General features: G+C 44.3%; 1 protein-coding gene across 1 annotated transcript; it reads right to left on the bottom strand.

Moving 5' to 3' along the window:
- Positions 1-14728: 14728 nt before the first annotated feature.
- On the bottom strand, positions 14729-60508 carry LOC128946100 (transitional endoplasmic reticulum ATPase-like). The gene is made up of 17 exons (XM_054290004.1): positions 60492-60508; positions 55977-56088; positions 53845-54017; positions 50828-50970; positions 49165-49295; positions 47337-47468; positions 46791-46893; positions 43932-44065; positions 43530-43665; positions 42430-42542; positions 41714-41878; positions 41481-41603; positions 28798-29010; positions 18429-18737; positions 16714-16869; positions 16216-16370; positions 14729-14834 (listed from the first exon to the last, which is right to left on the bottom strand). Exons 1-17 carry the CDS (start codon positions 60506-60508, stop codon positions 14729-14731), a joined length of 2421 nt encoding a protein of 806 aa, XP_054145979.1.
- Positions 60509-60948: the final 440 nt, after the last annotated feature.

Here is a 60948-nt window from a genome sequence, read left to right on the forward strand (position 1 = left end):
GACAAGAACCAGTGTGCAATCTGCAAAAGAATTAGTCACTAGAAAAGCCAATGCCCAGAACGAAGAAAGAGTGACCAACAGATAGCTGCACACGTACAAAACAACTGAAGAAGACCGAGAGATTCTGCCCCAGCAGATCCACTAGTTATAACAATGAAGCTAAGAGGAGAAAAGAGTAGAATTTTTAGTTGACACAAGAGCTACATATTCAGTCTTAAATAAAGCTTTAGTACCTGTAGAAAATGATTATGTTGTAGTGCAGGGGGCAACTAGCCAGTCTGAAAGAGCATATTTTTGTAAACCTTTGAAGTATAAAGTGAGAAAACAATGGAGTATTCATAAATTCTTGTACATGCCTAATTCACCAAGGGACTTTTAGAGAGAGATTTATTAGAACAATTACAAGCAACCATTGCATTCAAAAATAGAGAAATTACTCTAGAAGTGAATGATCAAAAGTACATAGAAGTATTAAGTTTAACTCTGACAGCTATTAGCATTAAAGAAGAAATTAATGAAGAAATACTAAGTCAAGTATTTCCCAAATTGTAGGCCTCTGATGTGCCAGAGAGGGCGAAAAATGCCTCCCCCATAGTAATCAAACTCAAGAAGAGAGCGCAACCAGTGAGAATCAAACAGTACCCCCTAAAGAAAGAAGATAAAAAAAGAATCAGCCCAATAATAAAAAATTTTCTGCAGTTAAGATTACTGAAAAAATGCCAATCTGATTTCAATACTCCCATTTTACCTGTTCAGAAATCTAATAAGTCATACCAAATAGTACAAGATTTGAGAGCTGTCAATAAAATAACAGAAGATCTGTATCCAGTAGTAACCAATCCATACACTTTATTAACTTGCCTAACACCTGAGCTAACCTAGTTTACTATTTTAGTTTTAAAAGATGCCTTCTTTTGCCTCTCCATCCATGAAGCCAGCCAAAAAATCTTTGCATTCGAATAAGAAAGCCCTAAAAGTGAACGCAAAACCCAGCTCACATAGACCAAACTACCCCAAAGCTAGAAAAATTCCCCTACTTTGTTCAGAGAACAACTTGCAAAAGATCTAGAGTCCTGAGAAGCTCCACAGAAAAGAAAGAGGCTTTTGCAGTATGTAAATGACCTTCTACTAGCCACTCAGACGAGAAAAGCATGTGTAGCCTAGACAGTAAGCCTTTTGAATTTCCTAAGACTCCAAAGATACAGAGTATCAAAGAAAAAGGCACAAGTAGTGAAACAAAAAGTTATCTACCTGAAGTACGAAGCGAGTGCTGAGCAACAGACTTTAGAGCAAAGAAGCCATATGCCAAACCCCAAAACCCCAGACAATAAAAGAGCTCCGAACCTTCTTAAGCATAGCAAGACGGTGCCAGCTGTGAGTTTATAATTATAGACTGCTCGTCAGACCCCTCTATACTCTGATTGCTGATAGAAACAGAGATCTCCAGTAGACAAAAGAAGCAACACGAGCCTTTCACCAGCTAAAAGATGCTCTCATGTCAGCTCCAGCTTTGAGACTTCCAGATGTGAGTAAACCATTCTTCCTATTTTCCCATGAGAAACAGAGAATTGCCCTGAGAATACTAGCTCAAAACTTAAGTCCATACCAGAAAGCAGTTGCTTACCTCTCTAAGCAGCTAGATGCAACAGCCAAAAGATGGCCAAGTTGCCTCAAAGCTGTAGCAGCAGTTGTGCTAAACATTCAAGAAGCATGCAAGTTTACCCTGAGACAAAAATTGACTGTGCTAGTGTCCCACACAGTATCTGCAGTACTAGAAGTAAAGAGTGGCCACTAGCTTTCACCACAGAAATTTCTGAAATACCAAGCCATCATAGTAGAGCAAGATGATGTAGAGATCGTAGTAACTAATATTGTCAACCCAGCTTCCTTTCTCAGTAGAAATCAAAGAGAAGCAGTACACCATGATTGCCTAGAGACCATTGAAGCTACCTACTCCAGCCGCCCAAACTTAAAAGATACCCCTCTAGATGATGCAGAGACCTAGTTCACTGATGAGAGCAGCTATGTTGCCAATAAGAAGCAACATGCTGAGTATGCAGTGACCACCTGCAGAGAAGTAATCGAGTCTAGACCCTTACCAACAGGTACCTCCGCGCAGAAAGCTAAAATAATTGCCCTGACCCGTGCCTTAGAAAAGGCAAAAGAGAAGAGAATAAACATCTACACAGACTCGAAGTATGCATTCAGAGTTGTACATGCACATAGAGCCATCTAAAAAGAGAAAAGACTGCTTACCTCACAGAGAAAGAACATCAAACATGCACAAGAGATAATCCAGCTGCTAGAAGCAGTTCAGCTGCCTGAAAAAGTAGCAATTATGCACATTAAGGCACACCAAAAAGTGAGCTCAGAATTAGAAGAAAGAAATAAGCTAGCAGATAGAGAAGCAAAAGAAGCAGCAAAAAGTGAAGTAGCTACTGAAAGAGTCCTTATTCCAGATAGACAAATCTCCCTTGAAAGTAAGCCAGAATACAACAAGAGAGATAAGAAATTAATTGAAGATCAAAAAGAGATGTATAACCAAGAAGAGTGAGCTACCATTGAAAAGAAACCAGTAATCCCTTCCCATCTATTGTAGTCACTAGTAAAAGAAGAACACCAGAAAACACACTAGAGAATAAATGCCCTATACACATACCTAATTGAAAGAATTGTTGCTAAGAATTTATATGCCACTATTACTCAAGTGACCCAACAGTGTGATCTTTGCCTCCAGACTAACCCCAAAAATACCCCCAGACCGAAACTCAGTCAGATTGAGAGAGGCCATGGGCCTAGACAGCAGTAGCAAATTGACTTTTCAGAACTCCCAAGGAAAGGGGGGTATCGATATTTGCTAGTATTGACAGATACATTTTCAAAGTAGCCAGAAGCGTTTCCCACCAGAACCGTCAAAGCTAGAGAAGTGACCAGAGTATTATTACAAGAAATAATACCACGCTTCAGAGTTCCAGCCACAATATCCTCAGATAGAAGATCACATTTCATTTCCAAAGTAGTGCAACAGATTAGTAGCCACCTAAGCATAGACTGAGAACTTCACACCCCATACCGCCCCCAATCAAGCAGCCAAGTAGAGAAAATGAATCATTTGATTAAACAGCAAATCATAAGACTGAAGCAAGAAGCTAATCTACCCCAGCCCCAAGCTCTTCCACTAGCACTATTGTGAATTCGAACGAAACCTCGAGCTAAAGAAAAGTTGAGCCCTTTTGAAATACTCTATAGAAGACCATATAGAATACAAAAAAGAGTGTCCACCCATATTAGAGAAGTAACACTAGCCACCTACATGGTGGCCTTAAACAAACAGCTCAAAAAAATTGAGAAACATGTAGCTAGAACTCAGAGCCAAGAATTAGATGAGCCAGTACATAACATACAACCTAGAGATTATGTATATGTTGTCTCTTACAGAAAAGACCTTAGAACCACAGTAAAAGAGACCGTTCCAAGTGCTTCTCACCACCTTCACTGCAATCAAAATCAAAGAGCAGAACACCTAAATTCATCACTCTCGAGTGAAGAAAGCCCAAAAACCCCTTGAAGAGTGACGCCAAGAAACAATGAACTGATACTAAAACTTACTCAAGCAAAATGAGTATATTGCAATCAAAAGTAGCTCATATTTTAGTTTGTAAAATTGTTTTGTGTGTAATCATAACTGAAGTTTTAAAACTTGAGAGTACCTTTATTCAGAGCAATGATGAATAGCCTTAGTCCCAGGCGTTTAATCAGTATACTAAATCAATGAGAAAACCTTCTGGGATAAAAGATTTAAACCTATCCACTGTAGTAATTCATAGAGATAAAGTATATGAAGAGTAGAAATAGCAAGAACAGAAACTATAGACACTTCAAAAGATTAGAAAAGAAAAAATCAAAGTAAAGTGCCAGATAATAAATGAGACAGCTTATGAGAGACCAAATGAAATTAGTGTCTCAACCTCTTCTAGTGTACATGAACACCAAGAAATCTGTGATAGCCTAAATGAATCAAACTGCTAGTGTAATTTCACCTTAATACAGCCTGTAGAAATAACTTGCCTTTAGACACAAAAAAATATCAAGCTTTCATTTAAATTCAAAATAGACACTACACCTTTTACCACAGCAAGACCCTATACAGCCCACACCAAGACTCAAATAATTCAGACTCAACCCAAACTTGAACCTGAAGTGTATAGAATAGGCCCCTATGTAGTAAAAAATGCAAGTGAGCAACAACTATTATTCAATCCAAAAGAGTCTCTCAAACGTGTGAAGTTGATAATGCAAATTAACATCTCAAAAATCCAACCAGCCTGCTCCTCCTTCCTAAAAACTTCCTTTGAAGGCTAGACAACATAGTTACAAAAACAAGCATACCTCAAGAGCAGAACAAGAAAAAATCTAACTAACATATTAGAGACAAGATTAAGAGTTTTAAATAGAATTGATTCAGAAATACTAATAAATAAACTGGCCACTGCAGCAGGTAGCCTAACAAAATTGAAGCAAGCCTTACAGTCATCTCTATTAGCATTAAGAACTAGCCAGTGGCAGATTTCAAAAGTACTGTCAAAGTAAGAAACAGCCAGAGACCAAGACCACAAGCTAGTAGTAGAAGCACTTAGTACAGTTCAAGATAATGTGTCTTTAGCTTTCAGTTTTATACAAGCACAGTTATGGATGCAGGCAACAGCAGCTCTGATCTACGAGAAAGGGGTGAAGGTAATTTTCCAGCTGAAATTCAGAAAATTGTCTGGGATAATGTGATTGATTTTGAAAAGAAGTTTCAATCTTAGTAGACTATAGTGAATTTCACCTATGATCCTGTTTCTAATGTAGCAACTGCCTTTGTGCTTACCATACGTAATGCCACTGTTTATGTTATCCATCCCATCATTGCCCTAAGATTAAACCATGAAAAAACAATACTCTATCCTTCAGAACATAGAGTGTGAGCACGAAAGATGAATAAAAAGTAGCAGACAATAAACTTAGAATCCTGCATCACTAGAGAACAAATGAGATTCATTTGTGAAAGCAATACTATTAATGCTCAAGATGTGTGTTTAGACACTGAACAGAGTATTTGTCACTTTGAAATTCATCCAGTCACTGACCAGAAAACTGTGCTCGTATATACTAAAAAAAAGTGTGTGTCTGAAGACTGCCTATGCTGTAGTAAAAATTGATAGCAATGATGTTATTCTGTCTAGTAGAAATCATTCTAACTTCTGTATTTATAATTTTGTTAAGATTATCGAGTGTGATTTTTCGTACTTGGCCCCAGTGACATCCCACCAGCTGATTAAAACTAATTACACGATGTACCACAGACTACCACCTACCCCTATTAAAATGAACCTTACATTAGTAAAACAATTAATTAAGCACCAAGACCTATTAGAAATCCTGAAAAAAATCCAAGAAAGTAGAAAGAAAACCATAATTGCTGTCCAACACGATACAAAAGAAATAACCAAAGTTCTACAAAAAATAAAACAAAATATAAATCATCACTAGTGAGATGTGATCTTTAAGTAGTCACCAACTGCAAATAAAATCTTTAATAAGTTGTGCCACCCCATTATAGTTTTACTAATATTAGTTGAAATAAGTTTAAAATTATCTATTACATTATTAATTTAAAACTGTAGAATGCTACAACGAATAGCTGTACTAACCTCTTTGTCAAATGTACATAGTAAAGCATTAAAAAACACTTATTGTCGTAAAAGTTTTCCTTAAGTAAAAGAATTTACTTATTTCCTAAGAAAAGAGAAAATGAAACAAAGTAAAAATCCATTCTAAATTGTGTCTAAAAAAAGTGAAAAATCTGTGAAGCCAAAGCTGAAAAAAAGCCGCATTCCAGAGACAACAAAGAAACAGAAAAAGAAAAACAGAAATAACCACAAAGTCAATTTGCCCCAAACCTAAAAATTCCTTTGATAAAGAAAAACTAGTGCTAAATGTCACGCAAAATAAATATGTATGAACTTATTGTAAAACTGTATACATATGCATTTAAAAAAAGATAAAAGAAAACCCAAAGTCTTCAGAAGTACACATGCCTTTTTAAAAAACTTGCGTCCGGCGCGCGTCGTAATAAAAGCATACTGAGCTTTACAACTTTTACAAAGTTGTGAAGTTTCTTCTTTTCTCCACAAAACACAAGCCCCATCCAACCTGACCTTGAATACTTTCAGGGATGGGACACCCACAGCTTCTCTGGGCAACCTGTTCCAGTGTTCCAGCACTCCCACAGTAAAAAAGGCCTTCCTTTCATCTAATATGTGTAGGAAATCATCAATCTAGGCATAGAAACTTGGAGTGCAAATTTGAAATTCTTTTGATTTGAAGCACATTTTAGATGAATACTGACTTACAGATGACTAAAAGATGTTGATGGGCATTTGAGCTGACAAGTTTTGAAAAAGTGCACGGAATTTAAAATTTAAACCAGTAAAATTAAAAACTTCTTGCCATTTTCTTTTTCCTCTCCTATTCAAAATTGCATATGTCAGATATCAGTGCTTCATGCAAACCTCTCAGATGCTCTCGGAGAAAAAGGTTTTCTTTCAGACAAAGTTGCGGTTGACGTAGAACACTAGTAGTAGTGAAAGTTTTTCTGGGCATCGGGGCAACACCTTCTCCTTGGATTTGTGTGCAGAATGCATTTTTTCCAAACTGGAAAATTGATCCCAGCTCTGTTCTATTCATCATTCTTACTGCATCAGGCCTGAAGATTCTGTGAAAAGAAGCCTGTGGACCTTGAAGATAGCTGATGTGAAAGAGATGAGAGGTGATGGAGAAGCTGAGGGAGAGAATAAAGAGCATATGGCCCAGTATGGACACGAGAAAGTATTTCTTCATTGCCACTGATTGCCAGTGCAGGAGAGTGACCTGATGCAGTGACGCCATGTGCAGGAGTGGAGAGAACAGAGAAAGATGAGGGAGGTGTGCTGATGCTCTCTGTCTTCAGGGAAGAAGATCTCTGTTCTCAAGACCCTCAGCCCCAGGGGAGGTGAAAATGGCAGGGGACTGTTGTCCCAAAATGAGAAATTGTTGTTTTTTGGTACTTGGCAAAGCATCCTTAAAATTAAACCCTATAAGCAGTTTTGGTCCATGAACGGTGGTGAGAGCACTGTACATGGAAGGAAGGAAGATGTCACAATGGCAGATTTTGTGCGGGCAGTGCCATATGTGACATGGAAACATAAGAGGTTTCAACTGTGTTTCCTGTGGAAGACTATGGCACAAGAGAGACTCCTCTCTCCCTTGATGAACTGAGAATTGATTATCTGAGAGGTGGTAACTTGACTGAGAATCCAAGGTTTTGTCTCACTGTGTTTTGGTGGAAATTGGGTGGGGGGAGGAGAAATGTTTTGGAAGGTTTTAATTCTGAATTTTGTGTGTTCCTTTTATTCTAGTGTAGGTTAATAAAGTTTTTATTTCTAAGCTTGAGCCTGCTCTGCTCTGTTTCTGGTCACATCTCTCAGCAGCCATTTGAGAAAAATATTTTTTCATGGGTGCACTGGCACTGTGCCAACACCAACCCATGAAAAATTCCTTATGGAACTTATGGTTCTTCCCATTGTTTGTTCCATCTCTCAGTATTCAATTTTATTTATCAGCAGACCTACAGTTTGTAAAGACAAATCTCTCATTTCATTTATCAATCAGTGGAATCCTTCCCATTGTTTCTTTTATCTCTCAGTATCTAGCTTTATTTACCAGCAGACCCACAGTTTGTTTGTAAAGACAAGTCCCTCACTCCTTTCACTGTCATGGGCAAAACAGGCTCAACTTAGAGATATGAATTAAGTTTATTAGTAACAAAATCAGTGCAGGATAATGAGAAGTAAACGAAACCCTTAAAAACACCTTCCCCCCTACCCCTCCCTCCTTCCAGCTCTACCTCCTTCCACCAACTGTGCAGGAAGACAGGGAATGGGGTTTATGGTCAGTGTATCACCCATGATTTTTTCCCCTGCTCAGGGAGAGGAGTTGTTCTCCCATGGGGTCCCTCCCATGGGAGACAGTTCTCTGGGAACTTCTCCAATGTGAGTCCATCTCACAGGCAACAAGTCTTCTTCAAACTGGTGCAACATGTGTGTCTTGGTTTTGCGTGGCCTGATTTTTGGTAGTGGGTAGGCCACAGAGGTGGCTTCTGTGAGAAGCTGCTCGAAGCTTCCACCATGTCCAGCAGAGCCAATCCCTGATTTCTCTGATGATGGACATGCTGCTGGCCAAGCTTGGGCCAATTAGAGATGTTGGTAACACCTCTGTGATAACATATTTCAGAAGAAAATCAAAACCAAGTGGGGCACAGGTTTTTTCCAGCCAGAGAACAGGAGAAGGTGAGAACATGTGAAGGAAAACAACATGGTGACACCAAGGTCAGTGGAGAAGGAGGGGGAGGAGGTGCTCCAGGCCCTGGAGCCAAGATTCCTCTTCAGGCCATGGTGAAGACCATGGTTAAGCAAGCTATCCCCCTGCAGTCCATGGGTCCACAGGGGATGCAGAGATCCACCCGCAGCCCCTGGGGGAGGTCCCCACGCTGGAGTGGCCAGATGCCTGGAGGAGACTGTGATCCAGTGGGAGACCTGGTATGTGTCTGAAGGAGATTTAACCTTGGAGTAAGAATAATCTATGGTGTAAGTTGTATGTTGCAGGAGGTAAAGTAGCAGGAGTGTCAGGAACTGACGAAGAAGGAATTTTGCGGACAAGGAGAATGCGATGATGAGCTGGGACAGTGTCGGTAGCCAAACATCAAGTGTACTACTTCTCCTGTCCTGACTCCTCATCCTGCTGTAATGGAGACCTGGAGGGATGTGAAAGGACTGGCTATAGTAGTTAATGAAAAAAAAGTATGTTTGGTATAGAGATGGTTTAAGATGTAGTTTAACCTGTATGTGTGGGTAAGAAAGGAGTCCAGTAATGGAAAAGTTGGAAGATATATAGATTATATGGGATCTGAGTATGACGCAAATGGTATGGAAAAAGGGGTGGAGATTGAATTGGGTCTGACTGAGGTAAAGTTCACAGCCCTCACAGTGCTGTGCTTTGCATTAGTAGCTGGACAGGTTGATAACAGACCAGTGTTTTGGCTACTGCCAAGCAGTGCTGTCCCTCTGACATTTCTTCCCCCATCAAAGGGGATGGGATTGGGCAAGATCCTGTGAGGGGACACAACCAGGCCAGCTGACCCAAATTAGCCAAAGGGATATTCCATACCATATGACATTAGCTCAGATATATAAAGCTAAGGGAGAGAGGAGGAAGGGAGGGCATTTGTGATTCTTCAATGTTTGCCTTCTGGAGGAACCATTAGGCATGCTGAAGCCCTGCTTTCTGGGAAGTGTCCAAACATCACTGCTGATGGGAAGTAGAGATTTACTTTTTTTCCCCTTAGCTTATGTGTGTGCAGACTCTTGCTTATTTACTTCCTTTCACTGTAATAAAACTGCCTTATCTCACCCACTGGTTGTTCTCCATCTTATTATTCTCTCCCCTGTTCTATTGGGAAAAGGAGTGATAGAGTGGCTTAGTAGGCACCTGGCACCCAGCCAAGGTCAACCCACTACAATGGGTCACTCTTCCACTGGGTGCAGTCCTTCAAGGACAGGCTGCTCCAGCAGGGGCCCCTCTCTCCACAGGTCTCCCACAGGGTCACAGCTTCCTCTCAGACATCCACCTGCTCTGGTGTGGGTCTTTTCCACAGGCCGCAAGTGGATCTCTGCATCGCCATTGATTTTCATGGGCTGCAGGGAGACAGCTTGCTTCACCATAGTCTTCACCATAGGCCACAGAGGAATCCCAGCTTCAGTGCCTGGACTTGGGGTTCAGTGCAGTGTAAATAGGATTCCACAGGATCCCACATATCCACCGTAAGTTTTATCTTCCTCTCTGATGCTTGCTGCTGTTTGGGGTACCAGCTGTACTGTGGTGCTGAGGAGACTGTCCCATGCACTTAGGACAAATTGATCATTCCTGCCCAGTGGTCCCACCCTGGACCTGGACTGTTTCTAACCTGAGATCACTGTACCATGTCCAACCATGGTCCATTCTCCTGTGCAAAGTCCACAGCTGAGCCTCAGCTGTGCCAAACAATGGAGTGCAAAGGACTTGGGGATGGCCCTGGCCAGCCTCCTGCCTCTACACAGGGTTGGGGCTGTTCCCAGTGTCTGAGGGCAGCTGGGCAGCATCTGCCTGCACTTGTTGCCTACAGAGCCCCAGCCAGCAGAAGGAAGATGTAAAGCCCAGGGTGGAGCTTTCTTGTTCAGATGCGTTGAGTTTGTATTGCTGTGTTTTGGGATTTTTGAAATTATACACATATATAGAGAGCTCATTGGATAAACTCCATAAGGTTTTTCCCTGCCTGTTTTGTGGTTCCTGGAGTGGTGCACTGTGTGTGTGCACGTGTGCGTGTGTACGTACATACATACCACAAGCATGGGTGTAAAAGTAGAGCCAAACATGAGCAGAGCTGTGATCTTTCAAGTGTTTGTATTCAACCTTCAGGATTTTACTAGGAAGATAAATGCATGTATATATTTTTCTACAGGAACAATTAATTCAGGAGGCATTTCTGGGTGTTAAGATGGAACTGGGAGGTGCATGAGGCAATCTGGCTTTGTTTTTAAATGCAGTATTTTTTTTTTAACCCTTGTATTTGCATTGGGAGAACTTTTATAGTTCTTACCTTTCTTGGCCCACTCTGCCTTGTGCCTTTTTCCTGGGAAGGCTCCTACAAAGTGGGAGGCACATTTGACTGACCTTTGTATTCTTCCACTACAGTACCACAGAGAAAACCTCTGGAATAATCTGCCAGGAATCCTTTTTTTTAAGGAGGAATCACTGACTTGAAACAGGGGGTCCTTTTGGACAGGGGAGGAAGGGCAAGCATCAGGTGTCACTCAGGGGCTAGGTGTACAGTTGTACATTGCATTGTACAGGGCAGGGAGGCTGGCTGCTGCCACAGCTCTGGCACAGGGTGAGGAGGCTTCATTAGGCACTGTTTAATTTATCACCTGGTTTGAAAGGCAAGGGTATGCTACTGGTTCACTCCACTGGTCCTGGTGGAGTTTGACATAGAGAAACCTGGAGGGAAAAGACAAGTCAGTGCACAGATACAAGCTGCTTTGTTTTTCTCAGTTTTAATGAGACACGAATGTTTTATAGTAAGGTTTTTTAAAATATTTTAAAGGTCAGTATTGAGAGAAAAAATAAAGTAAAAAGTATACCTCCTTGGGCTGAGTTGTGATGGGAGATGCTGGGGCTGTGTTTGTCCTAGCCTGGGTACAGACAGCAGGGCTAGGGAAGGGGCTTGTCTCTCACTGGTACCAGGGCAACCCCATGGGGGTCCTGCATCCCCTTGGGGCTCCCAGCATGTGGCTGTCAAAGGCGGGAGTGGGGGCCAGCTGAGGAGAATCTATGAATGGTGGAGTGGTGGATCTGGGACAGTGAAGAGGGCTCTTTGCTGGCAGAGTGCCTGAGGGGGCTGGAGAGATGCTGGTGCTCAGCTCTTGAAAAAGAAAAGGTGGCCCTGGGGCTGGGTAAGAGGCAGCAGCACATGTACCCAGGGACATTTCCCACTGAAATCAGGAAAAATGCTTGCTCATAAGGCACCAAGCAAGAGCAGCCATAAAGGCAGATGGTTTGAACAAAATCCCATGGGCATTGCGCTTGGGAGGGGCCTGGGCAGAGGCTGCCAAACCCCAAATGGGGGACATGGCTCACTGCCCTCTGCTGGCAGGAGCATCCTGCTAAGCCCAGAGACTTGGGGTGCTGCAGAACCCCAATCTCTTGGGTCAGGGACCAACCTCTAATGCCAATGGCTTGGCTGGGGCAAGGGGATGCAATGCTTCATTCTGTATACACTATGGCTGGGCTACACATTGTGGATGCTGACAGTCTGGTCAGAGACAAAGTCAGATAAACTTTCCCAGGCATTACTCTGGGGAAGCCTTCTCAAGCTCCCCCAGAGTAATGCCTGGGAAAGTTTATCTGACTTTCTTTCTGACCAGACTGTCAGCATCCACAACACATGGCCCTTTGTGGAGCCTGGCTGTAAGGCTGGGGACAGGGGATGGACACGGGACACACAAGGACATGGGGATGTAGCTGTGGGGCCACATGGGGAACCCCAGGGGGCACAAGAAGATGGCGACCACTGTAGTGAAGAAAGGCCCTCCCTCAGCTGCTCACCTCACTAATCTTGCTCCATTCAGGACAAGCTCCAGCTGACAGCACCTTCCTCCTGTCAGCACCTTTGGGGCTGCTCAGTCTCCCCAGCAAGATCCTGGGCAGGGGAGGTGTATGCTGTGGAAAGGCTCTTGCCCATGCAGCTTCCAGCGGTCTCTGCTGCAGGGGTGGCCCCCGGAAAAGAGCACAGACTGGGGCTGCTGGTGGTGGAGATGCATGGGGGTGAGGGAGACCCTAGCCAAGCTCCCTGATAGATGCAAGTGTTGATTTGGGGAACACCTTCAGGCCCCCAGCAGTTTTACAGAGCTCCAGTGCAGGGCGGATGCTCTCAGTGCCACTGTGGGTGCTGTCCCCATGAGGAACCATGGAAGCATGTCCCAGAGGTGGCAGGGAAAAAAGATGAGGATTTCAAGCCCTTGTGATGGATTTAATTAGCATTTGCAATTATGAGAGGTAGCAGGAAAGGCTTTGGGGAGCTGGGACACATACATCCTACTGTCCTATACACTGCTTGTCCCAGCCTCCACAGCAGAGATGCCAGGGTAGATCTGCTGGGGGCTTGCTGAATGGTCACATCCCCAAACTGGCAGGAAGAAATTCACCCAATACTAGAGCTGAGGAAGGTTTTTGGAAGAGTCCTAGAGAGCTCCCAACAGGGGTGGAGAACCTTCCCAGGTGGCTGGTTCCTTCCCTAGCTGGAGTTGCCTCTCTTGGGCTTGCACTGATGAACAGGTAGGACACAATGAAAGCAAAGCCAGTACCTGCATCCACCCTGCTTGGAGGAGCACCGAGCAGCAGAGAAAAGTACAGGCAGGGAAGCAGCCCTGGAGTAAAGGTTTTCAGGTGCCAGTTATCCCCAGAAAGGGAAGTGTCAGCCTGAGAGGGACAGGCCATCCTTAACCCTGCTGCCACAGACAATGGCCAACATTTTCTCTGTAAAGCAGAACAGAGGTGGCATAAGGACAGGGCAAGAATGGTGCTGGCAGGGAGACAGCTCTTAAACAGGACAGAGGACCTGAGAAGGGGCTACCCCCACTTCCCAGGGGCTTACAGGTTCTACCATAGCAGGTGTTCTTTTTCCCAATTGCTATGCACTAGTCCCCTTCTCACAGATAGTCCCATCCTTCTACCATTTTGAGACAAGACTCTTGCATGTCTCCCCTCTCCCCTTAAATCTAGCCAGGTTGCTGAAGTTCTCCTAGGTCTGCCAAGCTCTTGGGCTGAAACTCCCATTGCTCAGGCCCCACATAACTCCTGCCACAGGGGAGGTTGCCCTCTTCAGTGTGGCTCAGCCCCAAAAGCCTAGGGCACCCTTCTACCACACAATCAACATTTAAACTTTGCAGAAATCCTCAGTTTCTGCACTCTCTCCAAGTCAATAGCACATGACCACTCTGCAAGTCTTATGGCCATTGTCTCACACAGGCTATCCCCTTCAGTTCACAGCTGGGTCATATCCAGCATGCCACACTGCTCCTATGTGCATGATGAGACCAGACCCAGGGCTTCTCTCATATAAAACACTGAAGTACAGCAGTACAGTTCAGAGAAGGGAAAATAAACCAAGGAGCAAGGCAGCAACCTGTAACCAGAAAGGAAGCATAAGAATTATGATCAAAACCCAACTACAGAGTATGAGGCAAAAAAAGGGGCAAGCTGGCAGCAGAGAGACATGCCTGTCATCAGAACTCCAAAAGTACTGCAGGGGAAGGGGAAAAATCTCTCCACAAAGCCTGATGAACAGTGCTGCAGCATCCCCTTTTTTAATAATAGGATCATGCTGCACCACAAACTTCAGAGACAGCCCAAGAGCCCCCTTGTACCAACCTTCAGGCAGGGCAGATAGAACCAGGATTACTGAAATCCTTTGCTGCAGAGGAGCCAAAACAGCAGGAGACCAAACAGCTCAGGGCCAGCATCAGAGAAGCAAGAGATACCTGCTACCAGGCTCTCTTAGTTGGTGCTTCCTGCCAAATTGAAGCAGGGAAGAGACAGACTGCCAAACCAATTTCTTCTGTTAACTTGGGCTAAGAGACATAATGAAAAACAACCACGAACACACCAGGGAAGCATGCATACAGATAGGCTCCACCAGACTGAGGAGTGTTCAGATAGCACGAGACCTGGAGTTTACAGGGACAACACAAACTACACTGTACCAGGCACACACAAAGGAGTGTTGTGGGACTTTTATTATTTTTTATCATTTTTGTGGGATTTTTTTTAATACAGGCTAGCATTGTATTCTTTACTAAAGCTGCTGATTCTGCCACATAAACTAGCACAGAAATTTCTCAGAAATTATGTCAGTTCCCCTCCTTGTTAATTCACTGTCTGCCTCTCAACCTAACACCACTCTGGATTTGTGTTTGCAGAAAATATTCCCTGTACAAAGTGGTGTGCAGCTACACTGTTCTGACTGAAGAATGAAGAAGCTAAGAGTCCACTGAACACTGGATTTTTTTTGCTGTACAATGTGGCCTGATATGGAGCTGGTCCACCAAGCTGAGCATTAACCATAGAGATCGTCGTCATTGTCTTCGCTGTACACGTTGCCCCCGCTGCCACCTCCTGTACCTTGGCTCGGACCGGTACTGCCCTGGTTGCCTGATGGGAACCTGCATGCAGCAGTGCAGGACAGGAAAGAAGAGATGCTGTTAAAAAGCCTCCTTGCAGCGCAGTGCCATACCCTCCCTCTGTGCCAAACCCCAGTGACAAGTAGGACAGGCAGGAGGAATGGGATGAAATCTTACAGCAGATCATGCAAAAGGCTTATATGACTTCTAGGTATCACTTGTCCTGGGTAACCCAAAATGTTATTGTAGTCCATATCCATCTGTGCTCAAAGATTGTTACTGTCTCCTTAAGACCCTGTGGCCAGAAATGAAACTGTGGGGCTGGGAGATTCTTGGGCTTTTTGAGGTTGGGGCATGAAGGCAGAGCTCTCTCTTGCCTCTACTAGCAACAGTAGCAACACAAGAAGCTGCATTTTGCAATCAAAAACTGCTACAGAGCGAATTTTGCCAGGTGAGGTTGGGCTACCATTCTTAGGTGCTCAGAAGTCCATTTTTTTTCTCCCCCATCAATCAGAACAGGGACCCGAGACAGCAGCACCAACACCAGTGGCTTGGAGGCTGCAGTGCCGACACTGGCTGGATCCAGCTGGCCAAGGAAGAGGCAGAGAGAGAGAGAGAGAGAGAGAGAGAGGAAACTTGCTGAGCCACCATGAGAGCCTATGTCAGCTCCCTGGCAGCATTGACTCTTTTTGGACAGAAGTAGTTTTCCCAGGTTTTACTTTTTGTTTGCCCCTGCTCCGGTTGTTCGTTTTGGGGGGGGGAGCTTTGGAACTGTGGATGCTTGTTTGTCACATTGATTCCTTTGTTCTCTCTCTCAAATGCATAGCCCAGAAAGAGGACTCTCTGCCATTTTGTCATTGTTCCACAGGACAATTAGGGGGATCTCCTTTGCATTTATGGGTGGAGATTAAACTGTTTTCTCTTTGTTTCCCCACACATAGTCGTCTGTGGAGGGCACCATCTTCAGAGGGTTTACTCTGCCATTTTGAGTTTCTCTTCCTGGGGACTCTGCGAGATTTAGCAACTTTGTAACTAGTGATTATCACTGTTATTTTTTTGTTTTGTTTTTTTAGTAAACTTTTATTTTTTCACTTATATCTACTCATGTTTGTCTCTCCTTATTGGTAGAAAGGGATAATTTAAAGCTATAAGGGGAGGTAGCTCATTTTAGAGTGTTCCCCTTAAATTGCCTTAACCAAGACACTTGTGTTAAAGGAAAAAGGGTTGTTGGATTTCAGGAGTACTGATAGCAGCTAAAACCAACCAGCAGCACAGCCTACATCTGCCACACACTCAGCTTTCTGCTGTACATGCTAGGGAAAATGCAGTGTAAGAGGGAATTTTTTACCCACAATCCAGCAGAAAGCTGCCTCAGTGCTCTGTTCTGGGGCTAACTGAGCCACACTGCCCTTCTCATGTTTACCTGAAGCTGCCAAAGCCACGGCTCTGCTGCAGGGTCTGTGCAAACATCTCATATTTCCTGATGTCATTGTCACTGACAGAGCGGCGAGCAAAGCGCATGGCTTCCTCAAAGTGATCCCTGCGTATCTCAGGGACTGGGTCGTCCTCCTCCACCTCCTGCAGCAGGACAGAGGAACCAGGTGAGCTGCATGCCCAAGCTCTGTAGTCCAACAGCCACACACAGCCTCCCACTAGATCAGGAGGCTCCAACACCCACCAAAGCTGGAACTGGAGAGAGACACTGTGACAGACTAAGTCAGGGCTGCATCAGGAGCTGGCTTTCTGAGCAATGCTGACAGTGAGGTACCCCAGGAGGGCCTCATGCTCCCATTCCATGCTCTCTGCTGAGACCCCACTCATCCCCAACTGAGGATTATGAAGAGGAATGCATTCTGCCTCACGCACAGGCAAAGGTGGGCTGCCTGTGTCATAAGTGGGGAAAGCTCGGTGTACCACTCACCATGGCAGAAGGGTTGGTCTGCCTCTCACGCTCTCGCCTGATCTCACTCTCGATGGATTCGCGGATGGCCAGTTTGCAGGCACGCTGGCAAATTTCTGTCAGGTCAGCCCCCGAAAAGCCATTGGTCATCTTAGCTAAGAAATCCAGGTCAACGTCCTAGTGGAAAAAAACCCAAACAAACAAAACCAACAATTAAAAAAAAAAAAAAACCCAAAAAAACTCCAAAAACCTAACAAAAGAACAACCCCTAAGAGAAGCCTGTCCTTTATACCTTACATCCTCAGGTGACAAAATGTCTTTAGATCTCATGGCATAAAGGTGCTGCCTCCACTTTGGTCAATTTTGAAAAGATGAGCTGTTAAGGTTCTTGGTTTTGGGAAAAGTTAACCACATATAAAGGCAGGCCATACTCCCCACACACCCAGTAAGATCCTGGGAAGCAGCTGTAAATCACAGAATGGTCTGGGTTGGAAGAGACCTCAAAGATCATCTAGTACCAACCCTCCTGCCATGGGTGGGGACACCTTCCACTAGACCAGGCTGCTTAGAGCCCTATCCAGTCTGACCTTGAACACTTCAGGGATGGGGCATCCACAACTTCTCTGGGCAACCTGTGCCAGGGCCTTACCACCCTCACAGTAAAAAATTTCTTCCCAGTATCCCATCTAACCCTGTCCTCTTTCAGTTTGAAGCCATTCACCCTTGTCCCATCACTACACACCCTGACAAAGAATCCCTCCCTATCTTTCCTGTAAGCCTCCTGTAGGTATTGTAAGGCTGCTATGAAGTCTCCCCAGATCCTTCTCTTCTCCAGGCTGAACAGCCTTAAGTCTCTCAGTCTGTTTTCATAGCAGAGGAGCTTCAGCCCCCTGAGTATTTTTGTGGCCTCCTCTGGACCCGCTCCAACAGTTCCATGTCCTTCCTATGCTGGGGGGCCCAGAGCTGGACACAGTACTCCAGGTGGGGTATCACAAGAGTGGAGTAAAGGGGAAAAATGCCTCTGCATTGGTTACCCTCAAGAAGAGGCAGCTTGTCTTGTGGATTTAGGATATTATTTACTTTGGTCTCAGCATAAGGAGTCAAATGAAACACTGTCAGACTAGAAATAGGAATGATACACAGGCAGACCAAGACAACCAATCTTCTGCTCCTTCCCTTCAACTGAGGGAGTAGTACTGCAACCTCCTTTGAAGCTTTCCTTCCCAACAGCACCTAAAAAGGTAAACTTGGCATAAAATAGCTTGAGCTCTCACTTGACATCTGTTTTTTTCTGATTAACTATCAGTTTCATTATTGCCTGCCCCCAATGCAAGGAACATAGCTCTTGCAACAATTCAGTTCATCAACAATTAACTTCACTAGTTCCTCTTCAGTTTCCATTTCCCACCTGTTTTCTGCATTTACTTTTCTTTCTGAGTACAAGAATCTTTTCCATCTTGCCATAACAGACTTTCCTGTTCCCACACTGTGGGCAGAACTCCACCATGTGACAAAGACCTGCTGTGCTTACATACCAACACCTACCTTTATTAATACCTACTCTCAGAGCTCAAGCCTCCCTCTACTTCTTCACTTCCATTCTTCAGGGACTGAAGATTTCCCAGCTCTGGATTGTAAGGAGCAGTCACCAGCCCTCTGCTCTACCCCCAGCTTGTGAGGAGCAGGTACAGCTTACAGCAAACCAAAGCCAGACATAGTCAAAGCACAGATCCTACCTTGGCAACTGGTGATTTCCTCAGATTGGCCTTAAGAATTGCAACCCGGGACTTCTCATCAGGCAGGGGGATGTAGATGAGCTGATCCAAGCGGCCGGGGCGCAGGATGGCTGGGTCAATGATGTCTGGCCTGTTGGTGGCACCAATGATGAAGACGTTTTTCTTGGTGGACATGCCGTCCATCTCGGTCAGAATCTGGTTGATGACACGATCTGCAGCACCGCCACCATCACCGATATTCCCACCTCGGGCCTTGGCGATGGAGTCCAGCTCATCAAAGAAGAGCACACATGGGGCTGCTTGGCGAGCCTGCAAGAAGTAAATGGGAACAATTACTCCATGTTAATACCACTAGGCAGTCTGGTATGGCTTTCTTGCCCCTACCTTACCATGCCTATGGGATTGCTGCCTGCAGCAGGGCTATAATCTTCTCGGTGGCGAACAGAGGGGCCAACCCGATCTTGCCCTCTATTTCTTGTTTTATTTTACTTGTTGGTCCTTAAGGAAACTGCCCCAATACCTCTTACGGTTCCCCTGTGTACTTCCCCTCAACAGATGCTTGTAATTCCCATCTATTAAAACAGGACAATTACATAAACTATACAGTTCAAACTCCCCGCACAAAGTGTTAGTTAAAACAATCTTCAAGCTGGCTGGTGGAAGCTCGACTCTACTTTTTGGATGCCTTCGAGCTTCTTTGATTATCTCTCACCCAGTCTGGGTGTTATAGTCTATTCTTTGGGTTCTTTTACTGGGCCTTTAATTCTGTTGACATGAGTCCACTCTTGTTCAGCGGTTCACACAGCCAATTCAGTTGTTAGTAGTACCTGACAGGGACCTCCCCCCCACTGAGGGGTTAAACTGAAGACAATGCACATAGCACTGCCTCAACTACTCTTAAAGTAGTTACTACTGTTGACATAAGGGAACTATGGCCTAGGAAACATTACAATCACAGAGAGGTTTAGTACTTGGCCTAGCATCCCATTTTGATGGCAGCAGTTTTTAGGGAACGTGGGTTAGAACAGCAGTGGATCACAGCGATTGTAGATACCCCTGTTTATAGGGATTTAATGGAAACTTAAACACTATTAAATTTGATGGAAATCACTATACACAACTTTACATAAACTTTTTGGCAAACTTATATGTAGAGGAAAATTTTTTCTCCTTACAAGAACAGAGTTTACACAGACAGCCAGGAGCCACTCGAGCCAGCAGAGCTAGGTAGTGACACACACACACAAATACATATATACACACATGTCTGTTTTTCCAGGTGGGACAGCAGCCGGATGCACACAGCTATGTATCTAGAGCTATGTCCCTGGGTGTGCCCAGCCTGTGTGTGCACACAGGAACATATGCAGAGCTAGTGCACATACACACAGGTACCTGCTCACGTGCACAAGAGCTCTTGTGCACTACAGTACTTGCTAGCAGCACACACTTGTGTACACCTAACCTGCCACACCAGCACATGTGCTACACAGACACTCACCTATGTACAGTATCTACTAATGCACATGTGCCTACAGGCACAAGACCTGCTTCCACATAGAGCTTGAGTACACCATTATGTGCAGTGTCATACACATTAATATACGCATGTCTCACTCAGAGCCATGCTCACATTGCAGAACTTGTGCACACTCACAAGCATGGAGCTGCGCATAGACCCACTCACACCTGAGAGTGTGTAATTTAACACACATGCAAACAGCAGTGCACACATCACGTATACATGTCAGCAAATCTATGTGAATAGTGCTGTGCACACTAACACACGTACATTATGCAAAGCAGGACGTGTACACCCACATCTGGGCACACTAGAAAACACATGTGTACACAGAGCCGTACACACCAGCACACACGTGTACAGCACTCTCTCCAACCTCTCCTGCCCCAGATGCCCTCGTGGGTCTCTCCTCGTGGGATGTCACAGTGGGGATGGGGACTGGAGAGGGAAGTATGGGTGGGACATTGTGGCACCGTTTAAAGAATACCCTCTGTGCCTTTGGGGTGGGAACAGACAGGCCTGTCTTAAAGGAAAGGTCAAAAAGAGACTGTTGGATTCTTGCTTTTTGCCTCTCACTCTACAAGGGCAAAACTAGGCACTTTTTGCTGTCTTGTTTTCTCTAGGAGCTTGACTAGCACAAAGGAGAGGATTAGAAGGATTTATCAAAGATCACTGCTAGTGCATAGTACACGTGGTGTTTCTCATCCCTTACATTATCATGGGATGTTGGGGTAGGAACTAACAACAGCCTTACTCCACTGCCTTGGAAGCTTGTATTTTGTCAAGGGGCACCTTTTATTTCTTAATTGAGGAGGGGTATTTGTGGCCTTTATTACTGTGGAGGGTAGCTCACAGTCCTCTGGAGATACAGTAAGGAAAGCTTCAGGCCTCTCTGCAGTGGTGACAGTGACTTTGAAACAAAGTTTTTTATCAAGATTCAATCTGGGACTGAAAGAGGGAAAGGTATCTATGTTATGCATGGAAATTTGAGTGGAAAACAACTGTAATTTCTAAAAGATACTTCTCATCAATGTAAGGTCTCCTGTTTTCTAAAGAAGTTTGGTTCAGTCTGACAGAAAATCACTTCCGGATGTACAGCTGTCAGTGCTGACTCAAGGTACACTTTTATGAGGTATATATTTAGTTTTCTACAGCAGTGCCAGAGATTCCATGAGCATCTGCATCCTTGCAGTGTAACAAAGCACATGAGCTCTGACACACAAAAGAACATAAAATATAGATACACTTTGGGTTCAAACCTGAAACCTTCATCTTTTGGGAATTCCATTTCCAAATGAAGTGTGGCCAGATGAACACTACTGAAGCACACAAATACCAAGACCACCACCACAAACTGCAGAAATTACTGAAAGAGTAAACCTGTCTAAAGGTTTCTTTGTATGGAGAACAGCTACAGTAAATGGTTTCAACATCAAAATCAACTGGAAAACAACAATTTCAGGGAAAATGTTAAAAAATTAACACTGCATTTCAGGGATTTTCTCAGGCACATTTTTAAGATGATGTACACAAACTAAACTGCCTGAGAGAAACAGAGCATTAGAGTGCACTGTAAGACTCAGCTTTTTCAGGGCGACGAGGGAAGAGCAGAAGCTTAGCAAAGCTTTGCCAACTTTCTTTCCTCTCACAGAGAACCTAAGTAAGGTTTAAAATAAAAGTGACTGCAGTAATGACCTACCAGCACTACTCAACACTATGCTACAAGAGCAGATCGAAAAATAGTATTCACAGAGAAAGAGACAAGAAGGCAGGAGGTGGTAAAAGGGAGGAGGAAAACAAAGTACACTCTAAGCTAGTGGGGTTTTTTTCTGGAGTCTAGGATTTTCTTTGGATGGAGTAGGATGTAGAGTAGTTAAAACCATACATCTGCTTTTCTTTTGACTCACACCATGGCTAGTACATATATTCAATCTCCTTCTTATTGTATTTTATGACATAATATTGCATACTTTTGGTGTTGGGGTCACATCTCTACTGTTATAGATATATATAATATTGGCTTTTTGCAAATATTAAAATGAATACTATATGTGTTATGTTGGACAGTTATGCTGTATTAATATATTTTAAGTAGTGTGGTAAATACAGTTTTTAGGCTATAATATTAAAGTAGAAACTATGTGATGCAAGATACTTTTTGTAACTAGCTCAAGGAATGGAAAAGATATTCAAGAAATTCTTCGCATTATCCTATCTGGATAGAGATAACAGCAACAAGACAACAAGACCCCAAGAGAAGAATTATTGCCTCCTTATCAGGAAAGCTCAGACTTCGAGGAACCAAGAAGATTGATTTACAAGATGAAGGGGGAAAGCTAAAATTAAGCAGAAACACCCCAGTGTGAAAGGAATGTTTGAATAATGTATGAGATACATGAATATGCAATAGGTTATTGCTTTTAAGGGGTAATCCTTTGTTAGCAGGGTGTGCTGTGTGGCAAAGTGCCAGGCATCTGGACGCCCATAATTCTTTGCTTTTTATGGTTTCTTATTGTCCTAATTTTTATTACTATTTTCATTACTGTTTTCATTACTATTAAACTTCTAAAATTTTAACACAAGTGAATGGCGTTTTTCACATCTACCAGGTTTGTTTTCTTCTCAGTGGGTTATTGGGGGGTATACCTGTTGGCATCTCTGTATTTCCTCCTTCTCTCTTTGGGGACTCCCGACTTGTTCTCAGTCTTATCTTAATCAGTCTAACTAAAGGGTCTCTCGGACGATCTAGGAGATCATTTGTGAGAAATGACCCTCACTTTTAAAATTTTAAAAGGTTTATTAAACCTTAACAAAAAAATACAACAAAGGACTGAATAAGGAAAAATTGCAGCACTGAGAGTCTTTGTGACTAGCAGCCACATATTAGTCTACAAAATGGATGCTCTGCCTTTTATACCCTTAGCCCCTCCCAAAGTTTTGCCTTGATTGGAGGTCAGGTGTTGTTATGCCGCACCTTCTAGTAATAAGCCGGCCCTCTCCAAATGCCTTTACTACTAAGGCTATTACAAGAGGGAGAGGAAAGAGGACTATGGCAGGACATATTACAATAACATCACTATACATCTTAAAATATACATAATATCTATCTCTTAGTTGTGAGAGCCAACCATTACATTACTCATCTATAACATTCTGGAACTGTTCAGCTTTGCTCTGGTCCAAGAACAGACCATTGCCGGGAGCCAGTGGGGAGGCCCCAGGATGCTGCACTCCGGCTCTGGACCTTGGGAGGAGCCACGCCACACCTACAGAAAGAACTCTGAATCCACCAGCTTTTTCCACAGCGAGAAGGTTTTAATATTTAACATTATTTGTTTTTTCCCTGTGCCTGCATTACATTTTTTTCACTTTCCTCCAAGACATTCCTTTCATATCAGTGGTGGGAGAGTGTTGTGGTTTGAAATAGCTTGGTTTTAGTTAAGGGAAAAAACCCATCAGGTACAGAAGTAATTCTCTCTGTAAAGAACATTACAGCTTCCTCCGTGCCTAGCAAAACCAAACTCTAGTTGGCTTTGATAACTGATACACCAATTAACCAATTAGAGAAGCTAGAGCCACCTCTATGAATACCATATTTAAGCAAGGAGAAACCGTGAAAAGTTCTCTCTTATTTCCTGCTTTCTTCAAAAGAGTGGAGGCCCTCCCCCTCTACCCTTCCCGGTAAGGCCAGGCCGAGCCCGCATGGCCAGGCTGCCGGGCGGGAGGAGGGGAAGGCCAGGCTAGGCAGGGCCATAGCGCGGCTGCTGAAATCCTGCTGCTGCTGAGCTCCGCCCAGAGTCATCAGGCCAGGCCGGCTCTGCTGGGCTCTGGGCCCGGCCGGGCCCAATTCAGCTACAAGCTGCCAAGCCGTCCTGCTGGGGGCTGTCATGGCGCAACGGGGCATCGTGTGGCTGAGACCAGCGAGCAGCTCTGCAGTCTGCGCAGGAAGTGGCCTCATGGTTGGAACTGAGAGCAGTGGGGGCCAGAAAACAGCCATGCGGCCAGAGCGGCCACTGCCATCCTAGCCCAGCCAGTGAGAGACTGCATGCCTGTCTGCTTCTGATCTGCCGCACTGCAGACAAAAGAACAGAAAACAGAGGCGGGCCGGCGCGGCTTGTGCAGCGTCGGGGAAGATCAGATGACCAGCAGCAAGAGGCAGAACATGCAATTCCCAGATGCAGGGCCTGGATGAGATTAACCCTTTCCGTGCTGTAAAATTCCACTTTAGATAAAACCTACAGACACCAATCTCCCGAGTCAGAGAAAAGGAAAGGTGAAGGCACGTGAACAAAACAACAGGGCGACACCAAGTTCAGTGAAGAAGGAGGGGCCGAAGCCCAGAAAAAAGGAGGAAAGGAGATGCTCCGGTTTTGGAGCTGAAAACCTTTTGCAAGCCAAGGTGAGAACATAATACACCAGACTATTTCCCTGTAATTCATAAAGCACATGGGGGGGATGCAGCATTCATCTGCAGCTCAGAAGAGAACTAGAAAATATAGATGTTGAAAGAAGCTGTGATCTGACTTGAAAAGAGAGAATCTTTGCCTCCAGAGATAGATGAAGAGAACCTTTGCTTTCAGAAATAGAATAACAGAATTTTTACTTCCAGAGACAGAAGAGAACTTTTGCTTCTGTAATAGAACAGCTCATCCTTAAAATTATACCCCAGTAGCTAAAATGGCCCTTGAGAGCAGTTGTGGGAAAAACTGTAAGTCAGTGGGAGGGACTTTCATAAAGCAAACAAGTTTTTAACGAGCAGACTGTTTAACTGTGAACTTAAAACCACAAGGAAGCTGTTTATTGTGGCTTGGCAGAAGAGACTTCTATCCTTAAATGAACTGAAAAAAGATTCTTTTTTAGAAGTGGTAAACTGACTGATAATCACAGGTTATATCTCTTTATGTTGTTAGTGAGAAGGAAAGAGGGGCTGGGGGAAGAAAAGTGTTCTAAAGGTTTATTTAGTTCTTATCATTCTTCTTTTAGTTCTGTTAATAAAGTTTTCTTTATACCGTTTAAAATTTTGAGCCTATTTTGCCCCTAAAGCATTTTCTCCTAATCCTTATCTCAACCCCATGAGCTTTAGTGTAACTGGTTTTTTCCCCCTCCTCTGCTCTCCAATTATAGCAGAGGAAGATGAATAGACAATATTTGTGAATGCAATGGCATTTGGCCACTGGTCAACCCACTACAGGGAGGGAGTGCCAAAACCTGCCTTCTTCAGACAAGACGTTCCTTTCAGGACATTTTCTCCTAAACTTGTCTCAAACCGAGACATTTAGGCACTTGAGTATCAGTAGGTAAGAAATATCAAATGGAAGGGGGAAATCCAATCTGTCTTCAGCTACCTAATATGTAGAGTTATAGGGAAAAGGGAGCTATATCCTCCTTCAAAATGCACAGTGTTATAAATAACTATGTATTTGTTTGCTTTCGCTAGTATGTATTAGCTTTTGCAAATTATTATTAATGACGATTTTGATGTAGTACAGTTTGTAATCACTTTTTACCTGTTTTTGATATAATTTGTCAGCTTTTGTGGCCATTTCCCTGGCCATGTGTACCTTATCTATGTATTAGTGTGATAAATATATATTGTAGTTTAGGCTTTCGCAAAATATTAAAATAGAGACTATGGAATGTTAACTCGCATGATGCTTTTATTTTTAACTGACTGACAATAGTGAGAATAACTTAGATAACTTTGTGGAAATAGCTACAACTGTCTGTATGATTAGATAACATTGAAGGAACCACACAAATAACTTTGAAAGAAAGGATGTGAAAAGGACTTCTGCAACTGACCCTGGGGCTATCAATAATCCCCCGTTTGATGTTATGAGGAAATGGCATACACGTTGTGAGGAAATGACATACACAACTCCCAAAAATCAAAACTACACTATTGCACAACGGGTCAGTGTCGAATAAAGCTAAAGAATTCTAGGAACATGTAAAAGAACTCAGAGGAATGTTTGAGTATGTATAATCCTCATGAATATTCATTTAACCAATGTAATGAAAAAGTATATAAGAATTTTTTTGAGCTAACGGTGTGCTTTTGGCAGTTTGCCAAGCACCCCAGCACGGGATATTGTCCCTTTTATCCCTTATTAAACTTTAAAAAATTTTAAAGAGTGAGCCTTGTTTCTCACGCACAGCAAAAGGATGAAAGACCAGAGACACAAATGGCTGCAAAGAAAATGCTAGTTAGAAATAAGGGGGGGGAAAATCTTCACAATGTGAGAGCTCAAACACTAGCACAGGGCCAAGAGAGGTCAGGGATTCTCCATCCTTAGCACATGTTCATAACACAGGGCCCTTGGTGGTGGTTAGGTTGCTTGCTTTTTTTTTTTTTTCTTTCTCTCATGGAATTTTGTCCCATTTGTTGCTAAGAGACAATAACCACCAATACTTGAGAGACAAAAGATGTGGCTGGGAGGAGGAGGAGAGGGAAGGGTGCAGCTGGTTACTCTCTTACCTGAGGGGTTTTCTCTTGGGAAGGGCAGAGATACTTCGATATTTTGGCCTGGGGGTGAGGGGCTGGGCTCAACTCCTCTCCCTCTCTCTTGTGCTTGGGATCAGAGGGAACAGTTGATGCCTCTACAGAGTCCAGCCCGTTACTGTTCTCTCCTACCGCAAGTGAGGCTTTTGCTTGTAGGAGTGGCTGTCGCACTGAGACCTTATTAATACCCTATCTCTCTGGAAAGAACCCTCACCATCTACTCAGGTGCCTCAGGGGAAAACCCAGGACCCCGAGCCCCTCCCCCTCCAAGGGAGCCTCTCCTGGCAGTGTTTGGAAGCCCAGCTACTGCTGCCCAGCCCCACCATTTTTCTGCCACTGCTCTGGGGTTTTCGCTACACTGCAACCCAGCACTGTGCCTACCAGGACACCCCGCGGCTCCTGCTACAGCTCTGGAATTTCTGTTACATTCTCTTTGCTACCCCGGGTTTGCTTGTCCCTGCCATTCCAGCTTGCTGCTTGTGAGGTTCCTTCTACAGCTCATTTTGCTATCCGGAGGGGCACCGGGACTGACTGCCCCCGTGTGAGTTTGTAAAGGAAGCCCCTTTTCCATCTCTTCTGCCGGCTGTGCCCGCCATTACCCACGTGAGAGACAGCTGAGCTCATGCCACAGTGCCTCCTGCAGCCGTGAGTGAATTATTGCACCTGCCCTGCCCAGCCAGGAGTCAACAGTGCCCCTGCCGGCCGTGACTGTAACTACACCAAAGGGGAAAGTGCTTGACAGCCGACAGAAGGCTGTTACTGGGTTTTCTGGTTTTGTTTATTTGCCTTGTTATACACATACATATTAGTAAAGAACTGTTATTCTTTTCCCCATATCTTTGCCTGAGAGCCCCTTAATTTCAAAGTTATAGTAATTTGGAGGGAAGGGGGTCGTATTTTCCATCCCAGAGGAGGTTCCCACCTTCCTTGGCGGACACCTGTCTTTCAAACCAAGACAGTCCTGAGCAATCTGATTGAATTTCCAAGCTACCTCCCTGCTCTGGACAAACAGCTGAACCAGATAGCCTCTGAGGTTCCCTCTCAACCTAAATTTTTCTGTCTCACTCTCTTACCAACTTTACTCTTTCAGCACCTTCCCTGACCACAGGAATGAGGATTCCCAAGATAATCCATGCAGATAACCTCCTGGGACAGGAGGTCACACCATCTACAGGGAAACTGGGCAGTGGAAGTGGGCTCCTTTGCAAGCCATATATATATGAGAAGAGAAGAGAAGAGAAGAGAAGAGAAGAGAAGAGAAGAGAAGAATTTCAGTTTGAAGTGGCCTACAATGATCATTTAGTCCAATTGTAGAAAAAGAAGAACCCATAACATCCTTTAAAAAACTGTAGAAGGTGATGGCTAATGAGGTGTTCAAATAAGTTTTCAGGGATGCAGTGAATATCTATGCCATCCTAATGCTAACCTCACTGCTAAGACATTGGGGCATTTATAATCCTGTACCAACAGATACAAATTCCAGTAGGAGAAAACCATCTAAATAGCTATATTGCAAAAGAGAATAAATACCTGTCTTGAATTGCAATGCAAGGTGTAACCAAAAGTATGTATTCTATTACCATCTGTTAGAACCAGGTGGGGCAGTGTTCTTTATCTCTTCCACAACCCATCCTCCCTCCAGGGGGATATCTTCTGTTAATGAGCCATTGAGTCTCACAGCATGACTGATAAAATTACACCATCCCATTGTGAGATGCTCCACCCAAGGGGAGGAGCCAAGCATTCATAGCTGGATATAATTGAGATTTTGAACACCACAGTCAGCCTTTTTCAACTAGATTCCCAGAAGACCAGACCCTTCTACAACACCACTGGACCTTCAGAGGAAAACTACACCCTTCTACAGGATCACTGCTTCAACAGAACCACATCTGTCACTCCAGGAGTACTGCAGCCACCACTTAATCAGACTTCTACCAACACCCTGACCAACAAGGTGTTAGGTTGTATTCTGACACTGACAGTGTTTTTTGTACTACTGCATTTTATTTTAATTCTCCTATTAAGTTGTAGGGTTTTTTAATGTATACATACTAGTAAAGAATTGTTACTCCTATTCTCATATCTTTGCCTGAGAGCCCCTTAATTTCAAAATTATAATAATTTGGAAGAAAGGAATTTGCATTTTCCATTCCAAGAGAGGCTCTTGTCTTCCTTAGCAAACACTTGTCTTTCAAACCAAGACAATACCCTAACATCAGAAAAGCAGCCTCTGCTCTCAGTGCAAGCAGGGAAAACAAAACCAGGCCAGTAAGATGGGTGCAGTAGAGGGTTTGGGAGTACCTCAGCACAAACATAGCACAAGGAGTAGAAGAAATACTTACTTTGTCAAAGATCTCACGCACGTTGGCTTCAGACTCACCAAACCACATAGTGAGCAATTCTGGCCCCTTGATGGAAATGAAGTTTGCCTGGCATTCATTAGCAATGGCTTTGGCCAGGAGTGTCTTACCACAACCAGGTGGCCCATAGAACAGAACCCCTTTAGATGGGGTCATGCCAAATTTGAGGAATTTGTCTGGGTGTTCCACAGGATACTGAAAGAGAACCAAACAAACAAATTAAAACCTATCAATATAAGCTAGAACAGGACTATATCTTAGAATCACATAATTGTTCGGGTTGGAAGGGACCTTCAAAAATCCTCTACTCCACGGGCAGGGACACTTTCCACTAGACCAGTTTTGTTTCTGCTCCTACCAGAAGCACTACCTGAGATGACTTGTGCAAAGCATTTGGCAGAATCCCACATGACATCGTGGGCTCTTAACTAGAAAGATTGGGATTTGATGGTGTGCTGGTTTGACCAGGAAGAAGTGGGAATTCTGGGATGCTGTGGTCAAACCAATGGGTGCTCAGATTTTGATATTGGCACCTGATGTGGCCAGTGGGATTTGGACACACCTCTGAGAACACACAGGGGTTAAAAGCAGAGCTTCGTCCCTGGGAGTTTCTCTTGGGACTTTGAGGGAAAGAGGTCGGATCTCCCTCCCCCGTCCAGCTGCTGCTGCTGGGCGGGGGAGGGGCAGACATGTGGTAGGCCTGGGGCTGGACAGAGATGGGGGGGTGAGGAGGCCCTAGGGGATGGAAGGGTGGAAGAGCACCAAGAGACATCGGGCAGCCACCGCCCCCCAGGAGAGAGAGAGGGACAGCCGGCAACTGAATGTGATAGCAGCCGGCCAAGGAGGAGAAGGGGGGAGAAGGTACCCGGCAGGGCAGCGTGGGAGTGCCGGAGCTCTGGGACAGGCAGAGACTGAAATTTTTAACCCTTTTCTTACATGATTGAGACCTTGCGAAATGCTGATCCTCCTGGTGCTGAATAAGAAGAGAGATAAGAGATGAGATAACAAGGACTAGGCCCGAGGGAAGTGGAGAAGACTGGCTGAGTGGGGGGAGAGATGACGGATTGGCCTTTTGGCTAGACTTTTCTTGTGTGGCCATAGACTGAACCATTTTTTTCCTGTGACACAGAGACTGCATTTAGGGGGAGGCAGTGCCTCAGAACCGGGAGAGTTCAGTGTGGGTACCCCTCGGCCCCAGGGGGTGAAAAAATGGGGGGGACAGATGTCCCAAAGGAGAGACTGTGCCTTTTTTTGGAGTGAGACAAGGCATCCTTAAAAGACAACCCTAAAAGCAGCTCTGGTCCATGCACAGTGGTGAGAGCACTGGGTATGGAAGGAAGATGTCACGATGGCAAAAGGATTTTCCGGACGGTGCTGAGAGACATGGAAGCACACGAGGCTTCAGTGTGTTTCCAGGGGAAGCCTATGGTGCAAGAAGGACTCCTCTTCATGAACTGAGGATTGAGTATTCTAAAGGGTGGTGCTGGACTGAGAGTTGGTGATTTGGGGGAATGTATGACATTGGGAAATTATGGTGGGGGGGGGAGGAGGAAGGTGCTTTTGTAAGGTTTTCAATTTTTTTTTTTCTTTTCCCTTATAGTTTTTTCTTCTTTTCTTGTAGTTTAGTTAATAACGTTTTCTTTATTTCTAAGCTGGAGCCTGCTTTGCTCATTCCTGGTCACATCTCAGCAGACACCAGGGAGAGGGTATTCTCATGGGGGCACTGGCTCTGTGCCAGGGCAAAACCATGACAGATGGGTGGACCACTCAGTGGATAAGGAATTGGCTGGATGGTCACACTCAAAGAGTTGCAGTCAACAGCTTGATGTCCAAGTGAAGACCAGTGAAAAGTGGTGTCCTCGGGGGTCAGTGTTGGGACTAGCACTATTTACCATCTGTGTCAGTGACATGGACAGTGGGATTGAGTGCATCCTCAGCAAGTTTGCCAATGACCCCGAGCTGTGTGGTGCAGTCAACACGCTGGAGGGAAGGAATGGCATGCAGAGGGACCTGGACAGGCTTGAGAGGTGGGTCTGTGCAAACCCCATGAAGTTCAACAAGGCCAAGTGCCAGGCTGTGGATGCTGACAGTTTAGTCAGAGAGAAACAGATAACTTTCCCACACATCATCCTGGGGAAGTTGCGAGAAAGCTCAGAGAAAGAATTAAAACAATTCTTATCTTAATCTCTCCACCTGGTGTTTGTGAACATGTGGAATGTTTGTACATGATGCTTATGGTAAGATAAAATAACGTGTTGTTCCTAATTAACCAACGGTGTGAAGGGTGTTGTTTAAGGACCAATCAGGTTCTGGGTGAACTATCCTGTCTATAAATATGTGCAGTTTCTAATAAACCTTGCTTCATGCCTTCTAAGAAGCATTGGAGTCTGTGTTGTCTTTTCCTTGATGTTCCTAACTCAACGGCGGCACAAGGTCCTGCATCTGGTCGGGGCAATCCCAAACACAAGTACAGGCGGGGAAGAGAATGCATTGGGAGCAGCCCTGTTGAGAAGGACTTGGGGGTGGTGATTGATGGGAAGCTCAACATGAACCAGCAATCTGCACTCACAGCCCAGAAACCAACTGTGTCCTGGGCTGCATCAAAGCATGGCTAGCAGGTTGAGGGAGCAAACAGCTCTTGTGCAGGCACATCCTGCAGCAGAGCAGGAGATTGCAGCAATCAGTGAGTTTCTAAAGGCAGGGTAACCCCAGGAGACCGTCAAGACACATGTGGAGCTTGAACAACAGCAGCTGACTCAGCATGGGCTGGGCCAGGAGTGACAGCAGCTGATTTAAGCTCAGTCTGTCACTCACAGAGGTGAACAGCTCAGGTGCAGGAGCCCCCAGGGAGCATGAGAGACCAGAAGCATAGCAAACAGAGGGGGCAAACAGGACATGGCATGTCAGCCAGGGTGGGGTGCAGCAGTTTGCACTGCAGTTGACAAGGAAGGGCTCCTCTCAATAGGAGGGCCAACATAGTAGCAGTACCAGAGAGCAGGAAATAGGAGCACCAGTTAATGCCAAGGGGCAAGGGAAGCCCTTTCTTTCCCAGTCTTACTAGTGTGAGCTCCCAACGTTATGGTGATGACACTGTAGAGCTTGTTCTTCAGTGGCTGTTGGAGTTGCTGCACCAGTGACAGACCTTCTGACAGTACATGCAGCTCTGCAGGCCTCTGGTTGTAAGGAGTGCCTGATGCCTATCTGGGAAGCTGGGGCTGAGTCATCTCCTCTGCAGAAGGTGTGTCCCTGTCAGGGAGCTATGTCACCAGGTCAAGGAGTTATGTGAGGAAGCAAGCAGACTGCAAAGCGTTCATGAAGATGAGAAAGTGATAGGATATTCTCAGAGACCCTACAGACTCAGGAGTTTCAGCCCCCCTCTACATTAGAGATGCACGCAGGCTCTGTACCATGTCTCAAGAAATTCGAAGTCAAAAGAATGCTGGAAACTAACCACTCTGTACAAGGAAGAATTCTCTTTTTCCTCCTGAAGACTCGCTATTAAAAAACAGGTTTAGTGCCCTCTAAGCCAAGGAGCTGGGTAAAGGCTTCAAGCAAAGCAGTAATATATCTTAGTTTTGAGATCTTGCAGGGAAAAAAAAGCTTGGGAAGCAGCTGAAAAGAAGCTGTTTGTCAGACGTCAGAGCAAAGGACTACAAGCCTACTTAGGTATGGCTGGATGGTGTCAGTTATGGATTGACAGTTATGGAGTACTGGCAAAACCCTTGTATGATCCTCCACCGGAAAATACCTGGTATGGACTCCTGAGAGTCAGAGGGTCTTTGAAGCCCTAAAAGAACCTTAATGACAATGCCTGCACTGTGACTCTCACATTTGAACCAAACCATTTGAGTTTATGGGCATGAAAAGATGCACCTGGCACTAGGGGGACTGGTGCAGCATTTGGGGTCATGGAAGCAGCCCGTCCAAACAATTGGAACAAAAAGGAAGACAGGACATCACCAGCAGGATAATGTTGAGCTGCTTAAAGTAACCACTGCTTTGAACTCAGCCATGTTTCTTCAGGCTTCAGAAGAAGCCCAGAGACCTTTGTACCATGACTGCCTGGTTAGACAAGTGTGTTCTGGCAGACTGGATCTCAAGAGCAATCCCATCCAGGACCAGGAACTGCACCTATACACCAGTGGGAGCAGCATGGTATGAAACAGAAAATGGGCAGCTGGATATGCAGTGGGAACCTTGACTCAGACAACAGAAGCCAGGCTTTACCTTTTAACACATCAGCACAAAAAGCATAAGTAATGACTTTACAATGAGTGCTAGAAATCACTGAAAGAGTAAACAGATGGACTGATTAAAAATATGTTTTTGGAATAATACACATCCATGAAACAAAATGGAAGGAAAGGGGATTGTTATCGGCACAGAAGTCTCCTATTAAGTACAAAGAAGAAATTAGTAAACTACTACAGAGTGTGCAAAACTCAGAAGAAGTGGCCATGATGCCCTTGTAAAGCCCATCAGTTTGGAGACTCCCCAGTTAATACAGGGAATCAATTAGCTGACAAAACAACTAAAGAGGTTGCTGAAAAAGGTATCCTTGCACTAATACCTAGCAAAAAGTTGAATGTCTGGGAACAAAACAGAATTATAGCAACCAGGACAGGCAGTTAGCCCCATCATTAGAAGCTATGGGAAATCCCAGCAGGTGATTGGTAACCTCATGTGGGCAGGTAATTGTACCTCCACAATTAATGTATAAGATAACAGAACTAAAACATCAGGAAACACATTAGGAAATAGAAAATATGGTGACTAGTTTATCAAGGAACATAGCACAAAGATGACAGAAAATAATAGATTAGTTGTTGAAAAATGTGTGATTTATTTTGCAAAATAATCCCAAGAAAGGAAAAAGGCCACTGTTGGGATAGTAAAACAGGGGAATTCACTAGGTGATAATTGGGAAATTGATTTTGAAGAACTGCCCAGGCAGAATGGGAACTGGTACATTTTGGTATTGGTAGATACTTCTTCTGGATGGCCAGAAGCTTTCCCATGTTGTACTAAGGCAAGGGAAGTCTCAAAAGATTTGCTGAAATTAATATTTAATAGCACTGGAACTAACTCTTTTAAGTCTTAAAAGGTACAACACTGTCAACAGATCATTTGCGCTAGACTTGCCTGTACATCCTTTCTGACCGGGAGATACAGTGTGCATCAGAACCTTGAATTTTGGACCAATCCAGGAGAAGTGGAAGGGACCATATCAAGTCCTCCTGGTAACCTACACTGCACTCAAGGTAAAAGGAATCAAACCCTGACTTCATCATATGTGGGTAAAACCAGCAACCACACGTTAAACACAGCAGAAACAAGACTGACTAACACCTTGGAGGTTTTTAATCTAAATCCTATAGTTTTAGGTATAGAATGTGATTTTCTAGGGGGATGCTATTTATTGGACCTAGATGAAGATGATAAATAATTGCATATTTATAATAATAGAAACTATGACCTTAAATTCTTGGAAGGGGAATATGGTCCTTAAGTCAGATTACAGAATGTAACTTCTATAACAGCTTGTTTACCAATACCAACCTCTGCAGAAAATCCAGTTCCATGGGGAACTTTAGTCAGCAATTTGACAAAAATCTGGGAACACATGTGAGAAGGATACGAAAACTATAGTGGGATGGATATAAAAATCCATCTTTACTCCTCAAATATTTACCTTTAGGAACAGACTAGCTATACACAATTTGACTCTACAAATGGAAGCTTTAGCAAATACAACTCAATTGGGGTTTGCTGAAATAAATGACCAATTGCAAGGCACAACTAAAATGACCTTACAAAACAGATTGCCTTTAGATCTATTGCTACTACATGAACATGGAGTATGTGGATACTTGAATTTAAACAACAGTATTTGTTGTGTGCACATTCTGAATGTGACTGCTAAATTGGATGATCAGATAGAGAGGATAAAATTAGTTGCTGCATCTAGCAGAAAATTAGGGACAAAATTAGAAAGTAACTGGTTAAATAAAATATTTAAAGGACTTGCATTTTCTCTGAGTGGTTGGTTGGCCTCATTTTTGCAAAGCATAATTGTGATCATAGTAATAATTGTGATTACGATGTTTGCTTTAGGTTGCATAAAAAACATGATTGCTAATGCAATGCAAGGAACTTATACAATGTTATTAAAAATCAAAGTGAAGCTTATGAAGGCTTAAAAAGACAAGCTTCACAAGCCTCAAAGGGGGGAATGTTACCAGATGAAAAATTGTCTACACCTGGTGAGCTAAGACAATGCTTGTTCTTCAAAACCCACTGGCCTACAGAACTGCACAATGCCCATTGTGTAAGAAGGAGAATTGGAAGTTCACCAGTCCCAGTGCCCTGCCAACTTGACCAGGTCAGGTATTACATTGGGGTCCCTCAATCACTAGAGACCACCAGAGACCCCCAGGACAAAAGAACACATGTGTAAAGGGGAGGGAAAATGTGTTAATGATTTCTGGAAAATTATTATCATATGTATGTTTATTCTGGGACAATCAATGAATATGTATGTAAAATACAGTATATAAACAGAAACTTTCCTGTACTCACTGTGCTCAACTTTAGGAGGAGCTATCCCCTCATGCATCCGGCCAAATAAAGAATGCCTGCTTCTTAATGCTACATTGGTGTTAAGGAGATTTTTATTTTACCAAATTTTTGGTAACAGAATTATGTTCTGCTTGACCTCATACTAATAAACAGGGAAGGCCATTTTGGAGATGTAAAGGCTGGGGGCAGCCTTGGCTGTAGTGACCATGAGATTGACAAGTTCAGTATCATGCGAGGAAGAAGCAGGGCAGCAAGTAAGATTGTAACCATGGACTCCAGGAGCGCTAACTTTAGCCTCTTCAGGGATCTTCTTGGAAGAATCCCATGGGAATAAGTCCTACAGGGAAGAGGAGTCCAAAAGACTTGGTTGATATCCTCCTGGCTCAAGAATGGTACATCCCAATGAGCAAGAAATCAGGCAAAGGGGACCCAAGCAAAAGCAGGAAACACAGGAGATGGAAGCAGGGTCAGGCCACTTGGACTGAATATAAAGAGGTTGTCAGAGTAAGTGGAAATGAGACAAGAAAGGCCAAGGCCCATCTGGAATTAAATCTGGCCAAGGATGTCAAGGACAACAAGAAGGGCTTCTTCCAATACATCAGTAACAAAAGGAAAACTAAGGATAATGTGAGACCATTAGTAAATGAAGAGGGGACCCTGGTGACAGAGAATGCAGAGAAGGCAAAGTTACTGAACGTCTTCTTTGCATCAGTCTTCACTGACAAGACCAGCCCTCAGGGATCTCTGACCCAGGAGACCAGGGTAAAGGAATGTTGGAAGGAAGACCTTCCTTTGGTCAAGGAGAGTTGGGTCAGAGAACACCTAAACAAACTTGATATTCACTAGTCCATGGGCCCTGATGGGATGCATCCACGAGTGCTGAGAGAGCTGATGGACACCAGAGCGAGGCTGCTCACAATCAGCTTTGAAAAGTTGTGGCAATCAGGAAAGGTGCCTGAGGACTGGAAGAAAGCAAATGTCACCCCAGTCTTCACAAAGGGCAATCAAGAGGACCCAGGGAGCTACCAGCCAGTCAGCCTCACCTCAATCCCTGGAAAGGTAATGGAGCTCCTCATTCTGGAGGCCATCTCTATCCACATGGATGACAAGAAGTTGATCAGGAGTAGTCAGCATGGATTCACTAAAAGGAAATCATGCTTGACCAACCTGATTGCCTTCTACGATGAAATAACTACATGGATGGATGAGGGGAGAGCAGTGGATATTGTCTACCTTGACTTCAGCAAGGCTTTCAGCACTGCCTCTCACAACATCCTCATAGGCAAACTCAGGAAGTGTGGACTGGATGAGTGGACAGAGGTGCATTGAGAACTGGCTGAATGGCAGATCCCAGACAGTTGTAATCAGTGGCACAGGGTCTAGTTGGAGGCCTGTCACTAGTGATATCCCCCAAGGTTCAATACTGGGCCCAGTATTGTTTAACTTGTTCACCAATAACTTGGATGAAGCGGTAGATCCCTCCTTAGCAAGTTCGCTGACAACACAAAGCTGGGAGGAGTGGCCAATACCCCAGAGTGCTGTGCAGGCATTCAGAAGGACCTCGACAGGTTGGAGAGATGGGCAGAGAAGTACTGTCTGAAGTTCACCAAGGCAAATGCAGGGGCCTGTGCCTGGGGAAGAATAACCTCAGGCACTGGTATAGGCTGGGGGTGGCCTGCTGAAAAGCAGCTCTGCAGAGAAGGACCTGGAGGTCCTAGTGGACAACAAGCTGTCCATGAGCCAGCAATGCCCTTGTGGCCAAGAAGGCAAATGGGATCCTGGGGTGCATTAAGAAGAGCATTGCCAGCAGGTCAAGGGAGGTGGTCCTGCCCATCTACTCAGCCCTGGTGAGACGGCATCTGGAGTGCTGAGTCCCATCCTGGGCTCCTCAGTACAAGAGATACATGGAGCTCCTGAAGCGGGTCCAGTGGAGGGTGACAAAGATGATTAAGGGACTGGAACATCTCTTTTATCAGAGAAGGCTGAAGGAGCTGGGCCTGTTCAGCCTTAAGAAGAGAACTGAGGGGGGACCTCATCAATGTGTATCTGTATCTGAAGAGAGTATCATCAAGAGGATGGACCAGGCTCTTCTTGGTGGTGCCAAGCAATAGGATGAGAACCAACAGGCAGAAACTGATGCACAGGAAATTCCAACTGAACATGAGGAAGAACTTCTTTACTGTGCGGGTGACTGAGCACTGGAACAGATTGCCCAGAGAGGTTGTGGAGCATCCCTCAGTGGAGGTATTCAAGAACTGTCTGGATGCAATTCTGTGCCATGTGCTCTGGAATAACCCTGCTTGAGCAAGGGGGTTGGACCAGATGATCCACTGCAGTCTCTTCCAACCTCAACCGTTCTGTGACACTGCCCCCCTGCTCTGCTCTTCTGAGACCCCACCTGGAGTACTACATCCAGTTCTAGGGCCCTAAAAATAAGGATGTAGACCTGCTGATGCAAACACAGCAGAGAGCTGATCAGAGGGCTGGAGCACCTCTCCTATGAAGATAGGCTGAGAGAGCTGGGGCTGTTCAGCCTGGAAAAGGCTCTGGGGAGATCTTAGAGCAGCCTTCCTGTACCTAAAGGATCCCTACAAGAAAGCCAGAGCGGGACATTTCACAAGTACATGTAGTGATAAGACAAGAGGGAATGGCTTCAAACCGAAGGAGGGTAGATTTAGATTGGATATTGGGAAAAAATTCTTTACTGTGAGGGTGGTGAGGCACTGGCATAGGTTGCCCAGAGAAGTTGTGGATGTTCCATTCCTGGAAGTATCCAAGGCCAGGCTGGATGGGGCTCTGAACAAGCTGGTGTAGTGGAAGGTGTCCCTGTCCATGTGAATTCAGTTTGCATGGCCTGGTTTTGGTAGCGGGGGGGGCTACAGGGGTGGCTTCTGTGAAAAGCTGCTAAAAGCTTCCCCCATGTCTGGCAGAACCAATCCCTGGCAGCTCCAAAGATGGATGTGCTGCTGGTCAAGGCTGGCCCAATTAGAAATGGTGGTAACGCCTCCGTGATAACATATTTAAGAAGAAAAGTTATTGCGCAGATGTAATTGCAGCCAGAGTGGGGTGAGAATATGTGAGAAGAAAAACTATGGAGACATCAAGGTCAGTGGAGAAGGAGGGGGAGGAAGTGCTCCAGGCACCAGAGCTGAGATTCCCCTGCATCCTGTGGGTAAGACTATGGCGAAGCAGCTGTCCCCCTGCAGCCCATGGTGTGAGAGTCTGTCCAAATTTTCCCTCATCTGCCTCACGATCGTCCTTGGGAGACCACTGAAGAGAAGACCCCCCCCCGTCTAAAATATCTGGCTCTGAAGGAGAAAAGTCACATGCCAAGGGCCCTGAGACCTGAAAGCTCAGTGTTAAGCTATTGTTTTCACAAGTGTGTTTGCTGTATGCTAAGAAGAGGGCACCGTGCCCCGTTTGCAACAATAGCAGCTTTGGAAGCTGTCCCATCTCTCGGCCTGGCTGGACTTCTCCTGAGTTTCGGGTGGTCTCCCACCGAAGACCCTCACCTGTTTTACAACCACCGTGACAGACAGACTGAGATGTGAGAAGCTTCTCCACCAAGGACTGAGACATGAAACTCCTAAAAGGCCCCTCTGCTCCTTCCAAGGACTGGGACTAAAACCCCCAGCCCGGGGGAGGTGTGTGGGGAGAGGCAAGCTGACCGAAGCGAGATGTTTGCCTACAGATTGTGACCACTGAACCAAGAAAACAATGGCTCTCGCTTCCTGCTGAGAACATAGACTACCTGTTACATCTGTTCCCTATTGTATGTTTCCCCCCCCTCACAATTTTCAGTAATAAAAACCTCTGAGTTAGCTAGAGCCTTTGAGATCTCCCCAGCGTAACAGGCGGATCCTCGACTGGACTGGACCAAAGGACTCCGTCTCTGCGTTGGTAGCTATATCCCCTCTCCCTCCCTCTCTCTCTTTATCTCTTTTCTCTCCCCTAATCCTTCTATCGCATTTTTGCTGTGGTTATTTCAATAAAACTGCATTTGTTTTGATTATCACTGCAAACCCCCTTGTACCATGTTGGTTTTTGCACTCTGAGATCATTCCTACGAACCATCAGGGTATCTGTTCACTAGGACAGATCCTGACACATGGAGATCAATGGGGATGCAGAGGTCCACCTGCAGCCTGTGGAGGACACCCATGCCAGAGAAGGTGGATGCCTAAGAGGAGGCTGTGACCCAATGGGAGGCCCATGGAGAGAGGAGCCCTTGCTGGAGCAGCCTGTCCTTGGATGACTGCATCCCATGGAAGAGTGATTCAAGCTGTAGCAGTTTGAGGACTGTTGCCCATGGGCTGGACTCACATTACAGCAGTTCACATTTAGCTGTTGCTCGTGAGATGGACTCATGTTGGACAAGTCCATGGAGAACTGTCTCCCATGGCGAGGGACCCCACAGTGCAGCAAGGGAACGACTCCTCTCCGTAAACAGTGGAAGAAACCATGGGTAATGGACTGACCAAAATCCCCATTCCCTGTCTCCTTGCACTGCTGGGGTAGGAGGTAGAGCTGGAAAGGAGGGAGGGGTGGGGGGAAGGTGTTTTTTTAAGGGTTCATTTTAATTCTCATTGTCCTGCTCTGATTTTTTTAGCAATAAAATAAATTCATACTCTAATTAGAGCCTATTTTGCCCACTATGGTATTTGATGAGTGATCTCTCCCAGTCCTTGTCTCAACTCATGAACCCTTTGTTAAATTTTCTCTCCTCTGGCTGGCTGCAGAGAGGAGTGAGAGAGCAGCTTTGGCAGGTGCCTGGCATTCAGCCAGGGTCAACCAACTACACCATGGTTGGGGGGTTTGGAATGATCTTTGAGGTCCTTTCCAACCCAAATAATTTTGATTTCTGGTGGGTTAAACACAAGAGTCTGCCTGCTCAATGCCACTGGTGTTTTTAAATGGGCACTGGTTTAAAAAGCATCACAACTAAATTGTAAAGCCTGTGAACTAAGTGCCAGTTCAGGTAGTTTCCCAGCACATTTAATCCCAACTTCAGTCTGCCCTGCAAAAGCAAATGAGAACAGCTAGCTCATTATCTAACCTATTTTCTCTGCCCTCCAAAGACAGTCAAGATGTCTGATGTGAGCATTTATCCTTCCAACATGATCAGAGATAGGTGATGATTTTAATGACAGAAGTTAGATTGAAAAGTAGATTCTTTTATTCACAGACAGGCTGTTTCTACAGTGCAACTGAAAGCAGGGATGTATCAAACCCAAACCACCCCAATTCCACAGACCATTCATGACTTTGTTCCAGCTTCTCCTTTCATAGAAGGCTTCAATTACTTCTCACCTCTATGCTAACACTGCTGCAAAGTCAAACTTCATAGGCTCTCTGCATGAGAATCTTCATCTACTTTCTAGCATATTAAAGCCATCACATAACAGGATTCTTGGCAGCAGTGCTATTGCTAGTCTCCACTTAAGAGAAGCAGAACTGCTGCTGTTCCTGCATGTAGCACAACACCTACCCAAGATGTCCCTGTATACTCCGCTCAGGAAAGCCTGATGCTGCTTCCCAGCACCTCCCTCTCCCCAGGTTCACTAAGATGGAACAGCATGATATTTTCAGTCCATTACATGAAAATACCATATAAACTTTGCATTTACCCTGGTCACAGCCCAAACAGGAATGTGCAGAGGTTCTGAATTTTATTACTGTCCTGGTTCTGGCCAGGACAGGGTACCACCTCACATCATGCGGGGGGCAGAGGGAGGGGGTCCCTTTCGGTCAGATAGCGTGAAACAAGCAGTTGGGGATAATGTCATGTTCCCTATGGTGAGTACTCACATGTGAATCATTCCCCTGTCCTGTACACTGTTATTAATACTGTTCATTTTCTTATCTCATTGCTGCTTACAGTAAATTGTTCTTATCTCAACCCATGATCTTTACCTTTTCTGCCTCCAATTCTCCTCTCCATCCTGCCACAGGGGAGGGGGGAGTGAGTGAGCAGCATGTGGTTTGGAGTGTTTCAATGGGAACACTAAATTGGGGAATACCCTTCCTAAACTATGGCAATCATTATTTTTCAAGCTGACTAGGAAAAAATCTGTTGGAAACCTTACCTGTACAAGTTCCTGGAGTTCTCTCTTTACATCTTCTAAACCCCCAATGTCTTCCCAGGTAACTTGTGGCACCTCCACCACTGTCTCCCTAAGAGCAGAAGGGTTGCTCTGGCTCAGAGCCCACTGTTGTTAGAAGAAAAAGCATTATGTCAATTCTAATATTTTATGTTCACTTGCTTCAGATAAGCAATTAGACATTGCACACAAAAGAAAGAAGGGTACTCCTCCATTACCCTGAAGTCATCCATGGTCACAGCCAGTGAGTTCATCACTTCAGCATCAATGGTTTCGTCTTCTAGGTCTATGAGATCCATCTTCTTTCTGATAGCCTGAAGAGCGGCTTCTGAGCAAAGAGCAGCCAAGTCAGCGCCAACATGGCCATGGGTCTCGTTTGCCACCTGAAAGCAGAGCATTAACTATGACTCAGAAACACAAGCAAGCACTCTGCAATGCATGCTCTGGTCCCTCATTCAGAGGTGCAACAAAACTCTGAAGGACAGAAACATTAGTGCTTTGCTGCAAATTCAAGATAAGCGCTATCACATTTAGCAGCAACACTGCTGTTCCACCTCTTACCTGAGAAAAAAGTTGTACTGGAATAGATAGTGTGCAGAAAGATAACCCTGAAGACTGCAGTTCTTCATTCAGGACAGAGATTAAATCCATATAGTATTACTACAATGTTCAGCCAGCTCTGTGAGTGCTGTTTCAGACTTGCTTTATTTTTAAAGAGAATGCCACAGCAAACAAACACAGGACAGTGGCAAGGCACTTCCAGACTGGACTGGTACACATTCGTTTCACTTAGCCACAGCATTCTTAACTAGCAAGTGAGGATTTTTGGTCACTGGTAATCTAGTTAGGAGGAAGCTCAGAGATCACATATTTGCTCAGTTTCACGCTGTCCTAAATGAGCAGAGGCAAGCTTTTGCAATAGCATGCTACTCACCTGTTCCAGATCCACATCATCAGCCAGTTTCATATTTTTTGTGTGAATCTGCAGAATCTCCAAGCGCCCAGTGGCATCTGGGATACCAATATCTACCTCTCTGTCAAAACGACCTGGGGAGTACAAGCACATGTTGAGTTGCTGATTCTGCAAACTAAGGGAGCTATAGTTGATATCTTCCTTTGACATAGGAACTTGATGACAAGCCACAAACAGTTTCAGAAAATGCTAGAGCTTTGGGTTTCCCTGCAGCATCAATCAGCACAGTAGCAGAGTCAGATCAGAGAAGGCAGAAAGGTTTATAGCCATTTAGAGAAAGTGAGACTACTGCATTAAGTAGAGTTCAGGATTATGTCAATACAGAGGATTTCTGGTTTTTTCCAATCCTAATTTATAGGAAAATATGCTACCCTAACCAACACACCATGGGACATTTTTATTTATTTCTACCTTTGTGTCCACAAATACTGAGAGATTAAATTTTTCAGAACTTTCACAGCAGCACCCAAGTGGTGAAAACCATGAACTGCCCCAATATCTGGGGAAGCAGGATACTCATGTATTACTGTAATATTACCTAGGGCATGTACATCTATCATTTTCTTCAAGCTATAGCTGTGCATTCAAATGCCTCACTAGACATTTAAGAGGCCACTTTTCCTGCAAATTTGATTTTACCAACTGGTCATACAACAGACGTTCATTTACGCTGCAAAGTTTTGAAAACCTGAATCTCAGAAACTACCAGACTTTTCATCAATAAAAGATAAATGGGACAAATCAGAGCCTCCTGCAACCTGAGGCATGAACAACCCCTTAAGAATTTAGTCGTGAAATAGTCTCAACTAACTGATGCAGTGAAAAAATGTGCTACCCTCTAAGTATTTTATTATTTCTACAAGTTCTAATCTAATAAAGCACAAAAGATTATACCAAAAGCTGAAATCTAGAAATTATTTCCAAACAAGTAGCTGGAAAGAAGTTTATGTAACACATAAGATGTTTAATATTCATTTCTACTCAGTCTTTCCAAGGCCCCTGAAGCACAGTCCATAACAAAGTATCTGATACACAAAAAAAGAGATGGCAATTATGGTTACCAAATCGCCTGAGAGCTGGGTCGATGCTGTTAGGTCTGTTGGTGGCTGCCATAACAATCACATGTGCTCTCTGTTTCAGTCCATCCATAAGAGTCAGCAGCTGAGACACAATGCGACGTTCCACCTCTCCATGTGTCTGTGGAGAAAGTAATATCTAGACCAAAAGCTCTAAAACACAGCACACAGGAGCTAGTACTGCACCAAAGCAGACAGATACAACAGACATGAGCTGTTAAGAAACGTCGTGAACTACATCAGATTCTTCTGATATCCAAAATCTGACATCCAACTGCTTTCAAGCATTAAGTGAAATATTGCTTTACCCTATAGTCAAATGCAGAGACTCACGCCAGCTGCTACCAAAAAGGATGCACTCCTTTACGTTCTAAATGCTTTCTTTACCTTCTCTCTTTTAGGAGCAATGGCATCCAGTTCATCAATGAAGATGATGGCAGGAGCATTCTTCTCTGCTTCTTCAAAGGCTTTCCTCAGGTTGCTCTCAGACTCACCAGCCAGCTTGCTCATGATCTCAGGACCTAAAAAAATAGCAACTCTGGCACCCAGAAGAGAGGCAGCTAGCCCCAAAAACATGCAGCTGAATTTTTTTTAGTACAAGGTTCACATGTATCTATATTTCAAGCCAAAGCAACCAAGTTCATTACATTTACATCTGAAAAGACAAGACCAGCATGCAGAATTACTTACTATCATCATTTCAGTGTTTTCAGTTTAACAGAATGTAACACTAGCCAATGAGCTACTAATAGCTGCCTCTTCCCTTACCCTATTTCACACTTGGTGATCTTTTCTGAAATGTGCCACCACACAGTTAATGCTCACAATGGAAGCAATCAAATTATTTGATGACAAGTTATCAGGGTAGGGAAAGAAAAAGCTGTAAGATGCCAAAGCTGTCTATAGCAAGCATTACACAGGTATGCATTTACCACTATAAGATTTTATAAATGAGATCAAAACAACCCAACTGTTGGGAGGAATGGGTTAAAAAGCAAAACACTGGTGAGTGCTCAAGTGACCTTGCAGCTGAAAATAACCCTTGATAAGCCTGTGTGAACAGTAGTCAGTAATCCTCTGGCATGAACTAACAGTGCCCATATCTCTGCTTGTGTGCCCCTGTGCAGGTATTGCTTCAGGGATTCCCTCCGTTATTTAGGTAATGGAAATAAATTTACTCTATGTTTTAGCCATGGGTTTATGGTTGCCCTGGCTGCCTGACTGTATTGATTCACACACCAACTAACCAACCAACCAACAGCAACAAGCCACCACCAAAAAAAACAACACCCCAAATCCCATCTCCTCTCAAAGAATAAATAATAAAAATGTGTAACCACATTAATCCCAGAAGGAAGGGCAGCATTCCTCTGAGATCACCTACAGTTGCTGAACACAAGTGCAGGGTCACAGATTTATTCTGTTTTTACAGATTCTCCATCATGCTGAAGGGAGTGGTAATGAAGAAAAAGTATGCTTCTATAGGATCCAAGAAAAAGAAACCTGACCCTTGGAAGTGCAAGGCTGCCAGCTGACTGAAGCGGGCCAGCTGCAGAGACACTGTTACAAGCAGGTACTAATAATGCTTCATTACAGGTGTCCTGGACTGTCAAGCAAATTGTATTCTATTTGCCATCTGTATGTCAGTTGTCTTCTGTTAAGTGGGCACTTTTTCTTATCTCTTTCACAACCACAACCACTCCTCCCTGCGGGAGAAATCTGCTGATAACAGGCTATTGCATGACTGATAAGAACTAACATCCCATTGTGAGATGCTCCACCCAGAGGGGAGAGCCAAGCATTCCTATCCAGATATAATCTTGAGATTCTGGAACAGCAGCACTGTTTTCTCCACTGGATTTCCCAGAGAAACAGCTGCCTCTTCCACTAGATCTTCAGAGGAAGACTGCACTCTTCTTCAGGATCCCTGCTCCAACAGAACCACACCTGACACTCCAGGAGGACTGCAGCCACATTTCCAATTGGACTGCTACCAGCACCCTGATCAACAGGGAGTCAGGTTGTGTTCTGACTCTGTCAGCATTGTTTTGGTTTACTGCATTGCTTATTTTATCTTTTAAAAATTTTCTTCCCTAGTAAAGAACTGTTATTTCCTGCTCCCAAATTTTTTGCCTGCAAGCCCCTTAATTTAAAATTTATAGCAATTCGGAGGGGGGGAGGTTTAGATTTTCCATTTCAGGGGAGGCTCCTGCCTTCCTTAGCAGACACCTGTCTTTCCAAACCAAGACAACAGGTAACTCACCAATTCATACCAACTTCATCTACAACACTGCAGCTCCATGCTTGGGACTAGCAGACAGAGAATGCATCGCTAACTCTGACAGTGTTATTTGTATTATGCAACAGAAATACAAGTGTCTAAAATGTCCGGATCATTAGCATGCAGTAACACCTTCCACATACTTAAAAAGTATATGACAAAGACAACATATGGCTAAAACCAGTCCGTTTATATCTGATATCTTGAGATATAAAGCAAGTCACTTCCCTACTGCTGCTCACTGCTATACTGTGCTATATACTTCTTTGCTTTCACCTTCATGGGTCTAAGTGACTGAAATCAGAGAAGAAAAGCATCAACCTTTAAGTACAAATGTTCAGTTATTCCAACACTGAATGTAAAATGGCACAGAAAAGCACTGAGGAAAAGTCACAGTCTGATCTTTACAGGACATAAACCAGTATCCACCTCAACTGCTACAGATGAAGAGTGATCAATAGGAAGTTCTGTCACTTGTAGCTAAGTCCCAAGGTACTCATAGCTTTCAGGATAGTTCCTCACAATTAATATTATATGAAACGGAACAGGTCTTGTGCTTTACTTGAGGGGAAAAACAAATCCACTGCAGATCAGCTTCTTTTCTGAATGGAACATGCTGGCAGCAATAGAAACAAGTGTCCTGCACCAATATTCATAGAATAATCTCACCACTCTCGGCTCTGCCCTCAACAACATATGTGAACACTAAGCCAGACAGACTCCAGGTCCCTGTATTACAAAGCTGTCTTTCCAATGAGCCAGCTACAAAACAATCAAGCTTAAGGGAAGTGCCACTACAGATAACACAAATGGCCTCCCAAGTGTCCCCAGATGCACACTTCAAAGAGATAAGAAAGGATGTCAGGGAGAAGTGGCTCTACAAGCCCTATTGACACCATTCCTTACCATAAGATGGACAAGTGAGCACACAGCAGACCTGGGGCCAAAGCAGCCACAAAACTTACCATTGATCAGGAAGAAGAAAGCCCCTGTTTCATTGGCCACCGCTCGGGCAATCAGTGTTTTACCAGTACCAGGAGGACCATACAGCAGGATCCCACGTGGAGGCTGAGGACAAAGGCAAGGGATTTAGGTGGTGAGTATCTGAATGCCTAAGTAGATTCACAGCAAATCTGTAAGCATTTGATAAAGCCAGTCTGAAATTGTGATGCAATCTTATGCAACAGCTGCCATGTCAACATTGCTATCAACACCCTTACTACTTCACACAACACACAACAAAAACCTTGCCAGTAACTGGCAGCTCTGATTCAAAGCACCCCTCTGCTTTGCAAGTTGTCAGTACTTTAATCTGTGTCCAAAACATGTAAGGAGATACTTTCCTAACACCAGCATTTAAAAAAGCCCCAAGCATAAGCAAACCAATCACCCCCCAAAAAAAAAAACAAACCCAAATTACTTATTCCCCTCCCAATACGTCATGAACCTCTGATATCAAGTCATCCTCAAGGGCAAGCCCACTCATCTACCTGGTGCACATGGGGACATACCTTCACCCCTATGGCCTTGAAGAGAGCAGGGTGTCGGAGGGGAAGTTCCACCATTTCTTTGATTTGAGCCAGCTGCTTCCGGCAGCCACCAATGTCATCATAGCCCACTTCATTCAGCGACTCCTCTTCATCCTACCCAGGAGGAAATACATTAAACATCTGAGTTAAAACAGTAGCTCAACAATCCATCCTAGTCTACAGAACCCAGGTTTTTGCTCATTGCCATTTCTTTGATGTCTTGAGATTCTCATTTTCAAGTCTTTCTGGTATCTTCTACAACTGTTTCTTAGCTCTCTCTTCCCAGACATGCAGAGGGAAATTCCTCACTGAAGCCTACCCTCTTGAATGACAGCCTCTGCTGCCAGGGCCCTTACAGACTAGTGCAAAACAAGTTGTGTGACCCTCTGATTTGGCTAGCAAAGATGATAAGACAATGAAGCTCAGCATAAAATATTCTTTAAGTGGTATTTCTAACTACCTGACATATCCTAGCTACCATACAATTCTCCAACATAGTGTTTTCTCTTGGGATTGACTCAAATTAACAGAAAATGTTACAATCCAGATGTGCAAATAAGACCACCTGTAACCAACTCTTTCAGTATAGCTCTACAGGATTCGTTCATTTGGCTGTCCAAATTTCTACTGGCCTTAGTTATCTGTAACATTAGGCCATGCTAAAATAAAACAACACAGCCAGGAATCTCAGAGGGGCTCAGTCCAAGTCCCACAAACTGGAACTGCTATACTTCAATCAGGTTGCTCAGGGTCTAGCCCTACCAAGTGCTGAAGGTCTTCAGGTCTGGAGGTTCCTGCCCTCTCCAGGGCTTATTTCAGAGTTTGGAGAAACCTTTTTCCATTGGGAATTTTCCTTGATCCGGCTCGTGTTATTGCTTCTAGTCCTGTCCCTGGGTGCAGTTCTTGGGAGAGCCTGATTATCCACACCTTCCTATCAGGCAGTTGCCAGTAACCCTGAATCTTTTCCTTCCCTTCTTCGTGCTGCATCAACCCACTCTCAGCTGTTCCTCATTCATTCTGACCTCCAGCTCCTTCATCAATTTTGGTGGCCTTGGCTGAACTTGCTCCTATCTCTGTTGTATCCTGAAGAACCCAAACTGGACTCATCTAGTGCCCAGACATGGCCTCACAAGTGTCAAACAGAGGTGAAGTTTTTTGAAAAGGTAGAGCTAACTACAAGCTAAGACTCACCCTGATCTGCAGGCAGTAAAAAGGCACTTACTTTATGAAGCATACAGTCACCTTAGCCCATTTCTGAGATTTCCTACTCTGTAACAGTAAGGTGGCCAAGACCTGACACACAATCCACTCAGGCTGCCTCAAGCTTGGGACACTCAAGGCTAGACATCTTAAGGGACTGGGAGGAAAAAAGAAAAAAAAAATCCATAATTTACACTTCAAATTTCTCACTAAAAAAGTACCAATTGCTTTCTTTTCACATGGCATGAAATTCAGCAACATTGTAAGCCCTCCCTGCTAGGTATCAAGGGAACTTTAGAATTAAAAGATGAATCTAAGTCCAGCATGAGATATATGGAAGCAGATGCAAAAGAGCTGCTGCCAAAGTATGGCATCTCGTCAGCAAACCTATGCACTGGTGCTATCTCAGCATATGAGGAAGGATACTGGAAGCACATTTCTCTATCTTCAGCAGCAGCTCATCTCCTGAAACCAGAGGTTTTAATCATTACATTCAATACACAAAATGCCAAAACAGGAACTGCAAACACTGCTGCTCTTAAGGAGTGTCACTAAAACAGATTTCAGACAGAGGGGATTCAGTAGAACTGCACAGCAGGATTCTGCTCACCTCTCTTTTGATGGGCTCTCCCTCACAATGGATCACTGTGTCCGGAGCCACTATGCAGTATGGGCTTGGATCTGTCTCCACCACTTTGAACTCCACTGCACGCATCCCTCCACGCACCAAGAAGATGTCACCTATAAAACCCCACATTTCAGTAGCCTGCTGCAAAATGTCAACCCTTGTACTACCAGCAGCCCCAGAGGACAATGAAGTGAGCTACACAGGTATACACTGCTGGCATTTTTAACACTACTCTGCATTTTAAATTCAAGAGCTGCATGTACTGTGACCATTCGAGCACCATCAAATTTCATCAAAAACAAACAGCAAACAAAACCAGCAAACAATAGAAAAATAATATTCTGCCTAAATACAAAACACAAAGGCAAGGTATCACGATTCTTTTCCATCCAGTTTCAATTTAACATTTCTAAAAATGGCAAAAAGCCTTTATTTAATCTAAATTAATTTTGAAGTTATTATAACTAGATTGGTTGACTCCAAAAAAAAAAAAAAAGAATAATACATGATATTGCACTATGAATCCTAGGTAAACTGGACTACAGAAGCTGGATAAATTCAACTTGTGTATATATTGTATTAGGACCTATTTGTTCCAGCAGAAGTGCTACTAGCACAGCTCTGAACATATATGTTTTTTATGCACTTTCCCAGTTATTAATCAAATTACTTTGGAAAAAGTGCATTTAGTCAGGGTGCCAGCTAGTATATCTAACCCATTGATTAATATGTGAGCAACTCTCAAATCCCATCAAGTGGTAGCAACTCAGGAGAAAAATCTCATTAAACTGACTTTGACCTAAGCCTTTTTTGATGTCCTTCCATCCCACGTAGCAAAAAACCACAGGAGAATGTCTTGGTGTCATCTGGAATAAGAGTTCATTTTCTTCTGAGTAGCTGGTATAGTGCTGTGTTTTGGATTCAGTATGAGAATAATGCTGATAACACACTGATGGTTTTGGTTTTTGCTGAGCAGTGCTTACCCTGAGACAAGGGCTTTTCAGTGTCTCATGCTCTGCCAGCAAGGAGCTGCACAAAAGAAACCAGGAGGGAGCACAGCTGGGACAGTTGATCTGAACTGGCCAAAGGGATATTCCACACCATAGAATGTCAGGCTCAGTATGTTAACTGGAGGTAATTGCCCAGAAGCCACATATTGTGGCTTGAGGATGGGCTGGGCATCAGCCAGTGGGTGGTGGAGAAACTGTATTGTGCTTCACTTGTATCTCTTGGGTTTTATTCCTCCCTCCCTCTCTCTCTTCAATTATTATTAGTATTATTATAATTAATATTATTAAACTGTTCTTATCTCAATCCATGAGTTTTACTTTTTTTCCAATCCTCCTCCCCACTGAGAAGGAGGGAGGAGGTATGAGCAAGCAGCTGAGCTGCATAGTACTTAGTTGCTGGCTGGGATTAAACCATGACAGAGAACTATCAAGCTGTTCTACCAGCCAGCAACAGATATCACTCTTTCCTCTGAAGTTTAGGAAAAAATTAAATCCACAACAACAAAATCTTACTCTACAGTCGTTAGTCTAATGCTCCATGGAGATTTGTGCAAGCTTCCAGAAATTCTTTTTATTTGGTATCAGGACTAGCTCACATTCACTGCCATCAGGACTTCAATAACAGGTGCTATTACCTTTCCTGATGGGTCTGTAAGCTTCCAGGAAATATGGCTTGAGATAGACCTCAAACAGATTCCCTGTGATCCCTTCTACTGTGTCATCAATTGGTAACACATGGATACGTTTGCCATATTTCACATCTGGGCAAGGCTGGATGCTGCAACAGAAGAAAACTTCAGTTAACCACTATCATGCTGGACTTAAACCCAAGTTTGAGAAAGGCAGTGATGTCCCTTCTCAGGCCAGTATAAATGCCAGAAAGGACCCTCCAAAGCCCTATGGAGACTTCCCACGTGCATAAGAATGCTGACAAGGCAAAAATCATGCCCATCAAAGAGCATGTCTTTTCAACACATGCTTTCCTTCACTCCTCTCAGCCCTATCCAAAACTGCTGAAGGGTTTAGTACTATCTCCCCCCTCCCCCGCTGTTCTGAGGCTCCCCTTTGCTGTGCCCAAGATACATTCACAAGTTACTAATGCAGCCTCAAGACCTGTAAGAGTCATGAGCTAACTTTTGTTTCAACACATGCTCCTGCACCTGGGTCAGGGCAATCCCAAGCACAAGTACAGGCTCGGTGGAGAATGGATTGAGAGCAGCCCTGCTGAGAAGGACTTCGGGGTATTGGTGGACAAGAAGCTTGATATGACTTGGTTATGTGCACTTGCATCCCAGAAACCAGCTGTGTCCTGGACTGCATCTAAAGCAGCATGGTCAGCAGGGCAAGGGAGGGGATTCTCCCTCTCTGCGCTTGTGAGACCCCACCTGGAATATGGTGTCCAGCTCTGGCCCCCCCAACATAAGGAGGTCATGGAACAGTTGGAGCAAGCCCAGAGGAGGCCACAAAGATAAGAGGGCTGGAGCCCCTCTCCTATGAAGAGAGGCTGAGAAAGTTGGGGCTGTTCAGCCTGGAGAACAGAAGGTTCCAGCAAGACCTTATAGCACCTTCCGGTACCTGAAGGGAACCTACAAGGAAGGCTGGAGGGACTTTTCACAAAGGCATGCAGTGACAGGACAAAGATGAATGTCTTCAAACTGAGAGAGAGATGATTTACATTGGATAATAGGAAGAAATTCTTTACTGTGAAGGTGGTAAGGCCCTGGCACAGGTTGCCCAGAGAAGTTGTGGATGCCCCATCCCCGGAAGTGTTCAAGGCCAGACTGGATAGGGCTCTGAGCAGCCTGGTCTGGTGGAAGGTGTCCCCACCCATGGCAGGAGGGTTGGAACTAGATGATCTTTGAGGTCCTTTCCAACCCAAACCATTCTGTGATTCCATGAGCTACTGCTGAACTAGCTGTAAGGGAAAGGGAATTGAGAGGAAATCTTTGTTCCTTCCTCTCTTCCTCATAACTTAGAATAGAGCTCCTGTTGCTGATAAACCTGATTCTGAACAAAGGTTCTCAGTACCAACCAGGGATAGCTAGGCATCTGTCAATCCCTTTTTGTGGAAATTAATATTTAGGTTAAAGTCTGAAGGCCCCTTCCCCCCTTTTAAATAAAAATTTCAGCTATTATTTTACAACATAGGCCAACAGCCTACTGTAGCAATACATCAGAGCATCAAGCTGCGGCAGAGGCAGAATACTCAAACTGGCTTTGCCAGCTAAAAAAAGCCTACAGGCAACTGCAGCTGAGCGTGCAAGTTTCATATGCTAGTTTGTTAGAGACTATTAGGAGATTCTGTAACTACATGCTTTACAGTGAGGATATAGCAGAAGAGTAAATGAAAAGACAGACTGACCCACAGAAGGAAAACAGCTGACAGACTACAAGCAGGAAGTGATTGGTGCATGAATCTGGATTTTGGCAGAAACCAAGCCAAAGAAATTAACACAATAAGTACTTCAAGATCAGCAAGAAAAACTTTGAGTGCAAGAGGTGTGAAAATTCTCTGATGCTTGCAATGAAGCCAAGACAATCAGTAACACACCTGAAAGGCTGAGAACTGTTACAGACAGTCCAAGCAGAGAAGGGGATAGCACCGGCTGAACTGTCACACTAGAAATGACTCCAACAGTAACCTCATATAAAGTAAGGATTCACCTTTATTTTAAATCCACAGAGTAGGTCAAAAAACTGTTCCAACTACAGTCATGTTTAAAACTTGCATTTTCTAATGGCAGAGAGATGGGTGAAACAGACTTGTCCCTCTCCTCTACAGTTCATATGAAACACATTTTTATTTAAGGATTATTTCAGATATCACCCCAGGAAGTCTAGTGTCAGAAATCAGGTTCCAATTTTCCCAGAACATGCACAATATTCCAGATTACAAGAATACTCAGGAGAAATAACTGTCTGCTCTCACATATCTAAACCTGCAAATCAGCATTTTTATGTTTAAGAAATGCTGACATATTTTTTCTTTCCACTCCCATCACAGAATGGAACCTGCCTCCTGTAAGTCAAAATGTATCCTTCAATGCTTTCCCACTACCTTCCGCAAGCATTGTACAAAATCCTTGCAACACTTTCAGCATTCCTAATTTTAAAATTATTTTATAACAAAAATTGGTATATAAACAACCTTCAGAGATTTTTTATATTGATATTTGACTACTTCGAGTTTTAACTTCTGTTTGTTATAGGGCAGCTCAGTGCTTGAGCTAGCCATACTATAAGATCAATTAAAATGTTGCTTACTACCTTTCAGTTATCTTGCGAACATAAAAAATTTAGATGGAAAAAACTTGTGAATTCATTTGACAATGTAAATTTGGGAAGAATACTATGACAACTGTGGGGTAATTCAACTACTTAATGATAGGACCAGGGCTTGTGAAGGTCCCGAAGAGTCTTCAAGAATCTTAGTATTAATCTGAATATGCATACAGCCAGAAAGACATGCAAAAGTAAATTGAGATCCTTGATGTAAGACACACTTGAAAACATTTCTGTGACCTCCTCCAGAAGATGCAAGAATACTTCCTGCAGGACCCTGTCTCTGCTATGGACCAAAACAATTCAAAGCCCGGGCACAAATTATTTCGGCAACCCAGAGATACACAACAGTTAACAAACTAGTCCTCACCTGATGACATCACCCAGGCGCACTCTCAAGTTGTTTCGAACAACCCTATTCATGCGAATCTTCTCATCTGAGCAGGTATCATCTGACAGAACAATGCAGACTGCTTCTCTCCTCTTCTTTCCTTTTAGCAGGACAGTGTCTCCTCTAAACAGCTGCAGTTCATCCATTTTTGCCTGTAACCAATAACAGCATTAGAACAAACTTTTGACAAAACAATTGAAGGAAGCAGTTAGTAACCTGCTGAGCCACTTACACCGTCACCGGTCTATGGAGCCAGATGAGATTCACCTGTAAGTACTGATGGAGTTGGTGGAAGAGCTTAACAAGCTACTCACACTCATTTATCAGCAGTCCTGGTTAACAGGGGAGGTCCCAAAGGACTGGAAGTTGGCCAATGGGATACCCATCTGCCAGAAGGGTTGGAAGGAGGATCTGGGGAACTACAGGCCTGTCAGCCTGACCTCAGTGCCCAGCAAGATTTTGGAACAGATCATCTTGAGTGCAATCACACAGCAGACACAGGACAACCAGGGGATCAGGCCCAGCCAGCATGGGTTTAGGAGGGGCAGGTCCTGCCTGACCAACCTGAGTTCCTTTTCTGACCAGGTGACCTGCCTAGTGGATGAGGGAAGGGCTGTGGATGTTATATACCTAGACTTCAGTAAAGCCTTTAACACTGTCTCCCATGGCATTCTCCTGCAGAATGCTGCAGTCCACAGCTTGGACAGGTGCACTCTGCTGGGTTAAGAAGAGGCTGGATGGTATGGCCCAGAGCATGGTGGTGAATGGTGCTGCATCCAGTTCGTGGCCAGTCACCAGTGGTGTCCCTCAGGGATCAGTGTCAGGCCCAGTCCCGTTTAATATCTTTATTGATAATGTGGATGGGGAGATCAACTGCACCCTCAGTAAGTTCTCAGATGACATTAACTTGGGTGGGAGTGTGTATCTGCTGGAGGGTAGGAAAGCTCTACAGAGGGATCTGGACAGGCTGGATTGATGGGCTAAGGCAATGGTATGAGGTTCAACAAGGCCAAGTGCCAGGTCCTGCACTTGGGTCACAACAACCCCATGCAGTGCTACAGGCTTGGAGAAGAGTGGCTGCAAAGTGGACCAGTGGAAAAGGACCTGGGGGCACTAGTTGACAGCAGCTGAACACAAGCCAGCGTGTGCCCAGGTGGCCAAGAAGGCCAATGGCATCCTGGCTTGTATCAGAAATAGTGTGGCCAGCAGGCTGAGGGAAGTGACTGTCCCCCTGTACTTGGCACTGGTGAGGCCACACCTAGTACTGTGTCCAGTTTTGGGCCCCTCACAAGAAGGACGTTGAGATGCTGGAGCATGTCCAGAGAAGGGCAAAAAGGCTGGTGAAAGGTCTAGAGAGTCAGTGATATGAGGAGTGGCTGAGGGCGCTGGGGTTGTTTAGCGTGGAGAAAAGGAGGCTCAGGGGAGACCTTATCACTCTCTACAACTCCCTGAAAGGAGGTTGTAGCCAGGTGGGAGTTGGCCTTTTCTCCCAGGCAACCAATGACAGGGTAAGAGGAAATGGCCTTAAGCTGCACCAGGGGAGGTTCAGGTTGGACATCAGGAAGAATTTTTTCACAGAAAGGGTTGTTAAGCATTGGAACAGACTGCTCAGGGAAGCGATGGAGTCACCATCCCTGGAAGTGTTTAAGAAACAACTGGACATGGCACTTAGTGCTATGGTTTGGTTGACATGGTGGTGTTTCATCAAAGGTTGGACTCAGTGATCTTGGAGGTCTTTTCCAACCTTAATGATTCTATGAATTCAAGCATTTGAAGGAGAGTTGGTTGACTTCGAAGGATTACATCTTAGAAGCAATATACTAGACCTACAAAGACAGGGGTTTTCACTACACTAGTCAAGATCCAATCCTAAAGCCAGACTAAGGGCATGAGCTCAAGTGAATCCTAAAAGTTAGAATCAGAATATATGTTCTCATTTATTAATAATTATTATATATGATTATTTATTTAACCCACCTCCCTCACTTGCAACTGCTGCAGCTTCTGACACAAATACTTAGATTCATGTTGCAAAATTAGATTTCAAGTTAAAAGACAACAACAGCTTGCAAATTGTCAGAGTAAATGCTTTGTTTTTATAGGTGACACACCTGGGAAAGTGACACAACACTGTTGTCTTCATTGATGGCTTCGTCAACAATTAACCGATTAGGCCTGTTCTTCTGCTTCAGAATAGCAGTTGATAAGTCATCGCCTTTAGAGCTGGGAGAGAAAACAGAAGTTAAAGAGTCCAAGTGATTTTGCTCCCCCTTTCACATGCACCTGTTTTGTTCTCCATTTTCTACAGGTTTCTTTGTTGTCTTGTCTTTTAGAAACTATACTTGTTTGCAAGTGTCCTGGTTTTGTCTGAGATAAGAATTAATTTTCTTCTCAGTAGCTGGTACAGTGCTGTGTTTTGGATTCAGTATGAGAATAATACTGATAACACACTGATGGTTTTGGTTGTTGCTGAGCAGTGCTTACCCTGAGACAAGGGCTTTTCAGTGTCTCATGCTCTGCCAGTGAGGAGCTGCACAAAAGAAACCAGGAGGGAACATAGCTGGGGACAGTTGATCCGAACTGGCCAAAGGGATATTCCACACTACAGAATGTCACGCCCAGTATATAAACTGGGGGGAGGTACCTGGAAGAGGAGCTAATCTGGGTTTAGGAAGGGGGTCTGGCATCAGTCAGTTTACTACTGAAATGGATACAAGCTATGAAGCTATCTATAAAAAGAAGTGGTTAGTGAGATGCTGCTGACTCTAAGATGCTTTGCCTAAAAGAATTAGTCAGACTCATCTGAAATCACATATAACTGCTGCCACAGAAACAAAAGTTCAAGTCTCTTTAGTGTCAAATCCCAGATAAATAGGGGAATTAAAGGACAATGCTGTAGCTCTCCTGTCAGGAAGAGTTGTAAGAGTTTAGGCTGTCAAAGCCTATTAGCTAAACCTAGCAAGCCAGTAGAAATATTCAAGTGCTCATGAAAAATGGGGTTTACTTTTTTTTTGAAGATATAAGCACCTTTTCATAATACCATCACAGGACCCACTGCAGCTCTAGCCTACTACACCATAAGATATGTGACATAATTCATTTGCCTTGACAAAATTGAGCACACCAAACAACAAGGAAATGGAAGAAAGGCAGAATAATGTATTTACTTCAAAATCTAATATAGCAAATAGTTCATTTTACAAAATAAATATGAACTTGAACCAACTGATTCCTAAGGAACTCTTAGAAGTTGGATATTAGCCAGCCACAATAGCAGCAGATTACTGTAACTTGCCTTGGTGGGCATCTGACTACTCTCTCAAAGCAGTCCAGATGTGCCAGTGACTAAGGTCAAAACAGAAACTTAGCACAGTTTGGGGTTTAATTCTCACAAAAGAAAAAAAAAAAAAGTCTTCCTTTGTTCCTTTGTCCTAAGCAAACAGCAAGCACCAGGAAAGGGTAGGAAGCTTTGCGGACAATGGTGCTGGATGTACGCTTTGGCTGCATTTTGCTGTTTTGGGCACAAAATAACCAGAAGAAATCAAACCTGGAGTGGAAGTGGCAGAGCAAGCAGCTACACAGCATAAACACAGACTGTATCAGCAGTGCATCACTTGGCATGTTGACTGCATTTTTAAAAGCCACCTTTTCCCTCTCTTCATTAAAGAATGCAAGAGGTGAGAAATCAACATCCATCCCTTTCAATGACTATGTGAGATGCTACAGATTCATTTTCTAAACCCAAAGAAGACACAAGAAAGGCTATTGGATACCTCCAGGGAGGAGCTCATGAATTCATTCCCTCTTAAACCTAAAACATGGTCCGGGTAAAGTCCTAAAAGGTCTTGGATTTCCAGGAAAACTGAGAGTGCAACAAGAAACCAATATATCATCAGGTTAAACAGGATCTTGTGGTTAAAACAGTGTGTAAAAACAATCACCTACTTGTAAGGACCTTGCCTCAGCATTCCTGGACACTGGGAATTAATTTAGCATGTATATTTTAAAACTTAAGCTAAGGGACACCAAAAAAACAATTTAGCCTATTCAAAGTGTAAATGCAAATCATATCCTTCTGCACATGAAATGTGGATCTAAAGGCCTTTTGATAAGAAACCAATGCCAGACTTTGGCTACATAAGTCATCACTGAAACTGAGCAGCTGCCCCTCAGGATGCAGAAATTGCTGTGCAGCCTAAAAAATGGTCTGGAATACAAGATAAAAATAAATGGAAGAGGAACTGGGCAGCAAGTGGAAGCTTTTGGACCAAAACTTCCAATAAATCAAAAGTTGTATTATATATATATCTGGAAGAAAAGTTCAGATGCTTTTGAACACATAGCAGTGCTGAAGAGCACAGCAAGATGTCCACTTAGTTCTGCTGTGTGTGAGAAAAAAGTTTTAGTACTGAAGAACTGAATCTGCAGTTTCCTAAGTAAGAAGCAAAACTGGATCAGTGTTGTCAGTACATTGCTGCACTTAAAGCAATTGAAAAGCTCTCCAAGAAATACAGCGTGTAAGTATCAACGCATGGGGTCAGCTTTAGTTATCGGACCTAACAGTTCTGCTGACAAAGAAAAAAAGGTGTTAAGAAATTATGACAGCTACACCAGAAAGTGATGTTATTTCTCTTACAGACAAGAGTAAGGACTTTGACAGACAAGCACTACCCATCTTCTAATAGCAATTTAGAATATTATTATCACCATTTGCTATCACTGCATCTCTCCTGTGGGTTCATAAAATCATAGAATGTTTTTGTTGGAAGGGATCTCAAAGATCATCTAGTTCCAGCCTTCGACCCTGGAAATGTTCAAGATCCGGCTTGATGGGGCATTGAGCAACCTGGTCTAGCAAAAGGTGTCCCTACCCATGGCAGAGGGGTTGGAACTACATGATTGTTAAGGTTCCTTCCAACCCAAACCATTCTGTGATTCTACAATTACATCACTTCACCACTTTTCTGTGTCAGAGCTTTCCTTGTTCAGCATGTGATAATGCCCAGAGGCTATGCATTGTGGTAGACAGTATGAAGAGTGAGATCAGAAGGTAGTTACTGAATCTTCTGAAAACAACTACCAACCTTCAGAGCTCCACATAAAGTAGGGAACTAACTTGTTCCTGCATGTCTATGTTAAATATACAATGAAACATCACCAACTCAAAATTATTCCAGCTTTAGTAACAAAAGTGAAAACAGTTATGCCTCCTGTATGCTGGTGTACCTTTTTATCAATACCCTCATGAACTCACTTCCTAGATAAAATCTGACAGTGTTTTTTTACCACCCTGAACATCCTAATTACAGTCTGAACTACTTTCTTTGGGTAAGTATTTAGAAAAAAATCCCTTGAAGTAAATGAGTGGAATATCTGATGATTACAGCCGCTTTACTGGAGCACCACATGACAATCAAGCAGCGAGTTCATACCCATGCTCAAGATACTAAATTCTCAGATACTGTTTCAGACAGGTACACACACAAATCCAAGAATTTTTTCAGGAACACTCTATTAGGTCTTGCAATGCTATACTCTGTGCTAAAGCTCAATTAGACAAGATGGCTGCCAACAGCATTGACCCAAAAATTATAACTAAGAAGTAACTTTTTCCCAGTTGTACGGGAACTTTTTTTGATTCCTATGTGTTGAGAACAACTTTGCAAAAACATAAATTTCTTTTTAATAACACTGCTCATCTCAGACTCAAAATACACCTCTGAGACCATCACTTCCATCACAAGCTCTACCACACACTTTAAATTCTTGGCACACCCTGCTGGAACTGACAAGTGGGTCTAAATTGCAGAAGTTGCAAAAAAAAAGGATAAGATAAACCACAGACACTAAAGGGACTGAAAGAGCCTCTGGTGAAGCCAACAAGTCACTTGAAGTATTCTTGGATTTGGAAATTAGCTTTAGGTTTTATTTTTACTCCTCTCAAGGGACTGTGAAGTGACTTGCACACATGGGCTGGGCGCAGAGAAGCCAGTATTACTCAACTGACTTTTGAGGAGCACAAAATATGACCCTCAGCCTGGAACTGAAGACAGTGAGGCAAGATACTGGAGACAAAAATATAGCTGATTGCTTCAGCTGCCACAGGGTCTAGTCCGGTACAACAAATCTTCCTCTTCCAATGCCAAGTCTCTTCCAGCCCTGATCCGAGGGCCGCAGTGGACCTGCGGGGAGGAGACCAGGACACGCCTCTTCCCCCTCATGTCCCGGCCAGCCGCTCACCCCAAAGCTCCGGGCTCTGGAAAACAAAGCCTTCCCTGGATGAGGCCTAGCCCAGGCGAGACGGCCCCAGCCAGGCCTCGCCCCCCATTACTCAACACTTCCCAAGGAGGCTCGGCAGGCGAGGGGTGGCGGTACCCAGGGCCCCGCTGCAGACAAGCTCCTGGCTGGGCAAACACGAAGAGCAGCCCATCCCCCTCCCGGCCCCACCCCCACTTCCTCAGAACCTGAATGACATAGCGAAATCGGGAGGAGGATTGGGCTCGCCGTCAGGCCCAGCCTGGGTAGCGCCGCGCGAAGGCGAAGTAAGGAGAGCTAGGCCGAGCCGGGCCCAGCGCCACCGCAGCCGGGCCTAGGCCGCGGCCTGCCGGCGGACGGCCCACACTTACTCGGATCCTGAGGCCATGGCGCTGAGAGGAAAAGAGGTGAGGCGGCCGGCAACAGCTCCTCAAGACGGGTGACAGTAGGTCTTGGGCAGACTCGTAGAAGCGATAGTACGACAGGACGTTTCGCGTTGAGCGAACCTCAGAACCGACTCATCGGAAGAAGAAACCCCGCCTCGCGCTGCCTCACCCGCCTAACAACAGCGTGCGCTGACCAATCGGAAATTCCGTCCGGCTACCATCTCAGCCAATCGGAAAGGTGGAAGCGAGGAAACGAGGAAAAAAAACCGCGCACTCTTCCCTCTTCCGCCCCGCTCCTATTCTCTCCCAATCATAATGAGCCAATAGCAACACCCGTCAATCAATTGCAGCGCCTTCCTTGCTGTGGCTGTTCTATAGGGCAATACGGGTCGAGCAGCCAATGGCAAAAATCCACCAACGCGAAAATCCAGGCGGAAAGTCC

Source organism: Melozone crissalis, unplaced genomic scaffold (genome assembly GCF_028551555.1).
Source record: "Melozone crissalis strain CALT ecotype California unplaced genomic scaffold, PUWL_Pcris_2 ptg000074l_1, whole genome shotgun sequence".
In the NCBI taxonomy this organism is placed as follows: domain Eukaryota; kingdom Metazoa; phylum Chordata; class Aves; order Passeriformes; family Passerellidae; genus Melozone; species Melozone crissalis.

Excerpts from the sequence above, each read along its gene's own strand:
- LOC128946100 (XM_054290004.1), bottom strand. Across the intron at positions 54,018-55,976 it reads GTGTTGTGTCACTTTCCCAG|GCAAAAATGGATGAACTGCA; the intron begins GTGTGTCACCTA and ends TATTGGTTACAG. Across the intron at positions 16,371-16,713 it reads AGACCAACCCTTCTGCCATG|GAGGTGGAGGAGGACGACCC; the intron begins GTGAGTGGTACA and ends GTCCTGCTGCAG.